This window comes from Pristiophorus japonicus, chromosome 21 (assembly GCF_044704955.1).
Source record: "Pristiophorus japonicus isolate sPriJap1 chromosome 21, sPriJap1.hap1, whole genome shotgun sequence".
In the NCBI taxonomy this organism is placed as follows: Eukaryota; Metazoa; Chordata; class Chondrichthyes; family Pristiophoridae; genus Pristiophorus; species Pristiophorus japonicus.
Window position 1 is genome coordinate 85,793,335 of NC_091997.1, and position 71,323 is coordinate 85,864,657.

The window sequence follows — 71,323 nt, forward strand, 5'->3', positions numbered from 1 at the left end:
CAAAATCCGCTGGAACTGGAATGATATCCGAGCGCTATCACATGTCAATGAGGCCTCATGTACCCAGGTTCTTAACAAATTTCCTTCCCTTTTTCAGCCAGGCATTGGAAACTTTTCCGGGGCGAAGGTGCGGATCGATTTGGTCCCAGAGGCAGGACCCATTCACCACAAGGCGCGAGCGGTACCTCACATGATGAGAGAGAGAGTGGAAATCGAGCTGGACAGGCTGCAACGCGAGGGCATCATCTCCCCAGTGGAATTCAGCGAGTGGGCCAGCCCGATTGTTCCAGTACTCAAAAGTGATGGCACGGTCAGGATTTGCGCCAGCCCAGCGAGGGCACAGCCAACACACCAGAACAGACATTTGTACCAAGGCGGTCCACCAAGGAAAGAAAGGCTCCCAACCGCCTCACCTAGTAAATAGTTTTCACTTTGACTTTGGGTGGGGAGTGATGTTGTGTATCTGTAAAACATGCACTCCCATGTTCCACCACCACGGAGCTCATCCCCTGAAGTCCCAAGGGATCCCAGCATCCCTTGGGAGCACTGTCTATAAGCCGGCCCCGAAGGCCTGTTCCTCACTCTGGAGTGTCTGATTAAAGACTGAGATCACTTTAACCTCCCTGTGTGCAGCCTCATCTGTGTTAGGAACACAATAAAAGGTGTTATATAAATACAAGTCGTTTTTACTGTGGTTGAGTTGTTAAAAGAGGAAGAGGATTTCCTCTTTCATCACTTCTCTGTTTCTCTCACTGACCAGAATGTGATGGTGAAAGAGGCACCCAGCTTCTGAACCAGCTAGGAATGTGAAATGGCGCTTGGTGCTCTGTTTGTGGGTCTTTTCCTTCTGTTCCAACATGTTGTAGGTAAGGATCCATACTTTCAACTAATCTTCAACATGTTTATCTGGAAATATCAGTTTCTATCTGTACCTGAACGCAGAAATATAAGGATTGAAGGATATCGATTGCCATCAGTGCTGCTTTCACGCGGATGTTTAATGTACTCATATGACAGTTGTTGCTGGGTCATTTTAACACGGTTTAATCATGGGTGGTCAGTTTAAAATTGGCACTAAGAGAGTGAGGAGACAGATTAGGAGAACATTTTTTACACAGAGGTTTGTTTTGCCACAGGGAGTGGTTGACGCAGAGACATTTTCATCTTTTGAAGGAAAACTGGAAAACATTTGAAGCAGAGGAAGATTTGGGGCTGTGGGGAGAGCGAGGCAATGGGTTTGCTCTGGCAAAGAGCCAGCACTGGCACGATGGGCCCAATTGCCTCCTTCTGTGCTGCAAACGTCTTTGGTTCAACTCCTGTCTTAAAACAGTGCAGGGATGAAATACAAGAACAGTGCTGATCCTATCCCAATTTCCCTTACAACAGAATCATATCTCACTCTAGGAATGAAATAGTGGAAGATTTAGAAGAGTTAGAAGGATTTGCTGATGGGCTTTAATGGAGAGAGGGGGTGGGAAGTCCGTGCAGAGCATAAATGCGGCATGGAGCAGTTGGGCCGAATGGCCTGTTTCTGTGCCGAACATTCCATGTAATTCTGTGTAAGATTTTATGCTCAGACTCGATCATTGGGAACTCGAAAGTAACAATTATATTTGATGACTCAGCCGAGCCTCACACCATTAAAGGGTGGAGACCACACTAGGCGGGGCCCACGACACCACTCGGACCAGGGCTCGAAATCAGCACCACTGGCAAAATGGAGCAGCTCAGGGCTTTCTGTACATTACAGACCGTCCATTCCGCGATTGTTCTGTAAGGAAATGGAAACCGACACTGTGTAAAGGGGGATTTGTAACCATACTCTGCAATTTGTTTCTAAACAGACTCTGTGTAATATGGGCGGTCTGCCGACAGATTCTGTTCCTCAAATGATAAGTGACGTCTGCCCCTAACCTCAGTCCAAACACGGCTGAGTTACAACCGAGTCTGACTGGGAGATGTGGTTTGGTGTTTATTCGAGCTCTGGCGTAATAGTGATCTATAGTACAGACACACCTGGGTCAGTGGGGCCAAGTTTCAGTTGAGTTGCTCCTGTTTTTTTGGAGCAACTAGTTTAGAATGGAATATCTTAGAAATTTGAATTCTCGGCATTTAGTTTGTTCCAGTTCTAGTCAGTTAGAACAGTTTCACTTTGGAACAGAATTTTTTTTTCAAAAGGGGGCGTGTCCGGCCATTACGCCTGTTTTTAAAGTTTAGGCAGTGAAAACTCACTCCAAACTAACTTAGAATGGAGTAATTGAAGATTTTTGTACGTTCGAAAAAACCTTGTCTACACTTTAGAAAATCAGGCGTAGGTTACAAATTCGGCGTAGGGAACGAGGGCGGGGGGGGAGACGGGGGGGGAAGGGAAGTCATTAAATTCTACAATCAATCCTTCAGCCATGAACTCATTGAATGGCAGTGCAGGCTAGAAGGGCCGAATGGCCTACTCCTGCACCTATTTCCTATGTTTCTATGTTAGTTATACTTATACAAATATTATACCAATAAATCCAACCTGAATAAAAATTTATAAGCAAAGAAAAGATTAAATAATCCATGTTCCGACCTGTGTGAAACAGCAGCAACCTTCAGGCAGGCCTTTCATGTTGGAGACAGGCAGGGGTGGTGTCAGTGTCTCGACGGCAGCCCCCACAGCAGCAACAAGCAGCCTTCGAGCTGAGCTGTGGTGCTTCAGGCAGGCCTACATTCCATTAGTGGCTGGCCGGCAGCCGAAGAATCAACACGCACGCAGCTTTCGAAGGGGGTTGAGGCCATTCGGCCACACGATAGGGGCGGCGTCAGTGGCTCGACGGCAGCCGAAGATACAGCAGCAGCTTTCGAGCTGTGAGGGGACTGAGGCCATTTGGCCAGGGAGAGGCAGCCACATAGACAGTTTTATACTTAAATTTGCAGAATGGGTGCTGCATTGTCAACACCACGTATTATGCAATGGTTTGCCATCAATTCACTGCATAGGAGAGAATTGATTAGAGCTCACTGCACCAGGAACATCGTAACCCGTAGGTTGCTGGGCAGGAGATCTTACCCACGTCAACAATATCGAGCCAGGCGCTCGTACCTGGACATGAGCGAGGCTGATTGTGTGAAAAGGCTGCGTTCACTGAGATCTGTGATATGGTGAGAGCAGATTTGCAGCCCAAAAGCAGACTGCCAACTGCCCTGTCTGTTGCAGTGAAGGTAACAGCTGCACTTTCTTTCTATGCCTCGGGATCGTTTCAGGCTACAACTGGAGATGTGTGTGCCATCTCTCAACGTGCAATACATGCCTGCATTTACCAGGTCACGGCTGCACTGTATGCGCGGAGGAATGACCATCAATTTCCCAATGACCGCACAAGCGATCCATGAGAGGGCTGTGGGCTTCTTCAGGATTGCTGGCTTCCCAAAGGTACAGGGCTGCATTGATTGTACCCACATAGCCTTGCGAGCACCTGTGGAGGATTCTGAGCAGTACCGAAATAGGAAAGGTTTCCACTCTATCAATGTGCAGCTCGTGTGTGACGACAAGCAGCGCATCATGTCAGTCGATGCGAGATACCCTGGCAGCACCCACGATGCGTTCATCCTACGCGACAGCGTTCTATCTGACATGTTTGAGCAGCAGCCAGAAGGGCAGAGCTGGCTACTGGGAGACAAAGGGTACGGCCTGACCATCTGGCTCATGACACCCCTACGCATGATACGGACAGAAGCTGACCGTCAATACAACATGGCGCACATTGCGACACGCATCATCATTGAGAGATCCATTGGCATATTGAAACAGCGTTTCGGATGCCTGGACCATTCCGGAGGACAGTTGCTATACTCTCCTCAGATTGTCGGTCACTTCACTGTTGTGTGCTGCATGCTTCATAACTTAGCCATCATGAGGCAGCAGGAGCTGGTAATGGAACCAGAAGACCCACGTGAGGGTCCAGTACCTGATGATAGTATTATGGAAGAGCAGGATGAGGATGATGACGACGATCAGGAAAGCATGCAAGTGCCTGATGCCGGAGCACTAGGTCGGAGGAGGGCTGTCCATCGTGCTCCTTTAACGATTGCTCGAGCCTTGTGCCAGCAGCTCATCCGTGAACGCTTCAACTACTGATGCCTGAGGGTTCTGTGACCACTTTTGCACATGGACATGTTTATTCTTTGCAGTTGTTCCGACGTTGTGTTGTGTTAATGGAACATTTAATGGAAGTTTTAATGAAAAAATATTTTATTGAAAAGTTAACGTCACTGTAATAAAATATTTGTTGTATCAAACTATACTTTTTAATATGACTCTTGAAGATCACTTAAAAACTTTATGGTCACTTATAAACTTGTAAAGTTACAAAAGTTACAAAACAATCGCAATGTGAAAAATCTTACTCTTAAGATCACTTAAACTTCAAGATCACTTTTTAGATGCAAAATTAAATAAGTTACAGAATGTGAGAGCATTTACACTAAAAGATCACTTGAAAACCCTGAGATCACTTATAAATTGTAAAATTACAAAACTTACAAAACAATTTCAATTTGAAAAACGCTACTACAGCTACATCAAGAACAAGAACAAAAGCAGCAAAGAAAGGCTGCATCCATGTCTCATCCATATCTCAGTGAATGTTCACTTCCTCATAGGGGTGTCATTTGATTGGCCGGGCTGTGTGCCCTTATTGCAGCAGCTACCTCAACCAGGCCCTCCCTGACGGCCTGTGCCGTCATTTGCATGCCCCCCCGACGGCCTGTGCTGTTGATTGCACTCTCTCGGACATTCCCTCCCTAAGTTCCCGTGTCATTACTGCTATTTCTCCTGTCAGGACCGTCAACTCTTCACCCACTGCACTGACGCCACCGATGAGTGATCGGGTAAGCTCATTGGTCTCCATACCCAACGCCACAACCTGAGCCGCATCTGTTGCATGCTGCATCTCAGGAGAGCGTGTCTCCAATCTCCTTCTCCTCTGCCTGGGTCTGCCTCGTGGCACCACTACACTGGGAGGCGCGGGCACGGACAGTGGGACGCTCTGTGTTGCAAGCGGCACCACTACACAGGGAGGCGCGGGCTGGGACTGTGGGACGCTCTGTGTTCCAGACGGCAGAACTAGAGGGAGAGACTCGGGTTGAAATGCTGGGATGCTCTGTGTTGCAGACGGCAGAACTAGAGGGAGAGGCTCGGGTTGGAATGCTGGAATGCTCTGTGTTGCAGACGGCAGAACTAGAGGGAGAGGCTCGGGCTGGAACGGTAGGACGCTCTGTGTTGCAGACGGCAGTACTAGAGAGAGAGGCTCGGGCTGGGATGGTGGGGCGCTCGGTGTTCCAGACAACAGCACTCGAGTGCGAGCCATGGGCTGGGATGTTGGACGAATGAGTATAAACTGCTCCATGATATCAGCAGCAGCACTGGGACCCGCAGCGTCGGAATCAAAACCATAGTAGATGGAGCCAGAACCTATGCGAGAGGGAGGAGCAGGCTCGGACGGTAGTGCACTGACTGTAGAAAGCTGCATTATACCAGCAGCACCACTGGGACCCGCAACATCGGAAGCAAAACCATGGAAGGTGGAACCAAGACCTATGCTAGGGGTTGAAACTCTGATGCCCCTTGATGGGGGCTCAAACATTAAATTGGAAGCTCTCCCCTGCAGACATTTCAGTCATCGCTGCCATCATCCAGTCTGGTTCATCCACATCTGGTTGATCTGTATCTTCAGGATCCTCAGGGTTGGCAGCAGCAGCACCACCTTCATCATCATCATCATCATCAACATCATCATCATCATCATGTTCTGCAAAATACATCAGAACAGTCAAATGTTTAACAGCAAGGGAGGGGGCCGGATGGGTGGCATGAGTACTCTCACACATAGCAGGTTAGGCAGCAGGTTGATTTAAAGGGCCACGATGCATTTTCAGGACTTACCCTCTTCCTCGTGTGCAGGCCCAGCTTGTGCTGTACTGATTGCTTTTCTCCATGTACCACTCATCATAGCAGCTACCCTCTGTTCCAAGGGTGTCAGTGGATGCAGATTGGGCATGCCTCCTCCTGTCCGAGTTGCCTCCCTTTTGTTGTGGGCCAATTTCTTCTGCAAAGAGTAAAATCTAACTTTTTACAGAGTGTGTCAGTCTGCAAGGTGGGACATACAGATCGCCAGGTTACATTGTCTCCGTATCCACTCTATCAAAATCTCTCATCGTTTTAAAGACCTCTGTTAGGTCACCCCTCAGCCCTCTTTTTTCATGATAAAAGAGACCTAGCCTTTTCATCCTTTCCTCATGTGTATACCCTCGCATTTCTGATATCATCCTTGTAAATCTTCTCTGAACCCTCTCCAGTGCTTCCATATCCTTTTTATAATATGGCGACCAGAACTGTACGCAGAACAGGTGCAGCGCCTAAGACCCGAAACTCTCGGGACCGAGGCCATTCCGGATTCTGGGTTTTTCTGGACTTTCAATTTGCTTTCTGACATCACGAATCCGGAAACACCCACGCCCAGGTTTGAGTATTTCCGGATTTCGGAACATCTGAAAGGGGGGCGGGGGGGGTGCGGCGGGGATGGATTCCCACCAAGAAGCTGTTCGGGCCGCCTGGCCCCACTGCCAAGGATGTTGTCGGGCGGGGCTCTGCCGGAAGGTTGTTGTCGGGTGGTCCCCGCCGAGGATGATATCGTCAGATGAGCCCCGCCGAGGAGATCATCATCGGGTGGGTTGGCGAGGAGACCCCGAGGTAAGGGCAGCGACGTTGAGGTGAGCGGGGCTGGGTGAGCTGTAGCGAGGCCCAAGGTTGGGCAGCAACGGGGCCCCGAGGTGGGCAGGGTCATCGAGTCCAAATTTCCGGAACATTTTACGGATTCTGGACAACCCTACCACCAATCGTCCTGGAGTCTGGATTCCGGAACATTCCGGATTCTGGACTCCGGATTCTCAATGCTGCACCTGTACTCTAAGGCCCTGGAATTGGTGGAAGCTAAGTTCTGCCCAAAGGACCGCTGAGATCCTGACGGTACTTTGGCCGGAAGTTTCATGGAAAAATCTTGGAAAGACCGCCCGGCGGCAAAAATGGGACTTACGCCCTGAATCTGGGCGGCAGCGGGAGGTAGTTCCCATTCTCGGCGGCAAATGCAATCCTCAGCTAAGTACGAGGGCGGAACTGATAAAATTAAACATTTTCACAAAATTAAAAAAACACTAGAAATCCTTCAGCGGACCCCATCCACCCGAATCCCTGCAAAAGAAATAAAGAAAAGAACTGCACTTACCTTTTATTGCAGGTCTTCATACTTACCGTTGAGGTTAGACCTGCCTTCACGCGGCGGGCTTGTCCCCTGCTGGAGCGGAGGACCGCCCGGACCAAACTGTCAGCATTTACAATCATTCTCTCTGAAACTGACCCGAACTTCAGGATGTTGCGCATCTAAACGCGGAAATCCTGACGTTGCGGTCAGTCATTCAACACTCTGACACAGGCGACGCTGTGGATCCCCTACCACCGACCCCACCCCGTATTGCCGGCAATCAGTGAAATCAGTGCAGCTTTCCCACGCTAATTTTGCTGTTAAACACTCCATGAAATGTTAAGCCTTGTTAGATTAAGTGTAACTGGGGTTTTGACCAACAGTGTATTGACTGCAAAAAAAAAATCACGATTCCTTAATTTCCTGTGAGAGGCTTTGTTTCACGTTGACTGTTTAATGAGCTTTCCTGTCTCTATCTCTATCCCATTCTGCCCTTTCCCCGCAGGATCCACTTATCTCTTCTTCCGAGGACCAGGAGATGTCACCACTCTGCAATGCAACGTGCCCACCGGTGCTGGGAATAATGTAACCTTGTGCAGCTCCAGTGATGCCGGGTCAGGAATGGGTGAAATAAAATGTCAGCACCCAAAGAACGAGAAGCCATGTGATGAAAATATCGGTCCTCAGGGAAGAAAAGGATACAGTGAGCCAGAGTGTACAAAATGCAAATTACATGACGACCAAACAGAGTCTCTGACATTCGCTGTGAAGACGATTAACTCGATGGTGTTTACCTTCATGGCTCAGGATTCCACAGAAGGAGGGGCATTGGAGTGTCCGTCCTGGCTCACACTGTCACAGTCGGGATGTGAAAACCACGACTTGTTCTTTGTGATAACCCAGGATGGTAGGTGCACTGGGGCAATATCGCGGGAGGGAACGGGGCAGAATCGGGGGAGGGATCGAGGAAGATATTCGGGAAGTATCGGGGGAGTGATCGGCAAGGTATTGCGAGAACATATAATGTAAGGTATTAGGTGAGACATTAGGGGAGATTTTTGGAGGCGTTGGGGAGATACTGGAGGAGGTTTTAGTGCGGATAGCTGTCATTGGGAAAATGTTAGAGCCTTTATTAAGATGAAAATACCGCGTATGCAGATAAAGAGTAAATAGTGAGAAGTAGCTGGCACGGGTTTCAAACTGTCCAGGAGGTAACAGACATGGTAAGTGGGGGAATGCAGTGGATGTAGTGTACATGACCTAGTGTATAAGACCTAGCTCTGCCAAGCCAGTGTGGCGGTTGGTGTGCAACCGCCAGCACACATTAAAATCGACGCACAGGAATCTTCCATCCTTCACAGTGTAGTTCGGACCTGCAATATTAGGTCCTTCATTGAAACACCCGTGAACTTTTTGACGTGGAAGCAAGTCATCCTCGATTGGAGGGACTGCCTATGATGATGAGTGTACATGGTCTTTAGGAAATTCTTTGATAAAGTACCACACTAGAGATTATTATATTAACAAATATTCTTTTCAATCTTGTTTATATTTTCAGCTAATATATCTTCTATTGAAGAAAACTCCTTGTCGCTGACAGTGTCAGAAGGAGAGAATGTGACTTTACCCTGCCAGTTTCAGAATAGAAAACTACTCGCCTTCAATCTGTTTTGGTTCAGATCTGGAAACGTCAATAAGTGTCTGCACTCTGTTTCCATTGACTCTCAGGGGCCATATTCTAACCCACTCTGTTGTGTGGATAGAGAGTCGTCACAAATAATCTCTAACCAAAGCTCACACAATCCTTTGGTTAGCCGCCAGTCTCACAACCTTACTATTCACTCAGCGGGCCTGGTGGACACTGGGAGGTATCTCTGTGCTGTACACAGTCAGGATTCAGGGAAATCTGTCTGGAAGATTGCAGCAAACATCTCCCTTGTGACGGAGCCCAGTGCAGAAATTTCAGACTCTGCCACCTCAAACTCCTCAGAGACCAGCAACATAACTTATACAAATACTCAAAGTAAGTGATGCAATCTAGAACATGATGTGAACATTTAATATCAATAATTCAAGCTGTGAGATTCCAGGTCCATTGTCCAGTTTGTACCCTTTAGAAGTTGCTTCGATTTTCTTCCTTTGCCATTGCACTATTCTAGATTGTAACCAGAAAAGTATGTTCCTCAGCCCAGGTAAACAGTGTAATGAGCAGCGGGAAATCTTCAGACACTCCCACCTCAACATTTGGAATATCTTTAGTGACCAGCAGCATAACTCATAGTAAGTGATACAATCCAGAATATGATGTGAACCATTTAATATCAATAATTCAATATAAATAATATAAATAATTCTTTCAGGCAATGTCCCATATGTGAGATTCCAAATCAATTGTCTAGTTTTGTACCCATTAGACGTTGGTTCGATTTTCTTCCTTCGCAATTGCACTTTTCCAGATTGTAACCGGAAAAGTATCTTCCTCGGCCCAGGTAACCAGTGTGATCAGCTGTACATATAAGACGGCATTGCACAAACTGAACTTAATGTTGCTTCTCCTCTGCATTTCCAGACCCTGCCATCACTGTGAACGTAGCCATAGTGTGTCTGATTGTACTCATTTGCATTGTTGGGATAGTTTGCATTATTGGGGTAGTTTGCCGAAGGAAACGACAATCTGCCAAAGGTAAAGGTAAGCAAGAGCGTTAAAATGTTTGATCTAAATCTATAAAATTGTAAGAGCAGACTCCTTACATAGATTCTTACATTTATCTTTCCCATCTTACGGCATGTGTTGTGAAGGATCCTCAGCACCAGGACCCAGGTAGGGATGGGATTTGATCAGTATTTCGGCAGACTTTCTGTATAATTTTGCTCATTTAATGGAACATTTACAGGTTACTTTTCTTTGCTAACTGTAGGGCCGGTGATGTGCAGCTGACACAAGTGGCTGAATGTAAGTGACTAGAATTGCTGGCCAACTCTTCCGATCCTGGCCCTTTGAGAGTTGAAACTAAAAGCATGGTGTTCCCGCCCTTCTGTCCAGGTTTCCCGTACTCTGTGGTTCCCAGGAAGGATCAGAGCGATGACAACGAGCCTGTTGCGTATTCGGTGACAAGAGTTCCAACGCCGTCGAGCCAGCCAAGGCCTGGTGAAGGAATGGAGAGCACTGGCCCAAACATTGACTCTACAGAGCATGTGTACTGTTTGATCGAGGAGTCAATGGTCAAAGGGTAAGCAGAGTGACAGCTGTCACCCCTCGGCTACGGTCAACACTGACCACAACTTTGTTTTAGGATGGAGGGTTAGAAGATTGTTAATGTAATGAAGGTGAGGGGAGCCCATGCTGGCAAATGGGTTACTTTTCAACTTTGGCCACACAGTATCACTTGGAGCACTCCAGATTAGGCACAGCGTAAAACTCCCTCTGGACTGTCCCAACAATGTTCCTCAACTCCAAGGTCAGGAGAGAGGTCAGACATCTTCACTTCTCACACCTCATGTCCTGTTTGAGTGGAAGGGCCAATTTAGAGGTAGTTTTGTACTGTGGCTCACATGAGCTGCAAACTGGATCGAGAGGACCAAATTAATATCATCAAGGGCCCTGAGAGAAAATGTGAGAGAAAGAAAGAGACAGAGAAAGACAGAGACAGAGACAGACAGTGATAGATTCAGACAGAGACTGACCTGATATTGGAATAAAGGAGCACTATCAGAAAAACATCACTGTGCCCTTATGAAGTTATCTTTTTTTTTTAAACTCTCTCAGAACAATATTTTGGCATATGTGACCATAATGATCAATTTCGTCCAAATATTTTACTGAATGATTGGTAGTTTTAGGCAAGGAATTGGATTAGAAACATAGAAACATAGAAAATAGGTGCAGGAGCAGGCCATTCAGCCCTTCTAGCCTGCACCGCCATTCAATGAGTTCATGGCTGAACATGAAACTTCAGTACCCCCTTCCTGCTTTCTCGCCATAACCCTTGATCCCCCGAGTAGTAAGGACTTCATCTAACTCCCTTTTGAATATATTAAGTGAATTGGCCTCAACTACTTTCTGTGGTAGAGAATTCCACAGGTTCACCACTCTCTGGGTGAAGAAGTTTCTCCTCATCTCGGTCCTAAATGGCTTACCCCTTATCCTCAGACTGTGACCCCTGGTTCTGGACTTCCCCAACATTGGGAACATTCTTCCTGCATCTAACCTGTCTAAACCCGTCAGAATTTTAAACGTTTCCATGAGGTCCCCTCTCATTCTTCTGAACTCCAGTGAATACAAGCCCAGTTGATCCAGTCTTTCTTGATAGGTCAGTCCCGCCATCCCGGGAATCAGTCTGGTGAATCTTCGCTGCACTCCCTCAATAGCAAGAATGTCCTTCCTCAGGTTAAGAGACCAAAACTGTACACAATACTCCAGGTGTGGCCTCACCAAGGCCCTGTACAACTGTAGCAACACCTCCCTGCCCCTGTATTCAAATCCCCTCGCTATGAAAGGCCAACATTCCATTTGCTTTCTTAACCGCCTGCTGTACCTGCATGCAAACCTTCAATGACTGATGTACCATGACACCCAGGTCTCGTTGCACCTTCCCTTTTCCGAATCTGTCACCATTCAGATAATAGTCTGTCTCTCTGTTTTTACCACCAAAGTGGATAACCTCACATTTATCCACATTATACTTCATCTGCCATGCATTTGCCCACTCACCTAACCTATCCAAGTCACTCTGCAGCCTAATAGCATCCTCCTCGCAGCTCACACTGCCACCCAACTTAGTGTCATCCGCAAATTTGGAGATACTGCATTTAATCCCCTCGTCTAAATCATTAATGTACAATGTAAACAGCTGGGGCCCCAGCACAGAACCTTGCGGCACCCCACTAGTCACTGCCTGCCATTCTGAAAAGTACCCGTTTACTCCTACTCTTTGCTTCCTGTCTGACAACCAGTTCTCAATCCACGTCAGCACACTACCCCCAATCCCATGTGCTTTAACTTTGCACATTAATCTCTTGTGTGGGACCTTGTTGAAAGCCTTCTGAAAGTCCAAATATACCACATCAACTGGTTCTCCTTTGTCCACTTTACTGGAAACATCCTCAAAAAATTCCAGAAGATTTGTCAAGCATGATTTCCCTTTCACAAATCCATGCTGACTTGGACCTATCATGTCACCATTTTCCAGATGCACTGCTATGACATCCTTAATAATTGATTCCATCATTTTACCCACAACTGAGGTCAGGCTGACCGGTCTATAATTCCCTGTTTTCTCTCTCCCTCCTTTTTTAAAAAGTGGGGTTACATTGGCTACCCTCCACTCCATAGGAACTGATCCAGAGTCAATGGAATGTTGGAAAATGACTGTCAATGCATCCGCTATTTCCAAGGCCACCTCCTTAAGTACTCTGGGATGCAGTCCATCAGGCCCTGGGGATTTATCGGCCTTCAATTCCATCAATTTCCCCAACACAATTTCCCGACTAATAAAGATTTCCCTCAGTTCCCCCTCCTTACTAGACCCTCTGACCCCTTTTATATCCGGAAGGTTGTTTGTATCCTCCTTAGTGAATACCGAACCAAAGTACTTGTTCAATTGGTCTGCCATTTCTTTGTTCCCCGTTATGACTTCCCCTGATTCTGACTGCAGGGGACCTACGTTTGTCTTTACTAACCTTTTTCTCTTTACATACCTATAGAAACTTTTGCAATCCGCCTTAATGTTCCCTGCAAGCTTCTTCTCGTACTCCATTTTCCCTGCCCTAATCAAACCCTTTGTCCTCCTCTGCTGAGTTCTAAATTTCTCCCAGTCTCCGGGTTCGCTGCTATTTCTGACCAATTTGTATGCCACTTCCTTGGCTTTAATACTATCCCTGATTTCCCTAGATAGCCACGGTTGAGCCACCTTCCCTTTTTTATTTTTACGCCAGACAGGAATGTACAATTGTTGTAATTCATCCATGCGGTCTCTAAATGTCTGCTATTGCCCATCCACAGTCAACCCCCTAAGTATCATTCGCCAATCTATCCTAGCCAATTCACGCCTCATACCTTCAAAGTTACCCTTCTTTAATTTCTGGACCATGGTCTCTGAATTAACTGTTTCATTCTCCATCCTAATGCAGAATTCCACCATATTATGGTCACTCTTCCCCAAGGGGCCTCGCACAATGAGATTGCTAATTAATCCTCTCTCATTACACAACACCCAGTCTAAGATGGCCTCCCCCCTAGTTGGTTCCTCAACATATTGGTCTAGAAAACCATCCTTTATGCACTCCAGGAAATCCTCCTCCACCGTATTGCTTCCAGTTTGGCTAGCCCAATTTATGTGCATATTAAAGTCACCCATTATAATTGCTACACCTTTATTGCATGCTCCCCTAATTTCCTGTTTGATGCCCTCCCCAACATCCCTATTACTGTTTGGAGGTCTGTACACAACTCCTACTAACGTTTTTTGCCCTTTGGTGTTCTGCAGCTCTACCCATATAGATTCCACATCATCCAAGCTAATGTCTTTCCTAACTATTGCATTAATCTCCTCTTTAACCAGCAATGCTACCCCACCTCCTTTTCCTTTTATTCTATCCTTCCTGAATGTTGAATAACCCTGAATGTTGAGTTCCCAGCCCTGATCATCCTGGAGCCAGGTCTCCGTAATCCCAATCACATCATATTTGTTAACATCTATTTGCACAATTAATTCATCCACCTTATTGCGGATACTCCTTGCATTAAGACACAAAGCCTTCAGGCTTGTTTTTTTAACACCCTTTGCCCTTTTAGAATTTTGCTGTACAGTGGCCCTTTTTGTTCTTTGCCTTGGGTTTTTCTGCCCTCCACTTTTCCTCATCTCCTTTCTGTCTTTTGCTTTTGCCTCCTTTTTGTTTCCCTCTGTCTCCCTGCATTGGTTCCCATCCCCCTGCCATATTAGTTTAAATCCTCCCCAACAGCACTAGCAAACACTCCCCCTAGGACATTGGCTCCGGTCCTGCCCAGGTGCAGACCGTCCGGTTTGTACTGGTCCCACCTCCCCCAGAACCGGTCCCAATGTCCCAGGAATTTGAATCCCTCCCTGCTGCACCACTGCTCAAGCCACGTATTCATCTGTGCTATCCTGCGATTCCTACTCTGACTATCACGTGGCACTGGTAGCAATCCCGAGATTACTACTTTTGAGGTCCTACTTTTTAATTTAGCTCCTAGCTCCTTAAATTCATTTCGTAGGACCTCATCCCTTTTTTTAACCTATGTCATTGGTACCAATGTGCACCACGACAACTGGCTGTTCTCCCTCCCATTTCAGAATGTCCTGCACCCGCTCCGAGACATCCTTGACCCTTGCACCAGGGAGGCAACATACCATCCTGGAGTCTCGGTCGCGGCCGCAGAAACGCCTATCTATTCCCCTCACCATTGAATCCCCTATCACTATTGCTGTCCCGCTCTTTTTCTTGCCCTCCTGTGCAGCAGAGCCAGCCACAGTGCCATGAACTTGGCTGCTGCTGCCCTCCCCTGATGAGTCATTCCCCTCAACAGTACTCAAAACGGTGTATCTGTTTTGCAGGGGGATGACCGCAGGGGACCCCTGCACTACCTTCCTTGCACTACTCTTCCTGCTGGTCTTCCATTCCTTATCTGGCTGTGGACCCTTTCCCTGAGGTAAGACCAACTCACTACACGTGATACTCACGTCATTCTCAGCATCGTGGATGCTCCAGAGTGAATCCACCCTCAGCTCCAATTCCGTAACACGGACCGTCAGGAGCTTGAGGTGGACACACTTCCCGCACACGTAGTCGTCAGGGACACCGGAAGTGTCCCTGAGTTCCCACATGGTACAGGAGGCTGAACACTCTTTGCAGAGAGGACAGCTTACATAGCAGACTCAGAGAGATAAAGAGAGATATGGAGACAGTAACAGAGACACAGAGAGACAGAGAGAGACAGAGAGAGACAGACAGAGAGCAACACAAAGAGAGAAAGAGAAAGAGAGACAGTGTTTTGGATCGATAATAATAGATCCAGGTTCGGGATCTGGGTGAATGTTAAATAATAGACAAGACAAATGAAGTAAAGAATAAAATACCGTTTACTGAGGGAAAATAAATATTAATTAAAAAGTTTACGAAGAAAAGAGAAGTATGATAAGATGCAACAACGTTCATGGCCTTCGGCCTGTCGGGAACTCTGCAGCGAAGGCTGGTCAGGAGCCTTGGGGGTCCCGGCACCGCTCGCGAATCGCGGTCCAAGGTGAAGTTCGAAGAGCTAAGGGACAGTGCCGCTCCTTTATACTATTAAACAAAACATGGGTGCATGTGGCTTATGGCCAACTCCTAATCTGTAATGCCCCGGCTGCTTGTCCACAAAGCATGAGATCTCGAGGCGCCGACAGTCTCATAATAAGCTGGTGTGCATCTCAAGATCGCTTCCCTCTCTCTCTCTCTATAGCAACAACAATCCACGAAGCATGGAGCAGAAACACACTGTAAATGACTAAATATCATAATTAACTTTATGTGATTAACCCTATACAATAGAGATGGAGATAGACAGTGAGACGGGGATCGAATAACAGACAGAGAGCGAGAAACAGAGACAGAGAGAGAAACAGCAAGACCAGCAGAGACAGAGAGAGAGACAGAGAGAGAGACAGCGAGAGAGAGAGAGAGAGTGAGAGAGAGAGTGAGAGAGAGAGACGGAGACAGACAGAGAGGCAGCGAGAGAGAGAGAGAGAGAGAGAGAGAGACAGTGAGATAGGCAGAGAGAGACAGAGAGAGACGGAGGCAGGCAGAGAGAGAGACGGAGACAGGCAGAGAGACAGCGAGAGAGAGAGAGAGAGTCAGTGAGACAGGAAGAGAGAGACAGAGACAGGCAGAGAGAGACAGCGAGAGACAGTGAGACAGGCAGAGAGAGACAGAAAGAGACGGAGACAAAGAGAGAGTCTGAGAGAGCGAGAGAGAGAGAGAGAGAAAGACAGGCAAAGAGAGACAGTGAGAGAGAGAGAGAGAGACGGAGACAGTCAGAGAGAAACAGCGAGAGAGCGAGAGAGAGAGAGAGGGAGAGACAGAGACAGAGACAGAGAGAGCAACAGAGAGAGAGGCATAGAGAGAGACAGGGAGAGACGGTGATAGGCAGAGAGAGAGACAGAAAGAGAGAGACGGAGACAGATAGAAACAGCGAGAAAGAGAGATAGAGACAGGCAGAGAGAGACAGAGACACAGAGAGACTCAGAGCGAGAGAGAGAAGGAGACAGGTAGAGAGAGACAGAGAGAGAGACAGGGAGAGAGACCGTGCGAGAGAGAGACAGATGGAGAGAAAAAGAAAGAAACAGAGTGAAAGAGAATTGGTGAGACAATCCGAGAGTCAGAGAGTGACAGACAGAGAGTGAGAGACAGAGAGTGACAGACAGAGTGACAGACAGAGAGTGACAGTCAGAGAGTGACAGTCAGAGAGTGACAGACAGAGAGTGACAGACAGAGTGACAGACAGAGAGTGACAGTCAGAGAGTGACAGTCAGAGAGTGACAGACAGAATCAGGGAAAATGAATGAGGGAATTTCAGGCTGGGTTAGACTCAAATCCAGGCCAGTGGGGAGAAAGTGACTGAATGTAGTTTCCACTTACAGCTGTTTAATATTGTTTGAATCATATGTTACTCATTTTTCACACATTTAATTTTCTGTTTTCCCAGTGATGACGGCAAAACTGAAATCCAGGCAGTAAAATGTAAGTCGTGGCAATCTTTCAGTATCTTTCATTATCTGTCCCCACATGGAAGTGAAACCCATCAAACGCGATCTCCTCTTAATTTCTAGGCAGTGACCGCACGGACCATATACCGCAGGTTGAAACCTCTTTAGCCATTGAACTCAAACCAGACGGCCAATCGCAGCCCAAAGAGGACAGTAAGGAGGATCCCGTTGCTCTGTCTAATGAGCAGACTTATTCTTTGATAGGTTGCCCGGGGACAGGGAGCCCAGGAGACACGGAGACAAGGTCTCGGCTGGAGGAAGATGATCCACAACCTGGCCCGTTAGAGATGGAAGAAAATCCTATTTATGCTAAAATAGAGGAAGCCTGAATGTGATTGAGTAATGGGAGAAAGGCAACGGATAACTTGGTTAAACTCATTGTGGTACTAGATTTTAAAATATATATTTTACACTGGGTATTGAACACTTTCCCACTGCAGACCCCCAGGGTGGGGGAGAATTCGACATTGTTGCACTGGATTTCTGGATGGATCATGGGTGCAAAAGAGGTCCAATTTAGGAGGCCAACCCACCATGCCCGAGTAGTGTCGGAAACATGTTTGATGCCATATTGGTTTGGGCCTGTAGAGGAGTCCCTGATGTAGGCGTTAGGCTCCTTTGAATATGCTAATAAGGGGCCTACCACTTATTCCAGGATCCAAACCGGCCATTATCACATTGCTGTTTGTGGGACCTTGCTGTGTGCAAATTAGCTGCCACTTTTCCTAAATTACAACAGTGACTAAACTTCAAAAAATACTTAATTCGCTGTAAAGTGCTTTGTGATCTCCAGAGGTCATGAAAGGCACTCGATAAATGCAAGTCTTTCAATTCATTCATTAATTTTGAGGGAAGGGAAACCACGCAGAATACAGGTGGACAACCGACGCTCGTTGAACACAAGTGCGTTTTCACAGATTGTAACATTGAAGCTGCTTGAAGCGCAGGATTGTGTGTGGAGAAATCTTCTCCCAATGTTTCACAAATGATATAAAGCCGCTGGTGGCAGCTCCTTGCCTTTCCCGGTTTGTTCTGAGTTTTTGTGGCGACCGACACAGAACATGGAGACAGACTCAATGTGAGTTTCCACTCTCACCGACACCGGACGAGGGCGATGGGAACCCACGGTTGAAGAATATAACTGTAACACATTCGACGTGAAATTGGTCCTCGCCAGTTTCGACTTTGATGGAAATGAAATTCGGGCTCGGTGTGAAACGTGCGCTCGATTCGCGATGAGCTTCACACTGCTGGCGAAGAGTAACTTCATCCCCTTGGACTCTGCTTAGATAGAACAACGCATCGCTGGTGTGTAATACGCAAAATGGAACTTGTGTGATTGGAAGTCAATCAATAAACACTGTTTAAAAATTATAACTAAATGACGAGCTGTGTCATCTGTCCAGCAGGAATTTTATGGCAAACTAATTGAATGAATGAACTGATCTCAGTGAGGACACTGCATTTAGACTCAAGGGGAAGTGGGAGGAGGTAGGGGGTGTGGGGAGAGTGGGAGTAAGGAGGGTTTGAGGGGATTGGGAGGGAGGTGTGAGTGGGCAGTGGGGAGTGGGAGGGAAGGGGGAGTGGGAGGGAGAGTGGGGAGTGAAGAGGGTGTGAGGGAAGGGGCAGTGGAGAATGATAGGCTAGGGGGAATGGGAGGGTGGAGTGGGGGGAGTGGGAGTGAGGAGGGTGTGGGGGGAGTGGGTGGGAGGGGGAGTGGAAGCAAATTTATGAGGACGCTGAGGGAAGTTCATGATTGTGTAAGAGAAAGTTTGGTATAAATTGTCAGCCCCCAGCAGATCGCTAAAGAGTATTTTTAAAAGCATAAAACATTTCAATGTTGAAATGTTGAACAATACATGTCTATCAGTAAGATAAAAGGACTTTCACGCGAGAGTCACCAATCCCACACTCCTTGAGGGCAGCCATGCTCAAACGGGTCAGGGGTTAGCTCTGTGACCCTCTGCTCCATTGTGTCTCCTTGAAGCAGAGCTCACTCTGACGGCAGGTTGGGGGGGAGGGGGTGGGAGGGGACAGAGTCAGTGAATTAACCCTCATAACCCTGGCATTTGCCTCATTGTCCAGCCCTTGGCTTCAGCACGATCTCTGAAACAATGGGTGCCATTTGCAATATGAGCACCACACGCAAGGACTGGTGTGTAGCAAATCCAAACGAACTCAGTACGGAAATGGAAGGAAGCGTGTGATGATTGGAAATTTTAATTGATGGGAGCAAGTCTAAAAGGCTCAGCTATTTACAGCTTGTTAGTAGAAGCGGGTGTGAGCAGAAATGCCAACCGCACTGTCGCATAAATCAAACGATGAACTCTTAAAAATCATGAGGTTTGCTATACAAATCATGAGTTGCTATTTTTTTCCCTGACCCCTTGCTTACCTTTGATCCTGGACAGGAAGCGCAGTCCGCGACCTTTGCTCCCAGACAGGAAGCGCATTCGGCCGTCACTAACCGATTACTGACATAAGAAATAGGAGCAGGAGTGGGTGGATTGATGGCCCCGCTGTCGGGTCACTCACGGGCCAGTCTCGCTCTCCTTATCACCGTTACTCCTCCCGCAGCAAAATTTTTACTTCAGGCACCAGGAGGTGATTTCTGTTCCCACTGCAAATCCGAATAGTTGGCTGAAGAAGATTAAAAACAATCTCCCACCCATTGGATACCTGAAGTCCACCCAACTCAAATTCACGAGCGAGCATCAAAAGGGCCTCTAGAACTCCCACCGGGATTGGTTGGGAACCATATTTCAAATCTGCAGGGCTATGGGAACAAATTGGATAGCTCTTTCAACCCACGGGCACAGGCACGATGGGCTGAATGGACTCTTTCACTGTCTGAGGTGCCGTCTTTCGGATGAGATGTGAAACTGAGGTCCCGTCTGCCCTCTCAGGTGGACGCGAAAGATCCCACTGCACTATTTCAAAGAAGAGCAGGGGAGTTCTCCCGATGTCCTAGCCAACACTTATTTCAATCAAAATAACTAAAGACAGAGGATCTGGTCATTTTCACATTGCTGTTTGTCAGACCTTGCTGCATGCAAATTGGCTGCCGTGTTCCGTACATTACAACAGTGACTACACTTAGAAAAGGTACTTCGTTGGCTGCAGAGCGGTTTGAGATGCCCTGAGGTCGGGCAAGGTGAGCTATAAATACAAGTCTGTCTGTCTTTCTTTCTAGCTTTTTTCTTTTCTGTCTTCATCCTACTCCGTAGACCATGTACAAGTTGCTCTATCTTAGAAATCCCCTATTTCAATCTCTCAACCATTGGTGGCCGTGCCTTCAACTGCCAAGGCACTAAGCTCTGGAATTCTCTCCTGTGGCCGGGATTACACCACAGGAAAACTTTCTGTCTATTATTGCTCGCTGACCCCCAAAGTAACCAAGGAACACACTTTGTTCCTGACCAATTACATTCTGTTTCAAAACTGAAAATGCTGGAAATCTCAGCGGGTCAGAGAGAAACAGAGTTGACGTTTCGGGTCTGTGACCCTTCGTCAGAACTGGAAAAGTTCGAGATGTAACAGATTCTTAAGGAAGTGCAGGTGGAGGGGAGGAAACAACAAAAGGGAAGGTCTGTGATAGGGTGGAAGGCAGGAGAGATTAAGAGAGAAAAGGGACGATGGTCAAAAATGAGATGGTAATGGAACAAGTTAAGAAACAAAAGATGAGTCTAGATCGGGTGTGATTGGTGGAATCATCACCAGCTGCCATGGGAAAGAGAAAAAAAGTGGAGGATTTAAAAAAAGGTAACTATTTGTACTGCACTTTTTTTGACAGACATGCGACAAGCCCCGCCCTCTGTCAAGCTCTGCCCTCTGCCCCGCCCCCGAATCATTCCCTCCACATGGTGCAAAGAAGCAGGACCTGAGGCCCGAGATTCCGCTGAGGTCCCGACTCTCCCTCCCCCGACTCTCCCTCCCCCGTCCCCCCCGACTCTCTGCTCCCACGCTCTGACGGCTTAGAACGGCGGCCGTGGGACCGAGAGCAGTGGCCGTGGGGCCGAGAGTGGTGGCAGTGGGGGCCGAGAGTGGTGGCAGTGGGGACCGAGAGTGGTGGCCGTGGGACCGAGAGTGGTGGCCGTGGGACCGAGAGTGGTGGCCGTGGGACCGAGAGCGGTGGCCGTGGGACCGAGAGTGGTGGCCGTGGGACCGAGAGTGGTGGCCGTGGGACCGAGAGTGGTGGCCGTGGGACCGAGAGTGGTGGCCGTGGGACCGAGAGCGGTGGCCGTGGGGGCCGAGAGTGGTGGCCGTGGGACCGAGAGTGGTGGCCATGGGGACCGAGAGTGGTGGCCGTGGGACCGAGAGTGGTGGCCGTGGGACCGAGAGTGGTGGCCGTGGGACCGAGAGTGGTGGCCGTGGGACCGAGAGTGGTGGCCGTGGGACCGAGAGTGGTGGCCGTGGGGACCGAGAGTGGTGGCCGTGGGACCGAGAGTGGTGGCCGTGGGACCGAGAGTGGTGGCCGTGGGACCGAGAGTGGTGGCCGTGGGACCGAGAGTGGTGGCCGTGGGACCGAGAGTGGTGGCCGTGGGACCGAGAGTGGTGGCCGTGGGACCGAGAGTGGTGGCCGTGGGACCGAGAGTGGTGGCCGTGGGACCGAGAGTGGTGGCCGTGGGACCGAGAGTGGTGGCCGTGGGACCGAGAGTGGTGGCCGTGGGACCGAGAGTGGTGGCCGTGGGACCGAGAGTGGTGGCCGTGGGGGCCGAGAGTGGTGGCCGTGGGGGCCGAGAGTGGTGGCCGTGGGACCGAGAGTGGTGGCCGTGGGACCGAGAGTGGTGGCCGTGGGACCGAGAGTGGTGGCCGTGGGACCGAGAGTGGTGGCCGTGGGGACCGAGAGTGGTGGCCGTGGGACCGAGAGTGGTGGCCGTGGGACCGAGAGTGGTGGCCGTGGGACCGAGAGTGGTGGCCGTGGGACCGAGAGTGGTGGCCGTGGGACCGAGAGTGGTGGCCGTGGGACCGAGAGTGGTGGCCGTGGGACCGAGAGTGGTGGCCGTGGGACCGAGAGTGGTGGCCGTGGGGACCGAGAGTGGTGGCCGTGGGACCGAGAGTGGTGGCCGTGGGGGCCGAGAGACCGAGAGTGGTGGCCGTGGGGGCCGAGAGTGGTGGCCGTGGGACCGAGAGTGGTGGCCGTGGGGGCCGAGAGCGGTGGCCGTGGGACCGAGAGTGGTGGCCGTGGGACCGAGAGTGGTGGCCGTGGGACCGAGAGTGGTGGCAGCGAGCAGAAAAGCAGCGGGTGCGCGAGAGAGACTGGGGAAGAGAGAGAGGCTGGGGGGCAAGGAAGACTGGGAGAGAGAGGCTTGTGGGAGAGCACAAGAGAGGCTGGGGGGAGAGAGAGACATGAGCGAGAGAGAGGCTGGGGGAGAGAGAGAGAGAGAGAGAGGCCAGGGGAGCGAGAGAGAGAGAGAGAGGCTGGGGGAGAGAGAGAGAGAGAGAGGCTAGGGGAGCGAGAGAGAGAGAGAGAGAGGCTGGGGGAGAGAGAGTCTGCAGAGAGAGAGAGGCTGGAGGGAGAGAGAGAGAGAGAGGCTGCAATGAGAGAGAGGCTGGGGGAGAGAGAGAGGGGGGCTGGGGGAAGAAAGACGCTGGGGGGGAGAGAGAGATGCTGGGGGAGAGAGAGGCTGGGGGGGAGAGAGAGAGTCTGGGGGAGAGAGATAGAAGGGCTGGAGGAGAGAGAGAGAGGCTGGAGGAGAGAGAGAGCGGCTTGGGAGAGAGAGAGAGGCTGGGGGGGAGAGAGAGAGAGAGAGAGACTGGGGGGGAGAGAGAGAGCGAGAGAGGCTGGGGGGGAGAGAGAGCGAGAGCGGCTGGGGAAGAGAGAGAGGCTGGGGGGGAGAGAGAGAGAGAGCGAGAGAGACAGGCTGGGGAGGGGGGAGAGAGAGAGAGATATAGGCTGGAGGGAGAGAGAGAGAGAGAGAGAGAGAGAGACTGGGGGAGAGAGAGAGGCTGGGGGTAGGAGAGAGAGAGAGCGAGAGGCTGGAGAGGGGGCGGGGGGAGAGAGATAGAGGCAAGGGGGGAGAGAGAGAGAGAGAGAGGCTGGAGGGAGAGAGAGAGAGAGACTGGGGGGGGGACAGAGAGGCTGGGGGGGGGGGACAGAGAGAGAGAGGCTGAGGGCAGAGAGAGAGAGGCAGGGGTAGAGAGAGAGCAAGAGAGAGGCTGGGGGCGGGGAGAGACATGGGTGGGGGGGAGAGACACGGGTGGGAGTGGGGCGGATGGGAGTAATGGGAGGGAACTCAGGCAAGACAGATCACATTCTTGCAACCACCTACAAGGGACATCGTTGCCGTGGATGATATCCAGAAGTCACAATTCATTTCATACCCAATAAACCTGTTAATTCTTACACAATGCCCCATCTATGGGGGGGTGGGGAGGCAGGGGGAGGATGAACTTGGACTGGGGTAAGGCACTTGGGCTGGAGGGGGGATGTACTTGAACTGGGGTAAGACACTTTGGCTGGCCCTTGCTGTCTTCTGGGGAGCTCTGTCCTCTGTTGCTTCAGAAAGTCAAAATGGATTGAGTTAGAATTTGCAAAGTCAGTGAGAGCTTGGGAGGGGCCGTTCCAGTTACACATTCCTGTGAAACTTCAGGGTGTGGCTTAATCTCCAAGGAGACCAATCATAGACAAAGAGTGGAGTATGGTGGCCAGTTTTGCAGTACAAATAAGCACGTCCTTAAAAAAAAAGGGAATAAAATATGAGCAATGTTTGAGTCCAGAAGGCTGTAAAGTGCCAAAACGAAAGATGAGGTGCTGTTCTTCGAGCTTGCGTTGAGCTTCATTGGAACAGTGTAGGAGGCCGAGGACGGAGAGGTCAGAGTGCAAGTGGAGAGGAGAATTAAAGTGACAGGTGACCGGAAGCTCAGGGTCACACTTACGGACTGAACGGAGATGTTCTGCAAAGCGGTCACCCAATCTACGCTTGGTCTCCCCAATGTAGAGGAGACCACATCATGAGTAGCGAACACAGTATACTAAATTGCAAGCAGTACAGGTAAATCGCTGTTTCACCTGGAAGGAGTATTTGGGGCCCTGGACTGTGGGAAGGGAGGAGGTAAAAGGGCAGGTGTTGCATCTCCTGCGCTTGCAGGGGAAGATGTTGTGGGAATGGGCGGGATGCTGGGGGTGATTGAGGAGTGGACCAGTATGTCCCGGAGGGAGCAGTCCCTTCGGAATGCTGAGAGGGGAGGGGAGGGGAAGATGTGATTGGTGGTGGGATCACGCTGGAGGTGGTGGAGGATGATCCATTAAACATGGAGGCTCGTGGGGTGAAAGGTGAGGACAAGGGGAAACCTGTCATGGTTCTGAGAGGGAGGGGAAGGGGTGAGGGCAGAAGAGCGAGAAATAGAACGGACACGGTTGAGAGCCATGGTAACCACAGTGGAGGGGAATCTTCTGTTGAGGAAAAAGGAAGACATGTCAGAGGCACTAGTGTCAAAGGTGGCGTCTTCAGAACAGATGTGACGGAAAGTAATACGACCTTACTATACAGTTTAAATGCACACGAGGCCCATGCTTGAGAGAAGGTCACTCTGTGACCAGTAACCTTTATTCACGAGCACTCAAGTGATGAAGGTGGGTGGAGCTTCCCCTTTTATACCTGAAAGTCCAAGTGAGGAGTGTCTCTCACAAGTTCACCACCTAGTGGTCATTGCTCTCACAGTGTACAACTAAGGTCAGTTTATACATGGGTTACAATGATGGTTGAATACATAACATCACCTCCCCCCCGAAAGTCTTATTGGGATCACAGGTTGAGTCTCTCTGGTGGTTTACGCTCCCTTGTAGAGCCCCTGAGTTGGGGCTCCGGTTGTTGGGCGCTGGCCTGAGTGTCTGCTGTTTGCAGTGCCTCAGGCCTGTCCGGACTGCCCACAGTGACTGGGCTCTCCTCCACTTGGTTCCGGTGTTCGGTCACCTGTGGTGGAGTGAACTCGACATCGTGTTCTTCCTCTGCTTCTTCGATGGGGTTGCTGAACCTCCTTTTTGTTTGATCTACATGTTTGCGGCAGATTTATCCATTGGTAAGTTTAACTATCAGAATCCTATTCCCCTCTTTGGCAATCACAGTGCCTGTGAGCCATTTGGGCCCTGCAGCGTAGTTGAGGACAAAGACAGGGTCATTGACATCGATACCTCGCACCCTCGCATTCCTGTCATGGTAGTCACATTGTGACTGACGCCTGCTCTCGACAATTTCTTTCATGGTGGGATGTATAAGAGATAACCTGGTTTTGAGCGTCCTTTTCATTAGCAGCTCTGCGGGTGGAACCCCTGTGAGCGAGTGTGGTCGGGATCTGTAGGCAAACAGGAGGCGTGATAAGCGGCTTTGTAGGGAACCCCCTTGGATTCTGAGCATTCCCTGTTTGATTATCTGCACTGCTCATTACGCCTGCCCATTAGAGGCCGGCTTGAACGGTGCCGTTCTGACATGGTTAATTCCATTGCCTGCCATGAAGTCCTGGAATTCAGTGCTTGTGAAGCACGGGCCATGGTCACTGACCAAGACATCCGGTAGACCATGGGCGGCGAACATTGGCCGTAGACTTTCTACCGTGGCAGAGGATGTGCTTGAATTTAAAATGTCACACTCGATCCATTTGGAGTAGGCGCCTACTACAACCAAAAACATTTTTCCGATGAAAGGAACTGCATAGTCCACATGGATGTGTGACCATGGCTTGGTGGCCCAGGACCAGGGGCTAAGGACGGCTTCCCAGGCCCCTTTCCCAGCTGGGCACACATATTGTACCTGCGAACACAAAGTTCCAGGTCTGCATCTATCCCTGGCCACCAAACGTGTGACCTGGCAATTGCCTTCATCATGACAATGCCCGGGTGCTCGTTGTGGAGTTCTCTGATGAACACCTCTCTGCCCATCTGGGGCATGACTACACGGCTTCACCATAGTAGGCAATCGGCCTGAATCGAGAGTTCATCCCTGCGCCTGTGAAATGGTTTAAATTCCTCAGGGCATGCCCCGTACGTGGCTGCCCAGTCCCCATTCAGGACACATTTCTTGACTAAAGACAGTAGCGGGTCTCTATTTGTCCAGACCTTAATCTGACGGGCTGTCACAGGTGAGCCTTCGCTTTCGAAAGCTTCAACAGCCATGATCATCTCAGCAGCCTGCTCGGTAGCCCCCTCAGTGGTGGCTAGTGGGAGCCCGCTGAGTGCATCGGTGCAGTTTTCAGTGCCCGGTCTGTGCCGAATTGTATAGTCATAGGCGGCTAACGTGAGTGCCCACCTCTGTATGCGGGCCGATGCGTTTGCATTTATGGCCTTGTTGTCGGCCAAAAGGGACCTTAGGGGTTTGTGATCTGTCTCCAGCTCAAATTCCCTGCCAAACAAGTACTGGTGCATTTTCTTTACTGTGTATACACATGCAAGCGTCTCCTTTTCTACCATCCCGTAGCCCCTTTCTGCCTGGGACAGACTTCTGGAGGCATTAGCTACTGGCTGTAACTGACCCTTGGCATTAACATGCTGCAACACACACCCGACCCCATAGGACGATGCATCGCATGTTAAAACAAGTTTCTTACATGAGTCATATAGCGTTAACAGATTGTTGGAGCATAATAAATTGCATGCTCTATCAAAAGCCCTTTCCTGGCGGTCCCCCCAGACCCATTCGCGACCTTTGCGTACGAGCACGTGTATTGGCTCTAACAGCGTGCTCAATTTGGGAAGAAAGTTACCAAAATAGTTCAGGAGCCCCAGGAACGAACGCAGCTCCGTCTTGTTACGGGATCTGGGTGCTCTCTGGATCGCTTCCGTCTTGGACGCAGTAGGTCTGATCCCATCTGCTGCTACCCTCATCCCCAGGAATTCTACCTCTGGAGCTAGGAAGACGCACTTCGCCTTTTTCAGTCGCAGCCCTACCCGGTCCAGTCAGCGTAGCACCTCCTCCAGGTTGTGGAGGTGTTCTTCAGTATCGTAATCCGTGATGAGGATGTCGTCTTGAAAAACCACGGTCCCTGGAATCGACTTGAGGAGCCTTTCCATATTTCGTTGAAAGATCGCGGCGGCCGAACAAATCCCGAACGGACATCTGTTATACTCAAACAACCCCTTGTGTGTCGTGATGGTGGTCAGCTTCTTCGACTCACTCGCCAGCTCCTGGGTCATGTAAGCTGAGGTCAGGTCCAATTTTGAAAAAAGTTTGCCACCAGATAGCGTCGCAAAGAGGTCTTCCGCTCTCAGTAGCGGCTACTGGTCTTGGAGTGACACCCGATTGATGGTGGCCTTGTAATCACCACATATCCTGACCGACCCATCCGCCTTGAGCACCAGCACAATTGGGCTCGCCCAGTCACTGAATTCGACTGGCGAGATGATGCCTTCCCTCAGCATCCGGTCCAATTCGCCTTCTATCTTTTCCAGCATCAAGTACGGCACCGCTCTGGCCTTGTGGTGTACTGGCCTGGCGTCCGGGTTTATGTGAATCACTACCTTGGTCCCCATGAAAGTGCCAATGCCGGGTTGAAATAATGAGTCAAATTTGTCCAGGACCTGTGAGAATGATACTCACTCCACAGAAGAAATTGCATTGACATCGCCCCATTTCCAGTTCATGACAGCAAGCTAACTCCTCCAAAGTAGTGCGGGACCGTCCATCGGGACAATCCAGAGTGGCAACCTGTTCTCCAAATCTTTGTGGGTCACAACTACCGTGGCACTGCCTAGCACCGGAATGATCTCCTTTGTGTATGTCCGTAGCTGTGCGTCAATCGGCGATAATTTTGGCCTCCTAGCCTTGGACGCCCACAACTTTTTGAACTGTTTGATACTCATCAGGGACTAGCTGGCCCCCGTGTCTAGCTCCATTGATACTGCGATGCCATTGAGGAGCACTTTCATCATTATCGGTGGCATCCTGGTGTATGAACTGTATTTGTGCTCCACATGAACTCGCTGAACTTCAGCTTCCAGCGATTTCCCCCAGTGTTCATTTGGCCTCGTAGGGCTTACATCGGGCCCATCCTTCTCGTACATCACCCTGGCTGCAGGCTTCCTGCACATACGGGCCAAGTGACCGCTGACGTTGCAATTTCTGCAGGTATATTGCTGATACCTGCAAACTCAGGCTGGGTGTGTGCCTCCACACCTCCAACATGAGCCGTTGTTGGAAACAAAAGGTCCATTACCAGTCCATCGTCTCTGACTGTGTCTGTAACTGTCCTTAAGCACACCATTAACAGATGTTGATGGCCCCATTACTGGCCTCATTGTCCCTTGTGATGGCGTGAATCGCCGTTCAGCTAGCCATTGTCTCTGATAAATTCTGATAAACAGGGTTCGACTACATGTTGGGGCATGTCTGATTGCCCTTGTCTGCCTGGAGAACTGTGTGCTGCGTTAACAATGTTAACTCCCTGTCCATTTGCTGCATTTGAGCCCAGATTTTTGTCAAACATCATTCTGGTCTCTTCCTCCCCTGAGATAAAAGTCTGGGCCATCAAGGCCGCCGTTTCCAGGGTCAAGTCTTTGGTTTCAATCAGTTTCCTGAAAACCCCAGCGTGCCCGATGCACTCAATAAAAAAGTCTCGCAGCATCTCCACTCTGCATGTATCAGGGAACTTACATCGGCTCGCCAGTCGCCGGAGATCTGCCACAAAGTCTGGAACGTTTTGCCCTTCTCGCCGCCGGTGCATGTAAAACCGGTGTCTCGCCATGTGTATGCTGCTCGCCAGTTGAAGGTGTTCCCCGATTAACTTACTGAGCTCTTCAAACGTTTTGTCCGCCGGCTTCTCTGGCGCTAGAAGATCCTTCATCAGGCAATACGTCCTGGATCCACAAACCGTCAGGAGTTGAGCCCTGCGTTTGTCGGCCGACTCCTGTCCCAACCATTCCTTAGTGACGAAACTTTGCTGTAGTCTCTCAATAAAATCATCACCAACACATTACCTCTCGTCTGTGCTGCTAGTGGCCATGCTCACGTGGTTTAAATCCCAGTTTCCCGTCGCCAATGATACGTCCTTACTATACAGTATAAATGCAGACGAGGCCCATGCTTGAGAGAAGGTCACTCTGTGACCAGTAACCTTTATTCACTAGCACTCAAGTGATGAAGGTGGGTGGAGCATCCCCTTTTATACCTGAAAGTCCAGGTTAGGAGTGTCTCTCACAAGTTCACCACCTAGTGGTCATTGTTCTCACAGTGTACAACTTAGGTCAGTTTATACATGGATTACAATGATGGTTGAATATATGACAGAAACGAAGAAACTGGGAGAATGGAATGGAGCCTTTACAGGATGTGGGGTGGGAGGAGGTGTAGTCCAGGTAGCTGTGGGAGTCAGTGGGCTTATTGTGAATGTTTGTCAATAGCCTATCTCCAGAAATGGAGACAGAGAAGTCAAGGAGGGTAAGGGAAGAGTCGGAGATGGACCATGTGAAGGTGAAGGATGGGTAAAAATTGGATGCAAAGTAAATGACATTTTCTAGTTCAGGGAGAGAACAAGAAACAGCACCGGTACAGTCATCAATGTACCGGAAACAATGGTGAGGGAGGGGACCCGAGTACCCACAAAAAGGAGTATTTTGTTTGCATGGTTTCAGAAACTAGAGCTTTCACTTATCTTACAGAACAAATGCTTTATGTGTGGTGAGAGGCTAAGTGTAATTTTAGGCTAACTCGCCGGGGGCGGGGGAGCAGGGGGGGCTGGGGGGGCTCCTATGGTGTAATGCCATATTTACACCCTGCCCAAGATTACTCTCCACAGATTTCAATGGAGGGTAAAATTGGGTGAGTTGTAAAACCATTGTAGCGCTCGATCCCATCACTTTCCCGGTGGGTGGATTAATGGAAAGCCTCCTTCAATGTTTCAGAAAGTGTTTCACTATTTTTCCTGCACTGGGTGTTGATCTAAGTGGCCAGTGGAAAATGAAAAGGTTCACTAGGTTGATTCCGGAGATGAGGGAGTTCACTTATGAAGATAGGTTGAGCAGGTTGGACCTATACTCACTGGAGTTCAGAAGAATGAGAGGTGATCTTATTGAAACTTATAATATAATGAGCGGGCTCGACAAGGTGGATACAGAGAGGATATTTCCACTCATAGGGGAAACTAAAACTAGGGAACATAGTCTTAGAATAAGCGGCCGCCCATTTAAAACTGAGATGAGGGTTGTAAATCTAAGTAATTCTCTGCTCCAGACAGCTGTGGAGGCCAGGTCATTGAATATATTTAAGGCGCAGATAGACAGATTTTTGAGCGATAAGGGAGTAAAGGGTTTTGGGGAACGGGCAGGGAAGTGGAGCTGAGTCCATGATCAGATCAGCCATGATCTTATTAAATGGCGGAGCAGGCTCGAGGGGCCAAATGGCCGACTCCTGCTTCTATTTCTTATGTTCTTATGACACGACTGCCAAGTGAGCACTCACTATCACTGTGCTGCACAGTGGCATGCTCATAGAGTACACATTGTATTTCAGAGCCTCTCACTTCCCCAGTCCCTTCTGTGACTGGAGAGTTGAACGAACAGCCCAACCACTGTCCCCAGGCTCATTAATACAACATCAGTGCACACACATCATCTGAGTCATCCATAAGTCTACTGCCCATTTCCTAACTTGCACCATGTCCCGTTCACCCATCAACCTGACCTACATTGGCTCCCGGTTAAGCAAAGCCTCGATTAAAAAATTCTCATCCTTGTTTTCAAATCCCTCAATGGCCTCGCCCCCTCCCTATCTCTGTAATCTCCTCCAGCCCCACAACCCCCAAGATATCTGCGGTCCTCTAATTCTAGCCTCTTGAGCATTCCCGACTTCAATCGCTCAGCTGCCAAGACCCAAAACTCTGGAATTCTCTCCATCAACCTCTCCGCCTCTCTAGCTCTCTTTCCTGCTTCAAGATGCTCCTCAAAACCTATCTCTTTCACCAAGCTTTTGGTCATCTGCCCTAATTTCTCCTTATGTGGCCTGGTGTCAAATGTTGTTTGTAACACTCCTGTGAAGCGCCTTCTGACGTTTTTCTACATGAAAGGTGTTGTGTATCTGTAAAGCATGCACTCCCATGTTCCACCATCCCAGCATCCCTTGGGAACACTCTATATAAGCCGGCCCCTAAGGCTTGTTCCTCACTCTGGAGTGTCTGATTAAAGACTGAGGTCACTGTTACTTTAACCTCCCAGTGTGCAGCCTCATAATAGGAACATAATAACTGGTGACGAGAATACGAATCCAACGCAAAGATGCAACAAACTGTGGGCATCCTGGAGAAGTTCTCGGAGGGTGAGGACTGGGAAGCCTATGTCGAATGGCTAGACCAGTACTTTGTAGCCAACGAGCTGGACGGAGAAGGAAGCGCTGCAAAAAGGAGAGCGGTCCTCCTCATGGTCTGCGGGGCACCGACCTACAGCCTCATGAGGAATCTTCTGGCTCTGGTGAAACCCACAGATAAGTCGTATGAGGAGCTGTGTACACTGGTTTGGGAGCATCTTAACCTGAGCGAGAGCGTGCTGATGGCGAGGTATCGGTTCTATACGTGCCAGTGATCTGAAGGTCAGGAAGTGGCGAGCTACGTCGCCAAGCTAAGGCGACTTGCAGGACAATGTGAGTTTGATGGCTACCTGGAGCAAATGCTCAGAGACCTTTTTGTACTGGGCATTGGCCACGAGACCATCCTATGAAAACTTTTGACTTAGAGACACCGACCCTCAGTAAGGCCATTGCGATAGCACAGATGTTTATGTCCACCAGTGATAACACCAAACAAATCTCTCAGCACACAAGTGCTAGCAATGTTCATAAATTAACTGCAACTGTGTTTGCGAGCAGAAATGTACAGGGCAGAACCCACGAATCTGCAACTGCCAGCAGGCCTCAGGTGACCCAGATGACTCAGAGTCCCCAAAAAAGGATGAATGCAAGGCAATTCACACCTTGTTGGCGTTGTGGAGGCTTCCATTCAGCCTATTCATGCCACTTCAAAGGGTATGTTTGCAAGAGCTATGGAACAATGGGGCACCTCCAATGAGCTTGCAAGCTCTGCAAAACCTGCTAACCACCACGTGGCAGAGGAAGATCAGTCCATGGTGGGTCAAAGCAATTTCGAGCCTCAGAGAGAGGAGGTAGATGCTGAAGTACATGGGGTGCACACATTTTCAACAAAATGTCCACCTATAATGCTAAACGTAAAATTGAATGCCTTACCCGTAGCCATAGAACTGGACAGTGGTGCTAGCCAATCTATCGTGAGCAAAAAGATGTTTGAGAGACTGTGGCGCAACAAAGCATTCAGACCAGCCCTGAGCCCCATCCACATGAAACTGAGAACGTACACCAAAGAGCTTATCACTGTCCTGGGCAGCGCCATGGTCAAGGTCACCTACGAGGGCACGGTGCACGAACTGCCACTCTGGATTGTCCCGGGCGATGGCCCCACACTGCTTGGAAGGAGCTAGCTGGGCAAAATCCGCTGTAACTGGAATGATATCCGAGCGCTATCACATGTCAATGAGGCCTCATGTACCCAGGTTCTTAACAAATTTCCTTCCCTTTTTCAGCCAGGCATTGGAAACTTTTCCGGGGCGAAGGTGCGGATCGATTTGGTCCCAGAGGCAGGACCCATTCACCACAAGGCGCGAGCGGTACCTCACATGATGAGAGAGAGAGTGGAAATCGAGCTGGACAGGCTGCAACGCGAGGGCATCATCTCCCCAGTGGAATTCAGCGAGTGGGCCAGCCCGATTGTTCCAGTACTCAAAAGTGATGGCACGGTCAGGATTTGCGCCAGCCCAGCGAGGGCACAGCCAACACACCAGAACAGACATTTGTACCAAGGCGGTCCACCAAGGAAAGAAAGGCTCCCAACCGCCTCACCTAGTAAATAGTTTTCACTTTGACTTTGGGTGGGGAGTGATGTTGTGTATCTGTAAAACATGCACTCCCATGTTCCACCACCACGGAGCTCATCCCCTGAAGTCCCAAGGGATCCCAGCATCCCTTGGGAGCACTGTCTATAAGCCGGCCCCGAAGGCCTGTTCCTCACTCTGGAGTGTCTGATTAAAGACTGAGGTCACTTTAACCTCCCTGTGTGCAGCCTCATCTGTGTTAGGAACACAATAAAAGGTGTTATATAAATACAAGTCGTTTTTAGTGTGGTTGAGTTGTTAAAAGAGGACGAGGATTTCCTCTTTCATCACTTCTCTGTTTCTCTCACTGACCAGAATGTGATGGTGAAAGAGGCACCCAGCTTCTGAACCAGCTAGGAATGTGAAATGGCGCTTGGTGCTCTGTTTGTGGGTCTTTTCCTTCTGTTCCAACATGTTGTAGGTAAGGATCCATACTTTCAACTAATCTTCAACATGTTTATCTGGAAATATCAGTTTCTATCTGTACCTGAACGCAGAAATATAAGGATTGAAGGATATTGATTGCCATCAGTGCTGCTTTCACGCGGATGTTTAATGTACTCATATGACAGTTGTTGTTGGGTCATTTTAACACGGTTTAATCATGGGTGGTCAGTTTAAAATTGGCACTAAGAGAGTGAGGAGACAGATTAGGAGAACATTTTTTACACAGAGGTTTGTTTTGCCACAGGGAGTGGTTGACGCAGAGACATTTTCATCTTTTGAAGGAAAACTGGAAAACATTTGAAGCAGAGGAAGATTTGGGGCTGTGGGGCGAGCGAGGCAATGGATTTGCTCTGGCAAAGAGCCAGCACTGGCACGATGGGCCCAATTGCCTCCTTCTGTGCTGCAAACGTCTTTGGTTCAACTCCTGTCTTAAAACAGTGCAGGGATGAAATACAAGAACAGTGCTGATCCTATCCCAATTTCCCTTACAACAGAATCATATCTCACTCTAGGAATGAAATAGTGGAAGATTTAGAAGAGTTAGAAGGATTTGCTGATGGGCTTTAATGGAGAGAGGGGGTGGGAAGTCCGTGCAGAGCATAAATGCGGCATGGAGCAGTTGGGCCGAATGGCCTGTTTCTGTGCCGAACATTCCATGTAATTCTGTGTAAGATTTTATGCTCAGGCTCGATTATTGGGAACTCGAAAGTAACAATTATATTTGATGACTCAGCCGAGCCTCACACCATTAAAGGGTGGAGACCACACTAGGCGGGGCCCACGACACCACTCGGACCAGGGCTCGAAATCAGCACCACTGGCAAAATGGAGCAGCTCAGAGCTTTCTGTACATTACAGACCGTCCATTCCGCGATTGTTCTGTAAGGAAATGGAAACCGACACTGTGTAAAGGGGGATTTGTAACCATACTCTGCAATTTGTTTCTAAACAGACTCTGTGTAATATGGGCGGTCTGCCGACAGATTCTGTTCCTCAAATGATAAGTGACGTCTGCCCCTAACCTCAGTCCAAACACGGCTAAGTTACAACCGAGTCTGACTGGGAGATGTGGTTTGGTGTTTATTCGAGCTCTGGCGTAATAGTGATCTATAGTACAGACACACCTGGGTCAGTGGGGCCAAGTTTCAGTTGAGTTGCTCCTGTTTTTTTGGAGCAACTGGTTTAGAATGGAATATCTTAGAAATTTGAATTCTCGGCATTTAGTTTGTTCCAGTTCTAGTCAGTTAGAACAGTTTCACTTTGGAACAGAATTTTTTTTTCAAAAGGGGGCGTGTCCGGCCATTACGCCTGTTTTTAAAGTTTAGGCAGTGAAAACTCACTCCAAACTAAAGTAGAATGGAGTAATTGAAGATTTTTGTACGTTCGAAAAAACCTTGTCTACACTTTAGAAAATCAGGCGTAGGTTACAAATTCGGCGTAGGGAACGAGGGCGGGGGGGGGGGAGACGGGGGGAAGGGAAGTCATTAAATTCTACAATCAATCCTTCAGCCATGAACTCATTGAATGGCGGTGCAGGCTAGAAGGGCCGAATGGCCTACTCCTGCACCTATTTTCTATGTTTCTATGTTAGTTATACTTATACAAATATTATACAAATAAATCCAACCTGAATAAAAATTTATAAGCAAAGAAAAGATTAAATAATCCATGTTCCGACCTGTGCGAAACAGCAGCAACCTTCAGGCAGGCCTTTCATGTTGGAGACAGGCAGGGGTGGTGTCAGTGTCTCGACGGCAGCCCCACAGCAGCAACAAGCAGCCTTCGAGCTGAGCTGTGGTGCTTCAGGCAGGCCTACATTCCGTTAGTGGCTGGCCGGCAGCCGAGGAATCAACACGCACGCAGCTTTCGAAGGGGGTTGAGGCCATTCGGCCACACGATAGGGGCGGCGTCAGTGGCTCGATGGCAGCCGAAGATACAGCAGCAGCTTTCGAGCTATGAGGGGACTGAGGCCATTTGGCCAGGGAGAGGCAGCCACATAGACAGTTTTATACTTAAATTTGCAGAATGGGTGCTGCATTGTCAACACCACGTATTATGCAATGGTTTGCCATCAATTCACTGCATAGGAGAGAATTGATTAGAGCTCACCGCACCAGGAACATCGTAACCCGTAGGCTGATGGGCAGGAGACCTTACCCACGTCGACAATATCGAGCCAGGCGCTCGTACCTGGACATGAGCGAGGCTGATTGTGTGAAAAGGCTGCGTTCACTGAGATCTGTGATATGGTGAGAGCAGATTTGCAGCCCAAAAGCAGAATGCCAACTGCCCTGTCTGTTGCAGTGAAGGTAACAGCTGCACTTTCTTTCTATGCCTCGGGATCGTTTCAGGCTACAACTGGAGATGTGTGTGCCATCTCTCAACGTGCAATACATGCCTGCATTTACCAGGTCACAGCTGCACTGTATGTGCGAAGGAATGACTTCATCAATTTCCCAATGACCGCACAAGCGATCCATGAGAGGGCTGTGGGCTTCTTCAGGATTGCTGGCTTCCCAGGGCTGCATTGATTGTACCCATATAGCCTTGCGAGCACCTGTGGAGGATTCTGAGCAGTACCGAAATAGGAAAGGTTTCCACTCTATCAATGTGCAGCTCGTGTGTGACGACAAGCAGCGCATCATGTCAGTCGATGCGAGATACCCTGGCAGCACCCACGATGCGTTCATCCTACGCGACAGCGTTATATCTGACATGTTTGAGCAGCAGCCAGAAGGGCAGAGCTGGCTACTGGGAGACAAAGGGTACGGCCTGACCACCTGGCTCATGACGCCCCTACGCGTGACACGGACAGAAGCTGACCGTCAATACAACATGGCGCACATTGCGACACGCATCATCATTGAGAGATCCATTGGCATATTGAAACAGCGTTTCCGATGCCTGGACCATTCTGGAGGACAGCTGCTATACTCTCCTCAGATTGTCGGTCACTTCACTGTTGTGTGCTGCATGCTTCATAATTTAGCCATCATGAGGCAGCAGGAGCTGGTAGTGGAACCTGAAGACCTATGTGAGGGTCCAGTGCCTGATGATAATATTACGGAAGAGCAGGATGTGGATGATGACGATGATCAGGAAAGCATGCAAGTGCCTGATGCTGGAGCACGAGGTCGGAGAAGGTCCGTCCATCGTGCCCCTTTAACGATTGCTCGAGCCTTGCGCCAGCAGCTCATCCGTGAACGCTTCAACTACTGATGCCTGAGGGCTCTGCGACCACTTTTGCACATGGACATGTTTATTCTTTGCAGTTGTTCCGACGTTGTGTTGGAACAGTTAATGGAAGTTTTAATGAAAAAATATTTTATTGAAAAGTTAACGTCACTGTAATAAAATATTTGTTGTATCAAACTATACTTTTTAATATGACTCTTGAAGATCACTTAAAAACTTTAAGGTCACTTATAAACTTGTAAAGTTACAAAAGTTACAAAACAATCGCAATGTGAAAAATCTTACTCTTAAGATCACTTAAACTTCAAGATCACTTTTTAGATGCAAAATTAAATAAGTTACAGAATTTAAGAGCATTTACACTATAAGATCACTTGAAAACCCTGAGATCACTTATAAGTTGTAAAGTTACAAAACTTACAAAACAGTTTCAATGTGAAAAATCTTACACTCTGAAGAACACTTAAACTGCAGGATCACTTTTTAGGTGCAAAATTAAAGATACAAAAAAATATGAGAGCATTTACACTATAAGTTCACTTAAAAACCATAAGATCACTAATAAGTTGTAAAGTTACAAAACTTACAAAACAATTTCAATTTGAAAAACGCTACTACAGCTACATCAAGAACAAGAACAAAAGCAGCAAAGAAAGGCTGCATCCATGTCTCATCCATATCTCAGTGAATGTTCACTTCCTCATAGGGGTGTTATTTGATTGGCCGGGCTGTGTGCCCTTATTGCAGCAGCTACCTCAACCAGGCCCTCCCTGACGGCCTGTGCCGTCGATTGCACTCCCTCGGACATTCCCTCCCTAAGTTCCCGTGCCATTACTGCTATTTCTCCTGTCAGGACCGTCAACTCTTCACCCACTGCACTGACGCCACCGATGAGTGATCGGGTAAGCTCATTGGTCTCCATACCCAACGCCACAACCTGAGCCGCATCTGTTGCACGCTGCATCTCAGGAGAGCGTGTCTCCAATCTCCTTCTCCTCTGCCTGGGTCTGCCTCGTGGCACCACTACACAGGGAGGCGCGGGCTGGGACTATGGGACGCTCTGTGTACCAGACGGCAGAACTAGAGGGAGAGGCTCGGGCTGGAACGGTAGGACGCTCTGTGTTGCAGACGGCAGTACTAGAGAGAGAGGCTCGGGCTGGGATGGTGGGGCGCTCGGTGTTCCAGACGGCAGTACTAGAGAGAGAGGCTCGGGCTGGGATGGTGGGGTGCTCGGTGTTCCAGACAACAGCACTCGAGTGCGAGCCATGGGCTGGGATGTTGGACGAATGAGTATAAACTGCTCCATGATATCAGCAGCAGCACTGGGACCCGCAGCGTCGGAATCAAAACCATAGTAGATGGAGCCAGAACCTATGCGAGAGGGAGGCGCAGGCTCGGACGGTAGTGCACTGACTGTAGAATGCTGCATTATACCAGCAGCACCACTGGGACCCGCAACATCGGAAGCAAAACCATGGAAGGTGGAACCAAGACCTATGCTAGGGATTGAAACTCTGATGCCCCTTGATGGGGGCTCATAAACATTAATTTAGAAGCTCTCCCCTGCAGACATTTCAGTCATCGCTGCCATCATCCAGTCTGGTTCATCCACATCTGGTTGTACTGGTCCTTGTTCTGTACCCTCAGGATCCTCAGGGTTGGAAGCAGCAGCACCGTCATCGTCATCATCATCAACATCGTCATCATCATCATCATCATCATCATCATCATGTTCTGCAAAATATATCAGAACAGTCAAATGTTTAACAGCAAGGGAGGGGGCCGGATGGATGGCATGAGTACTCTCACACATAGCAGGTCAGGCAGCAGGTTGATTTAAAGGGCCACGATGCATTTTCAGGACTTACCCTCTTCCTCGTGTGCAGGCCCAGCTTGTGCTGTACTGATTGCTTTTCTCCATGTACCACTCATCATAGCAGCTTCCCTCTGTTCCAAGGGTGTCAGTGGATGCAGATTGGGCATGCCTCCTCTTGTCCGAGTTGCCTCCCTTTTGTTGTGGGCCAATTTCTTCTGCAAAGAGTAAAATCTAACTTTTTACAGAGTGTGTCAGTCTGCAAGTTGGGATATACAGATAGCCAGGTTACAATTACGATTAAATTAAAAATGGGAAATATTACTTACACTAACTACTTGACCAAGGTCATGCCATTTCTTTTTACACTGGCTTCCAGGTCTCATGGTATGCACCACTGCGCAGTAATCTTCTGTAACTTGGTTCCACTGTTTCTTCATTTCTTTTGGTGGCACTTTTATGCAACCCCTATTGCTGGTATCTCGCTCCTGCCATCTCTGCTCAATTACATTGACTAATATCTTTACTTCCTCATGCAAGAAATTCTTTGTTCTTGGTGGACGTTCACTCTTATTTCTCAAAACACACAGTCCTTAATTTGCATGCACCAATGCAGCACCGGTTCTGCAAGTTTAGCAGTGAAAAGCTGAACTCACTGATTTCAGCAGGTGATTTATTCAACAGTGCTGCTAAAAGCACTCCCTCACACACAAAAATATCACAAAAATTAAATCACAAGCCTTTCCAGGGGTCCAAGAGACAAATCTTCACTTTTCCTCCAGTCCCTTTAAAAATGGCCGAGTGCCAATGTTTGTTTCACACTGCGTGTGCGTGCACGCTCCAACGCGCATGCGCAGGGTTGCCGGCACGACGTTGGCTCATTTGAATTAGACCCGTCCCCCACTGCTTAGGGAATCGGCGCGAGTGTCTGGCTCCACCCCCTGCTGTGATGTGCGCGCTGCGCCAAGCTGAGTTAGAGCTCCAAGGAGCCGGAGAATCTCGCAGTTTTTTTCCTGCGCACTTTTAGGCGTGAAGAACAGGCGTCCAGCTCGGGGCTGCGCCGTTTTCAGCGCGGTCCTAAACTTGGGGCCAGTGAGTGGAGAGTTTCTAGGTGCAGTCTGTCAGGGCCATTACAGGGGGGGGGTTGCGTGTGTCAGATGCTCAAGTTGCAAACACAGATCCATAACAGCCGCTCCATGATACCCTCTGTTCAGGAATTTAACCCAACCAATCAGAGCTCTGCTAACTTCTCCATCGCAGCTTATCATCTTAACTAGCAGAAAATGAGCCTCTGAACACAATGCAAACAGAAATTATCTTTCTGATAATCTAAATGTGCTGATCAGAAACCTGTTGATTACAAGAAAAAAGATTTGCATATACCTTCCACAACCTCAGGACATTCCAAAGCATTTTACAGCCAATTAAGTCCTTTTTTTGAAGTGTAGTCACTGCTGTCGGAAACGTTGCAGTTTACGCTGAGCAAGGTCCCTCAAACAGCAGTATGAGAATGAGCAGATAATCTGTTTTAGTAATGTTGGTTGGGTGATAACTATTCACCAGGGCAGCGGGGATAACTCCCCTGCTCTTCTTCAAAATAGTGTGATGGGACCTTTAATGTCCACCTGAGTGGGTAGACGGGGCCTCGGCTAAACAGCTCATTCAAAAGATGGCACCTCTGACAGTGCAGCACTCTCTCAGAGGGTCGGCGTAGATTTTGCACTCAAGTCTCTGAAGTGGGACCTGAACCTACAACCCTCTGACTCAGAAACAAAATGCCTACCCACTGAAGCACAGTTGACAGCATGTGAAAAAGAACTTGAATTTATAGAGAGCATCTAAAGTGGGGCAAGGTCGTGCGGTGTTTTGTAAATGTGGAAATGCAGGGAAGGACGTGAGCTCGATGTAGGAGGAGAGTGAGTGGAAGTGGCAAATGTCTCGGTTAAAGAGGTAAGTTTTAAAGAACCTTTTGCAGATGCCAAAGATGTGCCAAGGTGGAGGGTGAGGGGTTAAGGGAGAGAATAGCAGAGTGTGGGGCATAAAGGCTGAGGGCTGAGCAAGTGGTGGTGAAGGATAAGGTTTCTTAAATCAATGCAGTGGGCCACAGAGGAGGCCAAAGTCAGATGAAGCCATGGAGAGATAGGTAACTAGCCACTTAGCCTGACATCAGTAGTAAGCAAAATGCTAGAATCAATTATTAGGGACGTGGTATCAGGGCAATTAGAAAATCATAATATGATTACGCAGAGTCAATATTGTTTTATGAAAGGGAAATCATGTTTGACAAATCTGTTAAGAGTTTTTTGAAGATGTAACTGATAAGATTGATAAGGGGGAATCAGTGGTTTTGTATTTTCAAAAAGCATTCGATATGGTGCCACAGAAGAGGTTATTAGTCAAAATTAGGACTCATGGTACTTGGGGGTAATATATCAGCATGGATTGAGGATTGGTTAATGGACAGAAAACATAGAGTAGGAATAAACGGGACTTTTTCGGGTTGGCAGGCTGTAACTACAAGAATCAGTGCTGGGGCCTCAGCTGTTTAATGACTTAGATGAAGGAGTTGAGTGTAAAATATCCAAGTTTCCTGATGATACAAAGTTAGGTGGGAAAATAAGCTGTGAGGAGGACGCAAAGAGGCTGCAGAGAGATATAGACAGGTTGACTGAGTGGACAAGAACATGGCAAATGGAATAGAATGGAAGTGTGAAGTTAACCACTTTGGTAGGAAAAACAAAAATGCAGAATATCTTTTGAATGGTGAGAGACTGGGAAATGTTTGCACTCAGAGGGACCTGGGGGTCCTTGTACATGAATCACAGAAAGTTAACATTCAGGTACAGCAAGCAACTAAGAAAGCAAATGGTATGTTAGCTTTTGTTACAAAGGGATTAGAATATAAAAGTAAAGAAGTCTTACTACAATTATACAGGGCATTGGTGAGGCTACACCTGGAGTACTGTGTACAGTTCTGGTCTCCTTACCTCAGGAAAGACATCCTTGCCTTAGAGGGGCTGTAGCGAAGATTCACTAGACAGGTTCCTGGGATGAGGGGATTGCCATATGAGGAGAGATTGAGTAGACTAAGCCTATATTCCTTTGAGTTTAGGTGATCTAATTGAAAAATATAAATTTCTTAAGGGGCTTGACAGGGCTAATGCTGGGAAATTGTTTCCCCAGGCTGGGGAATCTCGAACACGGGATCACAGTCACAGAATAAAAGGTACGCCATTTAGGACTGAGATAAGCAGACATTTCCTCAAAGGGGTGTGAATCTTGGAATTCTCTACCCCAGAGAGCTGTTGCATATATTCAAGATAGTGGTCGATACATTTTTGGGAACAAAGGGAATTAAGGGATATGGGAATACTGCGGGAAGGTGGATTGAGGTAGAAAATTAGCCATGATCTTGCTGAATGGCGGAGCAGACTCAAGGGACCAAATGACCTACTTCAGCTTCTACTTTTTATGTTCTTATATTTGTATGCTATGCCAGTGGTGGAGGGAGTGTATATTTAATCTGGTGGATGGATGGGGTGTCAACAAGCGATCTGTCTTATCCTGGATGGTGTTGAGCTTCTTGAAAGTTGTTGCTGCTGCACTCATCCAAAAGTGGAGAGTATTTCATCACACTCCTGACTTGTGCCTTGTAGATGGTGGAGAGGGTTTGGGATTCAGGAGGTAAGACACTCATCACAGAATATCCAGCCTCTGACCTGCTCTTGTTGTCACATCATTTATATATCTGGTTGAGTTTTGTTTCTGATGAATGATGACCTCCCCTGGATGTTGATGGTGTGAGATTCAACTATGGTAATGCCATTGAATATCAATAGAGGTGGTTAGAATCTGTTTGGAGATGGTCATTGCCTGGCGCTTGTGTGGTGCAATTGTTACTTGCCACTTATCAGCTTAAGCCTAGACGTTGTCCCGGTCTTGCTGCATGTGGGCACGGACTGTTACAATATCTGAGGAGTTGTGAATGGAGCGGAACACTGTGAAATCATGAGTGAACAGCCCCACTTCTGTCATGATGGAGAGTAGGTCATTGATGAAGCAGCTGAGGATAGTTGGGCCTGGGATACTGTCCTAGGAGGGTAAAGGACGGTTTTGAATTCAGTGCCTGGGGGGAGGTCAGTGAGGACAGGAGTGATTAGTGAGTAGGATGCCATGTGAGACAGAATGTGGATAATGGGTTCCGACTGAGTCTGTTATCGGTGAAGTTCAGGAGGCTGATGAGGAAAGGATTGTAGATGTCCATGGCCATGGTGATGAAGCTTTGGAGGAGAGTTCCAGCGACACTGAGGATGAGGTGGGAATGGAGGCAGGCACTGTTTGGAAGGGGGAGTCACAACATCTGGTGGTGGGCTGGATGTTTGTTTCAAGTTCAGCTCAGGGTCAAATAGGGTCAGTATGTACTGGAACCTAACGGGATGGCTTTGGTTTTTCCAACTTTGAAGCTGGTAAAGTTCTGGTTTGTCCAGAACTTGATGCAGATAAGAAATCAGAAATGCAGAAATATTGATACATTCCAAGCAACCATGGAAATATTGATACCTTCCAATGACCCTCTGCAAATATTGATATATTCCAAGCAAACCCATGAAACATAGAAACATAGAAACATAGAAAATAGGTGCAGGAGTAGGCCATTTGGCCCTTCGAGCCTGCACCACCATTCGATGAGATCATGGCTGATCATTCCCTCAGTACCCCTTTCCTGCTTTCCATACCCCTTGATCCCTTTAGCCGTAAGGGCCATATCTAACTCTCTCTTGAATATATCCAACGAACCGGCATCAACAACTCTCTGCGGCAGGGATTTCTACGGGTTAACAACTCTCTGAGTAAAGAAGTTTCCCCTCATCTCAGTCCTAAATGGCCTACCCCTTATCCTAAGACTGTGTCCCCTGGTTCTGGACTTCCCCAACATCAGGAACAATCTACCCGCATCTAACCTGTCCCGTCCCGTCAAATTCTTATATGTTTCTATGAGAGCCCCTCTCATCCTTCTAAACTCCAATGTATAAAGGCCCAGTTGATCCAGTCTCTCCTCATATGTCAGTCCGGCCATCCCGGGAATCAGTCTGGTGAATCTTCACTGCACTCCCTCAATAGTCCTTCCTCAGATTAGGAGACCAAAAGTGAACACAATAATCCAGGTAAGGCCTCACCAAGGCCCTGTACAACTGCAGTAAGACCTCCCTGCTCCTATACTCAAATCCCCTAGCTATGAAGGCCAACATACCATTTGCCTTCTTTACCGCCTGCTGCACCTGTATGCCAACCTTCAATGACTGATGCAACATGACACCCAGGTCTCGTTGCACCTCCCTTTTTCCTAATCTGCCACCATTCAGATAATATTCTGTCTGCGCGCTTTTGCCCCCAAAGTGGATAACCTCACATTATACTCCATCTGCCAAATTTTTGCCCACTCACTTAGCCTGTCTTTGTCCTTTTGCAGATTTTGTGTGTCCTCCTCACACATTGCTTTTCCTCCCATCTTTGTATCGTCGGCAAACTTGGCTACGTTACACTCAGTCCCTTCTTCCAAGTCGTTAATATAGATTGTAAATAGTTGAGGTCCCAGCAATGATCCCTGCAGCACCCCACTCATTGCCAACCCGAGCATGAACCAGAGAGCCCTACTCTCTATTTTCTGTTCATTAGCCAATCCTCTATCCATGTTAATATATTACCACCAACCCGGTGAAATTTATCTTGTGCATTAACCTTTTATGTGGCACCTTGTCAAATGCCTTCTGGATGTCCAAATATACCACATCCACTGGTTCCCCTTTATCCACCCTGTTGGTTACATCCTCAAAGAATTCTAGCAAATTTGTCAAACATGACTTCCCCTTCACAAATCCATGCTGATTCTGCCTGATCGAATTTTGCTTTTCCAAATGTCCTGCTACTGCTTCTTTAAGAATGGACTCCAACATCTTCCCAACCACAGATGTTAGGCTAACTGGTCTAAAATTTCCTGCTTTTTGTCTGATTCCTTTTTTAAATAGGAGCGTTACATTTGCAGTTTTCCAATCTGCTGGGACCTCCCCAGAATCTAGGGAATTTTGGTAAATTACAACCAATGCATCCACAATCCTTGCCGCTACTTCTCTTAAAACCCGAGGATGCAAGTCATCATGTCCAGTGGATTTATCTGCCTTTGGTCCCATTGGGCCCAAGTTTTGAGCCGCGTCTAGAACAGCACAGTCCCGACCTGGACGCCCGTTTTTCGCGCCACAACATGCGCCTAAAAAAAACTTCCAAATTTTCCGGCTCTCTGCAGGTCGTTTGCAGCTCGGCGCAGCACAGCAGGAGCTGTAGGGGGCGGAGCCGAGTCCCTGCGCTGAAAACAGTGCCGGGACCTCTGCACATGCGCGCTACAGTGGGCGCGCATGTGCAGTAGCTCCAGGCGCCCGAAACTGTGTGGGAGGGGCCCGAAGCACGCAGCCCCTAGCCCTGGCCCAATGGCCTCACTGGGGCTGCGTGAATAAGGCCACTCCCACGGCCAGCTCCTGCTTCCTCCCGACCCGACTCGACTCCCGCTTCCCGCCCCCGCCTCCGGACCGGACCCGACCCCGACACCGACACCAACACCGACCCGACTCCCGCTTCCCACCCCCCCCACCCCGCCGCCCCCGGACCGGACTGGACCCGACCCCCCGGACCGGACCGGACCCGACCCCCCGGACTGGACCCGACCCGACTCCCGCTTCCATCCCCCCCGACCCGAACTGAACCGACCTCCCTCCCACCACCCCCCCGACCCGACCCACGCTCCCCACGACCCGACCCACGATCGCGACCCGACCCAACGCCACCTACCTGTAAATCTGATGCTGGTGACGGGCCATGCCCAAAGTCTTGGGCCCGGCCGGGCCCGGCCCCTTCAGCCTCCCTCCCCCTTCTCCTTTCCCCCCCCGCCATCTCCTTCCCCCCCACCATCTCCTTTCCCCCCCACCATCTCCTTTCACCCCCATCTCCTTCCCCCCACCATCTCCTTTCCCCCCATCTCCTTTCCCCCTATCTCCTTCCCCCCACCATCTCCTTTCCCCCTCCCCCTTCTCCTCCTCCCCCCCTTCTCCCCCTCCTCCTTCTCCCCCCCTCCCCCTTCCCCCTTCTCCCCCCCTCCCCCTTCTCCCCCTTCTGCACTCGATGAACTGTTCCTCAAGGCTACCCTGACCAATTTGATTTGTCCAATCAACATGGAGGTTAAAATCACCCATGATTACTGCTATTCCCTTTTTACAAGCCCCCACAATTTCCTGATTTATGCTCCGACCAACAGAGTTGCTGCTGTTAGGGGCCTATAGACTACGCCCACCAGTGACTTTTTCCCCTTATTATTCCTTATCTCCACCCAAACTGTTTCAACATCCTGATCATTTGAGCCAATATCGTTTCTCACTATTGCAGTGATTCCATCCTTTATCAACACCTCCTTTTCCTTTCTGTCTGTCCCTCCGGATTGTCATTTACCTCTGAATATTTAATTCCCAGTCCTGGTTACCTTGCAACCAGGTCTCTGTAATGGCTATCAGATCATACCCATTTGTCTCAATTTGTGCCTTCAACTCATCTATTTTGTTATAAATGCAACATGCATTTAGACAAAGTGCATTTAAATTTGTTTTTTTTTACCCTTTTTTCCTGCTTGTTTCCTCTCTCCTTCAAACTTACTTTTTTTATCTTTGCTTTCTAATTTCAGCTTTTCTTCCCTCCCTACTGAATCTATTCCCATCTCCCTGCCAAGCTAGTTTAAACCCTCCCCAACAGCATTAGCAAACCACCCCGCCAGGATATTGGTCCCGGCGCTGTTGAGGTGCAACCCATACAGATTCCACCTCCCCCAAAAGCGGTCCTAATGCCTCAGAAAACTAAAGCCCTCCCACCTGCACCATCTCTCCAGCTACGTATTCATCTGCTCTATCCTTCTAGTTCTGTACTCACTAGCTCATGGCACTGGGAGTAATCCGGAGATTACTACCTTTGAGGTCCTGCTTTTTAATCTCTCGCCTAGCTCCCTAAACTCTGCATGCAGGACCTCATCCCTCTTCCTACCAATGTCATTGGTACCAATGTGGATCACGACCTCTGGCTGTTCACCCTCTCCCCCCAGAATGCCCTCCAGCCACTCTGTGACATCCTTGACCCTGGCCCCAGGGAGGCAAAACCATCCTGGAGTCATGTCTGCGGCTGCAGAAACTCCTGTCTGCTCCCCTGACTATCGAATCCCCTACCACTATAGCTCTTCCATTCTTCTTCCTCTCCCCCCGCTGTGCAGCTGAGCCACCCGTGTTGCCATGGACTTGGCTCTGGCTGCACTCCCCAGAGCCACCATCGCCCTCACCGGTACTCAGAACAGGGTACCAGTTGGAGAGCGAGATGGACTCAGGAGACTCCTCCACTACCTGCCTAGACATCCTCTTCTGTCCAGGGGTCACCCACTCCCTATCTGCCTACACGCTCTTAAGCTGTGGGGTGACCGCCTCTAGAAATGTGCTATCCACGTAGCTCTCAGTCTCGCGGATGCACCGCAGTGACTCCAGCTGCTGCTCAAGCTCCAAAACACGGAGCTCAAGTTGGTGCAGCTCAGCTGGAGACACCTCGTGCACACGTGGTCATCCAGGCTGCGCAAAGCATCCAGGATTTCCCACATGCCACAGGATGTGCAATCCACGGGACTAAGCTGCCCTGCCATGCCTCGAGTTACATTCGCAACGATCGAGTAGAAGTAAACTCTAAACCTTAGCAAAACACAGCCAGCCGCTACTCAGCAAACAGCTGATTTAGTTCATTGGTTCTCCTTAGATAATAAAGATCACATATATTTAATTGTAGTTCCTAACTTATAACAGTGCCCAAGGTTTCTTAAAGAAAAGAAAGAAAAGAAAAAGAAAAAATACTCACCAATCCACCAGCCAATCACTTACCTGCTTGGCTGTGACGTCACACTTTGATTTTAATTGTTTTTTCTTTGTTCTTTTACCCTGCTGCAGCTGGCTGCTCCCGATCTGCCGCTGCTCCAAACTGCCCACCCTTTGTACTTCCTCGGCATATATTGCTACATTCCAATGATCCTCTGCAAATACTTAGATATGTCAAAGGGCTTCTGCAAATATTGATACAGCCCAATGACACTCTTGAAATATTGATACTTTCAAGGAACCTCTGCAAATAATGATACATTCCATTGACTTTCTGCAAAAATTGATACATTCCAAAGGCTTTCTGCAAAAATTGATGCATTCCAATAACCCTCTGCAAATATTGATAAATTCCAAGGGACCCCCTGAAAATATTGATACATTCCAAGGGACCCTCTGCAAATATTGATACATTCCAAGGGACCCTCTGCAAATATTGATACATTCCAAGGGAGCCTCTGCAAATATTGATACATTCCAATGACCCTCTGCAATTATTGATACTTTCAAGGAAACTCTACAAATATTGATACATTCCAAGATACTGCAAATATTGATACATTCCAAGGGACTCTGTGCAAATATTGATACGTTCCAAGATGCTGTAATTATTGATACACTTCTGGGATACTCCTGTCATAACTTGGCACAAATGCTTTGTGTAACAAGGTGGGGAGCACAAGTATGACCACTGACACACCATCAGTGCCCACGCGTTCCAGGTGGCTCAATAATTGTGCAACTATTCACTACTGCGGGCAAAGTGGAGGAATTACCTCAACTCACTTCACATGCCAGCTTCTAAGGAATCACCGGGTGAGGGGGACCTTGTGTGGGGAGTCCCTGCTCATGGTATCCCTCCTCTCCTCGATGATGTTGGTCTTGTACAAAGGGTTATCTGAGGCTCCACCCCTTGGAAGTCAAGTTGGAAACTCCTATCAATCTGATGCACCTAGGGGTTTGCTACATAGGGTTACATAGGATATACAGCACAGAAACAGGCCATTCGGCCCAACCAGTCCATTCCAGTGTTTTTGCTCCACTCGAGCCTCCTCCCGTCTTTCCTCATCTAAAACTATCAGCATAACCTTCTATTCTCTTCTCCCTCATATGCCTGTCTAGCCTCCCCTTAAATTCATCTACATTATTCACTTCAACCACACCCTGCGGTAGCGAGTTCCACATTCTCACCACTCTCTGGGTAAAGGAGTTTCTTCTGAATTCCCGATTGGATTTCTTGGTGACTATCTTATATTGATGGCCTCTAGTTATGCTCTTCCCCACAAGTGGAAACATTGTCTCCGTATCCACTCTATCAAAATCGCTCATCATTTTAAAGACCTCTGTTAGGTCACCCCTCAGCCTTCTTTTTTCAAGATAAAAGAGACCCAACCTTTTCATCCTTTCCTCATAAGTATACCCTCGCATTTCTGGTATCATCCTTATAAATCTTCTCTGAACCCTCTCCAGTGCTTCCATATCCTTTTTATAATACGGCGACCAGAACTGTACGCAGAACAGGTGCAGCGCCTAAGACCCGAAACCCTCGGGACCGAGGCCATTCCGGATTCTGGGTTTTTCTGGACTTTCAATTTGCTTTCTGCCCAGGTTTGAGTATTTCCGGATTTCGGAACATCTGAAAGGAGGGAGGGGGGTGGGGGCGCGGTGGTGGATTCCCACCAAGGAGCTGTTCGGGCCGCCTGGACCTGCTGCCAAGGATGATGTCAGCAGGTAGGCCCCGCCCAGGAGGTTGCTGTCGGGTGGGTGGGCCCCTCCGAGGATGATGTCGTCAGATGAGCCCCGCCCAGGAGGTCATCGTCAGTGGGCCCCGCCCAGGAGGTTGCTGTCGGGTGGGTGGGCCCCTCCGAGGATGATGTCGGCAGGTGGGCCCCGCCCAGGAGGTCATTGTCAGGCAGGTGGGCCCCGCCGAGGAGATCATCATCAGGTGGGCCCCGGCGAGGAGATCATCATCAGGTGGGCCCCAGCGAGGAGATCATCATCAGTGGGCCCCAGCGAGGAGGTCATCATCAGGTGGGCCCCGGCGAGGAGATCATCATCAGTGGGCCCCAGCGAGGAGGTCATCATCGGGTGGGTTGGCGAGGAGACCTCGAGGTAAGGGCAGCGACGTTGAGGTGAGCGGGGCTGGATGAGCTGTAGCGAGGCCCAAGGTTGGGCAGCAATGGGGCCCCGAGGTGGGCAGGGTCATCGAGTCCAAATTTCCGGAACATTTTACGGATTCTGGACAACCCTACCACCAATCGTCCTGGAGTCTGGATTCCGGAACATTCTGGATTCTGGACTCCGGATTCTCAATGCTGCACCTGTACTCTAAGGCCCTGGAATTGGTGGAAGCTAAGTTCTGCCCAAAGGACCGCTGAGATCCTGACGGTACTTTGGCCGGAAGTTTCATGGAAAAATCTTGGAAAGACCGCCCAGCGGCAAAAATGGGACTTACGCCCTGAATCTGGGCGGCAGCGGGAGGTAGTTCCCATTCTCGGCGGCAAATGCAATCCTCAGCTAAGTACGAGGGCGGAACTGATAAAATTAAACATTTTCACAAAATTAAAAAAACACTAGAAATCCTTCAGCGGACCCCATCCACCCGAATCCCTGCAAAAGAAATAAAGAAAAGAACTGCACTTACCTTTTATTGCAGGTCTTCATACTTACCGTTGAGGTTAGACCTGCCTTCACGCGGCGGGCTTGTCCCCTGCTGGAGCGGAGGACCGCCCGGACCAAACTGTCAGCATTTACAATCATTCTCTCTGAAACTGACCCGAACTTCAGGATGTTGTGCATCTAAACGCGGAAATCCTGACGTTGCGGTCAGTCATTCAACACTCTGACACAGGCGACGCTGTGGATCCCCTACCACCGACCCCACCCCGTATTGCCGGCAATCAGTGAAATCAGTGCAGCTTTCCCACGCTAATTTTGCTGTTAAACACTCCATGAAATGTTAAGCCTTGTTAGATTAGGTGTAACTGGGGTTTTGACCAACAGTGTATTGACTGCAAAAAAAAAATCACGATTCCTTAATTTCCTGTGAGAGGCTTTGTTTCACGTTGACTGTTTAATGAGCTTTCCTGTCTCTATCTCTATCCCATTCTTCCCTTTCCCCGCAGGATCCACTTATCTCTTCTTCCGAGGACCAGGAGATGTCACCACTCTGCAATGCAACGTGCCCACCGGTGCTGGGAATAAAGTAACCTTGTGCAGCTCCAGTGATCCCAGGTCAGAAATGGGTGAAATAAAATGTCAGCACCCAAAGAACGAGAAGCCATGTGATGAAAATATCGGTCCTCAAGGGAGAAAAGGACACAGTGAGCCAGAGTGTACAAAATGCAAATTACATGACGACCAAACGGAGTCTCTGACATTCGCTGTGAAGACGATTAACTCGATGGTGTTTACCTTCATGGCTCAGGATTCCACAGAAGGAGGGGCATTGGAGTGTCCGTCCTGGCTCACACTGTCACAGCCGGGATGTGAAAACCACGACTTGTTCTTTGTGATAACCCAGGATGGTAGGTGCACTGGGGCAGTACCGCGGTAGGGATCAGGGAAGGTATTGGGGCAATATCCGGGGAGGTATTGGGTATGTATCGGGAGAGGTATTGCGGGGACACATAATGTAAGGTATAAAAACAGAAAATGCTGGAAATCTCAGCAGGTCAGGCAGCATCTGTGGAGAGGAAGCAGAGTTAACGTTTCGGGTCGATGACCCTTCGTCAGAACTGGAGAGTGTTCAGAAAGAACACATTCTGAACAAGCCCTGAAAGGGAGAGGGGAAGAAAGAACAAAAGGGAAGGTCTGTAATAGGGTGGAAGACAGGAGAGATTAGAGAGACAAAAGGGATGATGGGCCAAATTCAAATGGTAATGCCAGGAGTGAGAAAAACATTAGTCAAGATAGGGTGTGAATGGTGGGATAATGACCAACTGCCATTAGAGACACGGAGAAATGGGGGAGGCAGTGGCGAAGGGAGTCAGAGATTGGCAGAGGTTCTGGTCTGAAATTGTTGAACTCAATATTGAGTCCAGAAGGCTGTAAAGTGGCTAAACGAAAGATGATGCCACATGTATGCTCTCGACCTCTCTCTTCAGCAGCACCGAATCACTCTATCTCTAAGCTGTCCTGGTCCGCAGTTCCATTTCATCCTTCGCCTCATCCGGGGCTTTAGCCAAAACCTTTTTCCTTCCTTTCAGATGTCAAGGATCGTAAACTTCAACAACTCTTGGACACCAATGCCCCCTCCGAAACCTTCTTCCCCCACAATTCCCTCTGATCCCATCCCTTCTTCCAATCTCACCCCCTGCCGTGTTTTCACTATCCCCTCTGACCTTCCGCTCTCTGACCCCGAACAATCAGTCCTCAGCAAAGGACTGAGCTTCATCCCCTTATGCCCCCACCTCAATGAATATCGAGCTCGCACGTTGCTGAGCTATTTTTCCAGTGACTTCGTCTCTGTGCCCACTTCTTCAGCCAGGAGTCTTCCCCCATTCTCTCATTTTCAGAACTCTCGCTCTACCTGGGCCCCTCCCTCTGACCTCTTACCCTCTCTGGACTTCCTCATTGCAAACTGCCAAGGGGACATCGGCCGTCTCAATTTCTCTGCTCCAACCTAACACCCTCTGAACTTGCAAACTCCACTCGCTCAGATCCAACCCCAACCTTGTGAATTAAACCTGCTGACAAGGGCAGCGCTGTTGATGTTTGGCGAACCAACCTCTACCTTGCAGAGGCTGATCGTCAACTCTCTGACACCTCCTCCTACCTCTCCCTGGATCATGACCCCACTACTGAACATCAAGCCATCATTTCCCAGACCATTACTGACCCCATCTCCTCTGGAGATCTTCCCTCCACAGCCACCAACCTCATAGTTCCCCAACCCCACACAGCCCGCTGATTCCCACCGTTACCTGGACTACACATCCTCCCACCCTGCATCCTGTAAGGACTCCATTCCATTCTGCCAGTTTCTCCGTCGCATCTGCTCTGACGACGCCACCTTCGACACTAGTGCCGCTGACATGTCTTCCTTTTTCCTCAACCGAGGATTCCCCTACACTGTGGTTACCATGACCCTTGACCGTGTCCATTCTATTTCCTGCACTTCTGCTCTCACCCCTTCCCCTCCCTCTCAGAACCACGACAGGGTCCTCACCTTTCATCCCACCAGCCTCCACGTTCAACGGATCATCCACCATTTCCGCCACCTCCAGCATGATTCCACCACCTTCCCCCCCCCCTCTCCATTCTGCAGTCACCCCAAGCAGCTGCCCCCACTTCCCACGGCACCTTCCCATGCAAGCGCAGGAGATGCACCACCTGCCCTTTTACCCCCTCCCTCCCCACTATCCAGGGCCTCAAATACTCCTTCCATGTGAAACAGCGATTTATTTGTTCTTCATTCAATTTAGTATGCTGTATTCGTTGCTCACGATGTAGTCTCCTCTACATTGGGGAGACCAAGTGTAGATTGGGTGACCACTTTGTGGAGCACCTCCGTTTAGTCTGCAAGTGTGACCCTGAGCTTCCAGTGGCCTGTCACTTTAATTCTCCACTCCACTCTCACTCTGACCTCTCCGCCCTCGGCCTCTTACACTGTTCCAACGAAGTTCAACTCAAGCTCGAGGAACAGCACCTCATCTTTTGTTTAGGCACTTTACAGCCTTCTGGACTCAACATTGAGTTCAACAATTTCAGAGCATGGCCACTGCCAATCTCCACCCCACCCCCCGACCCAGAGCCTGTTTGTTTCTTTTGTTTCTCCGTGTCTCTAATGGTAGTTGGTCATTATCCCACCACTCACACCCTATCTTGACTAATGTTTTCCTATTTGAAGTTGGACCATCATCCCTTTTGTCTCTAATCTCTCCTGTCTTCCACCCTATCACAGACCTTCCCTTTTGTTCTTTCTTCCCCTCCCCCTTTCAGTGCTGATCAAGAATCTGTTCTTTTCGAACACTCTCCAGTTCTGACGAAGGGTCATCGACCCGAAACGTTATCTCTGCATTCTCTCCACAGATGCTGCCTGACTTGCTGAGATTTCCAGCATTTTCTGTGTTTATTGCAGATTCCAGCATCTGCAGTATTTCGCTTTTGCAAAATGTAAGGTATTAGGGGAGATAGTTTGCAGCTATTGGGGAGATACTGGAGGAGGTTTTAGTGCGGATAGCTGTCATTGGGAAAATGTTAAAGTCTTTATTAAGATGAAATCACTGCATATGCAGATAAAGAGTAAATAGTGAGAAGTAGCTGGCACGGGTTTCAAACTGTCCAGGAGGTAACAGACATGGTACATGGACGTAGTGTACATGGTCTTTAGGAAATTCTTTGATAAAGTACCATACTAGAGATTATTATATTAACAAATATTCTTTTCAATGTTGTTTATAGATTCAGCTGATATATCTCCTATTGAAGAAAACTCTTTGTCGCTGACAGTGTCAGAGGGAGAGAATGTGACTTTACCCTGCCAGTTTCAGAATAGAAAACTACTCGCCTTCACTCTGTTTTGGTTCAGATCTGGAAATGTCAATAAGTGTCTGCACTCTGTTTCCATTGACGCTCAGGGGCCATATTCTAACCCACTCTGTTGTGTGGATAGAGAGTCGTCACAAAGAATCTCTACCCAAAGCTCATACAATCCTTTGGTTAGCCGCCAGTCTCACAACCTTACTATTCACTCAGCGGGCCTGGTGGACACTGGGAGGTATCTCTGTGCTGTACACAGTCAGGATTCAGGGAAACATGTCTGGAAGATTGCAGCAAACATCTCCCTTGTGACAGAGCCCAGTGCAGAAACTTCAGACACTCCCACCTCAACATCTGGAATATCCTCAGTGACCGGAAGCATTACTCCTACAAATATACAAAGTAAGTGATACAATCTAGAACATGATGTGAACTATTTTATATCAATAATTCAATATAAATAATATAAGTAATTCTTTCACACAATGTCCCAGACTCCTCCATCAGATGTACATATATCATGGCATTGCACAGACTGAACTTAATGTGGTTTCCCCTCTGCAGGTCCTTACTCCAGTTGCAGTGACATGCGCATTTGTGTTTTGGTTCTGTACTTGGTTGTGCTAATTTGCATTGATGGAGCACTTTGCATAATCCGAAGGAAATGGCAATCTGCCAAAGGTAAGCAAGAGCTTTAAAATCATTGATCTACATCCAGAAAATTGCATTAAAGTACAGAATTATTACATTGATTTTTTAATTCGTAGTTCTAATCTTATCATATTCATTGTGACCGTAGAGACATAGGAACAGGAGGGAGCCATTCAGCCCCTCAAGCCTGTTCCACTGTTCAATTAGATTATGGCTGATCTGCATTTAGCCACCTTGGTTCCATATGCCTTAATACCCTTCATCATCATAGGCAGTCCCTCGAATCGAGGATGACTTGCATCCACGTCAAAATGTTCACCGGTGTTTTAATGAAGGACCTAAAATTCCAGGTCTGAACTAAATCTTGAAGGGTGGAAGATGCCTGTGCTTGGATTTTTTTAACGTGTGGTGACTGTTGCTCATCAGCCACCACACGGGCTCGACAGAGCTAGGTCTTGGCCCAGTAGCCAGGAATAACCAAGACGGTTGGAGACCAGCTCTGCTGCACAGACCTAGTGCGCACACATATCGCAGTGTGAGCTGGCCCGTGCTGCCCCTGGGCTCTCAACTCTTCTGGGCCCCGAACTCACGCCTCTCCTGGGCCCCGATCACATCCCTCTACAATCTCTCGCTGCTCCTTCGCCCCGACCTCGCTGCTCCTTCGCCCCGACCTCGCCGCTCCTGCTGTTCCTGCCCATGCTCCAATCACCGACCTGGACCTTGATGATGTCCCTTTTCACTGGCATTGCTCTCCTGCTCCAGCACGTGCTGCTCCCTGGAGTAGTATGCAGCCATGCTGCTCCTTCCGCTTCCGCTCCCCGCCTGCTCCAATGACTCTTAACTGATAAACATCCACCAATCTCCATTCTGAAATTTTCAATTAGACCCCCCAGCCTCTACAGATTTTAAGGTTCCATTCCCTTGTTCAGGATTCCCCCACCAGAGGAAATAGTTTCTCTCGACCCACCCTATCAAATCCTTTAATCATCTTAAACACCCCTTAATCTTCTATGTTCAAGGGAATACAAGTCTAGTCTACATAAGAACATAAGAAATAGGAGCAGGATTGGCCATACGGCCCCTCGAGCCTGCTCCGCCATTTAACACCGTCATGGCTGATCCGATCATGCACTCAGGTCCACTTCCCTGCCCGCTCCCCATAATCCCTTAATCCCTTTGCAACCCATCCTCATAATTTAATCCTTTTAGCCCCGGTATTATCCTGATAAATCTGTGCTTCACCCCTTCTAAGGCCACATACTGTAGGGCGCTAATGTGTTCTTGACGGAGGAAGTTGAATGTAAATTATTTCCTATGGGTCCCTTCCAGTCCAGAGGGAAAAGGAGGGATGGAGTGAGGGAGAGAGAGGGAGAGAGTGGGAGAGACAGGCAGACATAGACATAGAGAGAGAGAGAAAAGAGGAGGGAGAACTAAAGGGTGAGAGGGAAAACGGGAGAGTGATGGGAGATGGTGAGGGTGAAAAGTGAAGAGTAGAGAGAGATGGATTCAAATCCAGGTGTCAAAAATAACAAATCCCATTTACATCTGTTCAATATTGTTTGAATCTAATGTTACACGTTTAATTTTATGTATTCTTAGTGATGGAGGCAAAAGTGAAATCCAGGGAATAAAATGGAAGTAGTTGCAATCTTTCAGTATAATCTTCTCAGAAGCTCCTGGAACTTTATCTCATGTAACGTATAAGAATTCACCATTTTTGCTGTATAAATTTGCTGTAAGTTGACCAAACTTAAAAAGTGACCAAATTTAATGACCCAACATGCTTTGGGAGGCCAAGAGTCTGGTTCCTGTGAGAATTTTATAAAATTTTTGAACCAGCAAGGGATTGCAGATAAGGGATTAACCAACCTTGGACAGGAACAAACTGTTGAGCCATCATGAGGAAAACAGGAACATCTGCAGACAATGAATAGCCTTGAGGCCACCGATGTAAAAGATAAGATTTAATTCACTGACTGACCGTTGATCAGAAGAAATGAAGAAAACAACTACTACTATGATTAATATAATTTGGGACACGCACGCAGTGGGCAGGTTACCAAGTTTTGCGGTATACAAAGTACTGCGAAAAGACACTCGCTGCTGCAGTCGACGGCAACCTGGTCAGTTGCTAGTTAAAGTCGTACATCTAGTCATCATCGAACCGACCACTCGTTGGTATTAGTATGAATGTAGTGCTTGCTTATCATTGCTTGATTTTAAATTACGGTAATAAACCTGTGTATGCTGAAGTATAATCAAGGATCTATTATATATTATATGCAATAGTTTTGTGTGAACTTACATGTGATTTTTTGCTGATCTTAAGTAAAAAGAAGTTTTTCACAGATTCATTGGTTTTTGAATTGTTTTGTTTCACGGGTCCGAACTCTGTAAACCATCGGATGGGCCGAGGGGTTATTTCCACATGTCCTACAAACGAAGACAGATGGCTTTCATTATCCACTTGAAGTGAAACCCATCAGACGTGATCTCCTCTCCCAATATCTCGGCAGAGACCACACGGACCATGGGTGGCAGGTGTACAACCGACCCCCTCGAACACAAGTGTGTTTTCACAGATTGTAACATTGAAGCTGCTTGAAGCGCAGGATTGTGTGTGGAGAAATCTTCTCCCAATGTTCCGCAAATGGTATAAAACTGAGGAGATTTATGAGGATGTTGCCTGGACTGGAGAATTTTAGCTATGAGGAAAGATTGGATAGGCTGGGTTTGTTTTTTTTGGAACAGAAGAGGCTGAGGGGAGACCTTATTAAGGAGCCTAAATAGAGTGGATAGGACGGACCTATTTCCCTTAGCAGAGGCATCAACAACCAGGGGCATAGATTTAAAGTAATTGGAAACAGGTTTAGAGGGGATTTGAGGGGAATTGTTTTCCCAGAGGGTGGTGGTGGTCTGGAACTCACTGCCTGAAAGCGTGGTAGAGGCAGAAACCCTCAGCACATTTAAAAAGTACTTGTATGTGCACTTAAAGAGCCATAACCTACAGGGCTACGGACCAAGAGCTGGAAAGTGGGATTAGGCTGCAGAGCTCGGCGGCTGGCACGGATACGATGGGCCGAATGGCCTCCTCCGTGCGGTAAATTTTTACGATTCTATGTAAACTGCTGTTTGTTCTGAGTTTTTGTGGCGACCGACATAGAACATGGAGACAGACTCAATGTGAGTTTCCACTCTCACCGACACCGGACGGGAGCGATGGGAACCCACGGTTGAAGAATGTAGCGGCTACACATTCGGCGTGAAATTGGTCCTCGCCAGTTTCGACTTTGATGGAAATGAAATTCGGGCTCGGTGTGAAACGTGCGCTCGATTCGCGATGAGCTTCACACTGCTGGCGAAGAGCAACTTCACCCCCTTGGACTCTGCTTAGATAGAACAACGCATCGCTGGTGTGTAATACGCAAAATGGAACTTGTGTGATTGGAAGTCATTCAATAAACACTGTTTAAAAATTATAACTAAATGACGAGCTGTGTCATCTGTCCAGCAGGAATTTTATGCCAAACTAATTGAATGAATGAACTGATCTCAGTGAGGACACTGCATTTAGACTCAGTGCCCCTGGGTTAGAGAGGAGAAAAATCAGCCAGGGCTCCCAACACTGATTGGTGCCCAAGGACTTGTCTTGTATTCTCGAGTGTAGAAGATTATACGGTTAAAATGGTTCAATAGGGTAGATACAGAGGAACTATGAATAACAAGGGGACATAATCTTAAGAGCTTAGTGATGGGCCATTTAGGAGTGAAATCAGGATGTACTTTTTCTACACAAAGGGTGGTAGAAAGCTGGAACTTTCTCCCCAAAAGGTTGTGGATGCTGTGGGTCAATTGGAGCTTTCAGATTGAGTTTGTTAGGCAAGTGTATCGGATATGGAGCCAAGGCAGGTAGATGGATTTGAAGTACAGATTAGCCTTGATCTAATTGAATGATGGAGCAGGCTCGAAGGGCTGAATGGCCTCCTCCTGTTCCTAGGGCTCCTGTTCCACGTGTGTGGCTATGGGAAGAGAACAGGATCAGGGCCTCTGCTTGTGATGGTCTCAAGATCAGACAGCAGGCAAACAGTCACAGCCTGCACTGGCACATGGAGAGGTGTTATCTGGCTCGAGTTCCAAGTGCTTGATCCCCACCTCAAGGACAGTGGAGATAACTGAGGAGAAACCGAATGAAATCAAACCAAATACAGATGCTTTCGAAAGGGGAAGTGAATTATGCTGGATCTTCCATAATCCCTTACGGTCCAAATGCTTCCTGTTGCTGTGGTGAGCTGTGTCAGTTGGTACGGAGCTTTCCCTGACGTGATGCATGTATTTCTTCCACTTAGATACTGTGGTGTGAGGAGGTCCCAGGGGCGAGTGGGGACTGTGGGGGAGGGGTGCACACTGTTACGTTTAGAATAACGCCACAAGACTGTCATCATCATCATAGGCGGTCCCTCGAACAAGGATGACTTGCTTCCACGAGAGTTCACAGATGTTTCAATGAAGGACTCGATGTTCTAGTCCTGAACTCCAGTTGAGGGGGTGGAAGGTGCCTGTGTGTGGATTGTTTTAACGTGTGGTGACCGTTGCACACCAGCCACCACACGGGCTTGACAATCAGGGCGGCTGCGAGGCATCAGTTGATTGCAGCTTGCCCCCCGCGATTGCTGGAGAGACCAGCGCACGCTGGGCCCCGGGGCTCGAGCCCATTGTCCTCAGGGCCGCGGGCACGCACCGCCTGGGCCCCGGTTTCCATTCACTGCAACACTGTAGCGGGCAACAGCAAATGCTACACTTCTGGTCTCATTGTAACCCGTGAACAAAGGAGGGGGTCTAATGGCCTGGCGCTCGCAGCCTTAACCCGGCCTCCCTCTCACTCCCCATGAATGTTGACGAGCCCGCTCTGAAATTCCAGCATTTCTTGTTTTCTCGTCTTTCCCTCCAAAAAAGCATATCCCTCCCCTGTTCCCCTCCCTGCAAAACATATCTCTCCCCTGCACCCCGCTCCCCAAAAAGCATATCCTTCCCGTCCCCCCCCCAAAAAGCATATCTCTCCCCTGCCCCCCCCCTGCAAAACATATCCTACCCCTGCCCCCCCCAAAACATATCCCTCCCCTGCTCCCCCACAAAACAAGACTGTATATCTGAAGCTCAAACTGCTGTGACCTTGGTCTCTTTATTGTAACTCCAGAGTGAGGAGGCAGCGTGGTAGTCTGCCTTTTATACCTGCTTCCCCAGGGTGCAGGTGACCCTTGGGTCTCACACAGGTGCACCCCCTGGTGGCAAGTCTTACACATTGGTAATGATTACATACATAACATCATTCCCCACCACACCCCCCGCACCCCCCCGCAAAGTCTTAGATACAAGTTATTTACAAGTTGAGGCAATCCGGGGCTCTGCGTTCCCGGATTGATCGCCTGAGTTGAAGTCCTGGTATGGGTGAGTCGGTCGGATCATTGCTGCACTGCGGTGTGGCAGGTCTGATCGGACTGTCGGGCACGGTGGGTTCATCCTCGTGGGGTTGATCGCTGAATTGGGTGTGTGGGTGGATCAATGATGGTAATGTCCTCTTCAAACTGTTCTTGGTTAACGGGGAACAAAGAAATGGCAGACCAATTGAACAAGTACTTTGGTTCGGTATTCACTAAGGAGGATACAAACAACCTTCCGGATATAAAAGGGGTCGGAGGGTCTAGTAAGGAGGGGGAACTGAGGGAAATCTTTATTAGTCGGGAAATTGTGTTGGGGAAATTGATGGGATTGAAGGCCGATAAATCCCCAGAGCCTGATGGACTGCATCCCAGAGTACTTAAGGAGGTGGCCTTGGAAATAGCGGATGCATTGACAGTCATTTTCCAACATTCCATTGACTCTGGATCAGTTCCTATGGAGTGGAGGGTAGCCAATGTAACCCCACTTTTTAAAAAAGGAGGGAGAGAGAAAACAGGGAATTATAGACCGGTCAGCCTGACATCGGTAGTGGGTAAAATGATGGAATCAATTATTAAGGATGTCATAGCAGTGCATTTGGAAAGAGGTGACATGATAGGTCCAAGTCAGCATGGATTTGTGAAAGGGAAATCATGCTTGACAAATCTTCTGGAATTTTTTGAGGATGTTTCCAGTAAAGTGGACAAAGGAGAACCAGTTGATGTGGTATATTTGGACTTTCAGAAGGCTTTCGACAAGGTCCCACACAAGAGATTAATGTGAAAAGTTAAAGCACATGGGATTGGGGGTAGTGTGCTGACATGGATTGAGAACTGGTTGTCAGACAGGAAGCAAAGAGTAGGAGTAAACGGGTACTTTTCAGAATGGCAGGCAGTGACTAGTGGGGTGCCGCAAGGTTCTGTGCTGGGGCCCCAGCTGTTTACATTGTACATTAATGATTTAGACGAGGGGATTAAATGCAGTATCTCCAAATTTGCGGATGACACTAAGTTGGGTGGCAGTGTGAGCTGCGAGGAGGATGCTATGAGGCTGCAGAGTGACTTGGATAGGTTAGGTGAGTGGGCAAATGCATGGCAGATGAAGTATAATGTGGATAAATGTGAGGTCATCCACTTTGGTGGTAAAAACAGAGAGACAGACTATTATCTGAATGGTGACAGATTAGGAAAAGGGAAGGTGCAACGAGACCTGGGTGTCATGGTACATCAGTCATTGAAGGTTGGCATGCAGGTACAGCAGGCGGTTAAGAAAACAAATGGCATGTTGGCCTTCATAGCGAGGGGATTTGAATACAGGGGCAGGGAGGTGTTGCTACAGTTGTACAGGGCCTTGGTGAGGCCACACCTGGAGTATTGTGTACAGTTTTGGTCTCCTAACTTGAGGAAGGACATTCTTGCTATTGAGGGAGTGCAGCGAAGATTCACCAGACTGATTCCCGGGATGGCGGGACTGACCTATCAAGAAAGACTGGATCAACTGGGCTTGTATTCACTGGAGTTCAGAAGAATGAGAGGGGACCTCATGGAAACGTTTAAAATTCTGACGGGTTTAGACAGGTTAGATGCAGGAAGAATGTTCCCAATGTTGGGGAAGTCCAGAACCAGGGGTCACAGTCTGAGGATAAGGGGTAAGCCATTTAGGACCGAGATGAGGAGAAACTTCTTCACCCAGAGAGTGGTGAACCTGTGGAATTCTCTACCACAGAAAGTAGTTGAGGCCAATTCACTAAATATATTCAAAAGGGAGTTAGATGAAGTCCTTACTACTTGGGGGATCAAGGGTTATGGCGAGAAAGCAGGAAGGGGGTACTGAAGTTTCATGTTCAGCCATGAACTCATTGAATGGCGGTGCAGGCTAGAAGGGCTGAATGGCCTGCTCCTGTACCTATTTTCTATGTTTCTATGTTTCTATGTTTCTATGTTAGTGGACCGCAGTTTGGTCTGATCCAAGTGCTTTCTGCACGTTTGTCTGTTCAAAAGTTTGACAACAAACACTCTATTCCTCTCCTTGGCTAACAAAGTGCTAGCAACCCATTTGGGACCATGACCATAATTAAGAACAAACACAGGGTCATTCACCTGTCGTGTGATACAGCCGTGTGATCGTGATACATGTTATGCCGGTGACGCCGTGCTTCTACATGATCATTGAGATCCGGGTGGACTAAGGAAAGCCTGGTTTTGAGTGCTCTCTTCATTAGCAATTCTGCAGGGGGAACACCAGTAAGCGAGTGGCGTCGCGTGCGGTAGCTGAGCAGAATCCGAGATAACCGGGTCTGCAGGGAACCATCCATCACACGTTTCAAGATGGTTTGGACTGCCTGTTCCGCTTGACCATTGGATGCGGGCTTAAACCGCGCAGACCTGACATGCTTAATGCCATTGCGGGTCATGAACTCATTGAATTCCGAGCTGGTGAAGCATGGTCCATTGTAACTGACAAGGACGTCGGGTAAACCATGGGTGGCAAATATGGCCCGGAGGCTTTCAATGGTGCCAGTGGACGTACATGACGACATTATTATACATTCACTCCATTTAAAGTAAGCGTCCACTGCTACTAGGAACATCTTTCCTAGAAAGGGGCCAGCGAAATCTACGTAAATCCTTGACCATGGTTTGGAGGGCCATGACCACAGACTCAGTAGGGCTTCCCTTGGTGTATTGCTCAACTGTGAGCAAGTATTGTATGACTCCAATTCCGAGTCAATGCCGGGCCACCAAACGTGCGACCTGACGATCGCCTTCATCATGACTATGCCTGGGTGGGTACTGTGAAGGTCGCGTATAAACGTTTCCTTGCCTTTTTTTTGGCAAAATTACATGCTTCCCCATAGGAGACAGTCTGAATAGATAGACATTTCGCCCTTACGTCGGTGGAACGGCTTAATTTCGTCATGCATTTCCCCTGGGACCACCGACCAGCTCCCATTGAGGACACAGCTTTTTACTAGTGATAGCACCGGGTCCTGACTAATCCAGGTCCTGATCTGGCGAGCCGTGACAGGTGACCCCTTGCTCTCAAAAGCAGCCATTACAAGGAGCAAGTCTGCGGGTTGCACCATTTCCACCCTGGTGGTGGGCAATGGCAGCCGACTGAGGGTATTCTCAGTGCCTGGTCTGTGGCAGATTACATAATCATACGCCGATAACGTTAGTGCCCATCTTTGGATGCGGGACAAAGCATTGGTGTTAATACCTTTGCTTTCTGAGAACAACAAAATGAGTGGCTTGTGGTCGGTTTCGTGCTCGAATCGGAGCCCAAATAGGTATTGGTGCATTTTCTTAACCCCATATACACATGCTAATGCTTCTTCCTCAACCATACTGTAGGCTCTTTCAGCCTTAGATAAGCTTCTGGACGCATATGCAACCGGTTGCAGTTTGCCTGACCCATTGGCTTGCTGTAACACACAACCGACCCCGTACAAGATGCATCACAAGCTAGCACTAAACATTTACATGGGTCATACAATACAAGTAGCTTGTTAGAACATAGCAGGTTTCTGGCCTTGTTAAAGGTTGTCTCTTGAGATTTACCCCAAACCCAGTCGTCACCCTTGCTTAGCAATAAATGCAGTGGTTTCAGCAAAATGCTCAACTCCGGTAGAAAGTTACCAAAACAGTTGAGGAGTCCCAGGAATGAATGCAGCTCCATCACATTCTGTGGTCTTGGTGCATTCTTGATGGCCTCCATCTTGGAGACCGTGGGTCTGATGCCGTCCGCTGTGATCTTTCTCCCCAGAAATTCGACCTCTGGCGCCAGGAAAACACACTTGGAGCGTTTCAGCCCGAGTCCCACTCTGTCCAGTCGCTTGAGAACCTCTTCCAGGTTGTGCTTCGGTGGTGTTGCGGCCAGTGATCAGGATGTCATCTTGGAACACCACGGTGCGTGGAACCGATTTCAGCAGACTCTCCATGTTCCTCTGGAACATGGACGCCGCTGAGCAAATCCCAAAGGGGCATCTGTGGTATATGAATAGTCCTCTGTGCGTGTTGATGCGCGTCAATTTTTTTGAAGATTCAGCCAGCTCCTGTGTCATGAAAGCAGAGGTTAGATCCAGCTTGGTGAACGACTTCCCCCTGCTAGTTTTGCAAACAGGTCATCCGCTAGTGGGTACTGGTCCTGTAACGAGACTCGGTTGATCGTTACCTTGTAGTCCCCGCAGATTATGACCGTCCCGTCGCTCTTCAACACCGGAACAATTGGACTGGCCCACTCATTGAACTCGACTGGCAATATGATCCCCTCTCGTTCAAGTCTGTCCAGCTCAATCTCAACTTTTGCATCATGTATGGAACCGCTCGGGCCTTGTGATGAACGGGTCGTGCATCAGGGACTAGATGGATCTGCACTTTGGCGCCTGTGAAGTTGCCGATGCCTGGCTCAAATAACGACGGGAATTTGTTTAGTACTTGGGCGCACGAGGCGTCATCCTCTGAAGACAGTGCTTTGATATCGTCCCAATTCCATCGGATCTTTCCTGGCCAGCTTCTGCCGAACAGCGTTGGACCATCGCCTGGTACTATCCATAGTGGTAAATCATGCACAGCTCCATCATACGATACCTTCACTGCCACACTGCCAATGACTGGTATGAGCTCTTTGGTGTAAGTGTGCAGCTTGGTGTGGATCGGGCTTAGTTTTGGCCTTTGTGCCTTGTTGCCCCACAATTTCTCAAAAGCCTTCTGGCTCATAATTGACTGACTCGCCCCCATGTCCAATTCCATGGAAACTGGAATGCCGTTTAATTTTACTTTTAACATTATCGGAGGGCTTTTGGTGGTGAAGGTGTGTACCCCATACACTTCCTCTTCAGCCTCGGCTTGAGTTGCCTCTCTTACTCGTTCAGCGTGATCCACGCCAGATCGGTCATCTTCTGCCGACTCTGCCACGTGGTGAGTCGCAGCACGTCTGCACATTGTTCCACAGCCCTTGCACATGTAGTGCTTGAATCGACATTGATGGGCTCAATGATTACCCTCGCAGCGCCAACATGGTGCTAATGGATTCGCATTCATGCCCCACAGTGGGCTCTGAGTCATCCTAGGTCTGGCCTCTGCGGGCGTGTAGGCCCTGCCATGTACAGTTCTGCCAGTTCTGAAGGCATTATTTGATGCAAAGTACTTGCCGGTGAGTTCCGATGCTGCAATGATATCTGTTATGTATGCAACACCTTGTAACCAGCATTCTACCGCCACCAGAGGGCACATCTGTTGGAGTCCCAAGGGATCCCAGCACCCCTTGGGAGCACTGCATATAAGCAGGCCTCCCAGGCTGTGCCAGCACTCTGGAGTCAGAATAAAGAGACTAAAGTCACACTTCCTCAAGTCTACAGTACTCAGTCATATTTCTTTATTTGAGACATAACAACTGGCGACGAGTAATAGATAACGAACCATCACCCAAAAATGCAGAGAAGTGTTGGTATCCTGGAGAAATTCTCAGAAGGTGATGATTGGGAAGCCTTTGTGGAGCGACTCGACCAATACTTCGTGGCCAATGAGCTGGAAGGGAATGAGAAAGCTGCCAAATGAAGGGCAATCCTCCTCACCGTCTGCAGGGCAACAACCTATGGCCTCATGAAGAATCTTCTTGCTCCGGTGAAACCAACAGCCAAATCGTATGAAGAACTGTGTACGCTGGTCCGGGAGCACCTAAATCCGAAGGCGAGCATTCTGATGGCAAGGTATCGATCTTATACATGTCAACGGTCTGAAGGCCAGGAAGTGGTGAGCTACGTCGCCAAACTAAGGCGCCTTGCAGGACATTGCGAATTCGGTGGATTCCTGGAGCAAATGCTAAGAGACTTTTTTGTGCTTGGCATTGGCCATGAGGTTATTATTCGCAAATTATTGACTGTTGAAACACCGAACCTGAGCAAAGCCATAACGATAGCCCAGACATTTAGGTCCACCAGCGATAACACCAAACAAATTTCACAGCACAAAGATGTATCGGCAAGTACTGTACACAAAGTAACGTCGTTTTCAGGCAGGAATGCATATGGCAGAACATACACGCCTGCAGCTGCATGACCTCAGATGACTCAGAGTCGGCCATCAAGTGTGAATGCGAGGCAAATAACAATTTGTTGGCGCTGAGGAGGTGATCATCGAGCCCATCAATGCCACTTCAAACACTATGCGTGCAAAGGCTGTGGAACATAGAAACATAGAAAATAGGTGCAGGAGTAGGCCATTCAGCCCTTCAAGCCTGCACCACCATTTAATATGATCCTGGCTGATCATGCAACTTCAGTACCCCATTCCTGCTTTCTCTCCATACTCCTGGATCCCTTTAGCCGTAAGGACCACATCTAACTCCCTTTTGAATATATCTAAAGAACTTGCCTCAACAACTTTCTGTGGTAGAGAATTCCACAGGTTCACAATTCTGAGTGAAGAAGTTTCTCCTCATCTCGGTCCTAAATGGCTTACCCCTTATCCTTAGACTGTGATTCCTGGTTCTGGACTTCCCCAACAACGGGAACATTCTTCCTGCATCTAATCTGTCTAATCCCCTCTGAATTTTATATGTTTCTATTAGATCCCCTCTCATTCTTCTAAATTCCAGTGAATATAAGCCTAGTCGATCCAGTCTTTCTTCATATGTCAGTCATGCCATCCCAGGAATCAGTCTGGTGAACCTTCGCTGCCCTCGCTCAATAGCAAGAATGTCCTTCCTCAGATTAGGAGACCAAAACTGTACACAATATTTCAGGTGAGGCCTCACCAAGGCCCTGTACAACTGCAATAAGACTTCCCTGCTCCTATACTCAAATCCTCTCGCTATGAAGGCTAACATGCCATTTGCCTTCTTCACCGCCTGCTGTACCTGCATGCCAACTTTCAATGACTGATGTACCATGACACCCAGGTCTCGTTGCAGCTCCTCTTTTCCTAATCTGTCACCATTCAGATAATATTCTGCCTCCCTGTTTTTGCCACCAACGTGGATAACCTCACATTTATCCACATTATACTGCATCTGCCATGCATTTGCCCACTCACCTAACCTGTCCAAGTCACCCTGCAGCCTCTTAGCATCCTCCTCACAACTCACACTGCCACCCAGCTTAGTGTCATCTGCAAACTTGGAGATATTACATTCAATTCCTTCATCCAAATCATTAATGTATATTGTAAATAGCTGGGGGCCCAGCACTGAACCCAGTAGTCACTGCCTGCCATTCTGAAAAGGTCCCGTTTATTCCTACTCTTTGATTCCTGTCTGCCGACTAGTTCTCTATCCACGTCAATACATTACCCCCAATACCATGTGCTTTAATTTTGCACACTAATCTCTTGTGTGGGACCTTATCAAAAGCCTTTTGAAAGTCCAAATACACCACATCTACTGGTTCTCCCTTGTCCACTCTACTAGTTACATTCTCAAAAAATTCGAGAAGATTTGTCAAGCATGATTTCCCTTTCATAGATCCATGCTGACTTGGACCGATCCTGTCACTGCTTTCCAAATGCGCTGCTATTACGTTTTTGATAATTGATTCCAACATTTTCCCCAATAACGATGTCAGGCTAACCGGTCTATAATTCCCTGTTTTCTCCCTCGCTCCTTTTTTAAAAAATGTGGTTACATTAGCTACCCCCCAATCCATAGGAACTGATCTAGAGTCGATAGATTGTTGGAAAATGATCACCAATACATCCACTATTCCTAGGGCCACTTCCTTAAGTACTCTGGGATGCAGACTATCAGGCCCTGGGGATTTATCGGCTTTCAATCCCATCAATTTCCCTAACACAATTTCCTGATTAACAATGGGACACCTGCAGCGAATGTGCAGACGAGCTGCAAACCCTGCAAACCACCATGTTGCAGAGGAAGACCGATCCATGGCGGATCAAACTGAACTAGAGACTTGAACCAAGGAGGCAGAAGTGTACGGGGTACACACCTTCACCATGAAATGTCCACCGATCATGTTAAAAGTTGAACTGAATGGAATTCCAGTATCCATGGAATTGGACACGGGTGTGAGTCAGTCTATCATGAGCAAAAAGGCCTTTGAGAGGCTGCGTTGCAACAAGGCACAAAGGCCCAAGCTGAGCCCTATTCATACCAAGCTGAGAACTTACACTAAAGAGCTGATCCCTGTAATTGGCAGTGCAGCAGTAAAAGTCTCCTATGATGGAGTAGTGCACGATCCACCACTATGGATTGTGTCAGGAGATGGTCCCACACTGTTCGGCAGAAGCTGGCTGGGAAAAATCCGCTGGAACTGGGATGACATCCGAGCGCTTTTGTCCGTCGACGACGCCTCATGTGCCCAGGTTTTGAGCAAGTTCCCGTCGTTGTTTGAGCCAGGCATCAGAAAGTACTCTGGGGTGAAGTACTCTGGGGTGAAGTACTCGTGTACCGGGATCCACTTGGTTCCCGGTACACGACCCATCCACTACAAGGCACGTGCAGTGCCATACATGATGCGAGAGAAAGTGGAGATGGAGCTGGACAGGCTGCAGCGAGAAGGCATCATCGCGCCGGTGGAGTTCAACGAGTGGGCCAGTCTGATTGTTCTGGTTCTCAAGGGCGATGGCACGCTCTGAATTTTTGACAACTATAAAGTAACAATCAACCATTTTTCGCTGCAGGACCAGTACCCGCTACCCAAGGCAGACGACCTATTTGCGACGCTGGCAGGAGGGAAGACGTTCACCAAATTGGACCTGACCTCGGCCTACATGACGTAGGAGCTGGCAAAATCTTCGAAAGGCCTCACCTGCATCAACACGCACAAAGGTCTGTTCATCTGTAATAGATGCCTGTTTGGGATTCGATCGGCCGTGGCTATTTTTCAAAGCTAAAGTTGGTTCCGCGCACCGTGGTTTTCCAGGACGACATAGTGATCACAGGTCGGGACACCATCGAACACTTGCAGAACCTGGAAGAGGTTCTAAGTCGGCTAGATCGTGTGGGACTCAGGTTGAAACGCTCTAAGTGTGTTTTCCTGGTGCCAGAGGTCGAGTTCTTAGGGAGAAGAATCGCAGCAGACGGCATCAGACCCACCGACACCAAGACGGAGGCCACAGAACGCGCCGAGACCACAGAACGTGACGGAGTTGCGGTCGTTCCTGGGACTCCTCAATTATTTTGGTAATTTCCTACCGGGGTTAAGTATCTTGCGAGAACCTTTATATGTGTTGCTACGCAAGGCAGATGACTGGGTATGGGGGAAATCACAAGAGACTGCTTTTGAGAAAGCCAGAAATCTTTTTTGCTCCAATAAGCTGCTTGTTCTGTATAACCCATGTAAACATTTAGTGCTAGCTTGCGATGTGTCTTCGTACGGGGTCGGGTGTGTGTTACAACAAGCAAACGAATCGGGAACATTGCAACCGGTCGTTTATGCGTCCAGGAGTTTGTCCAAAGCCGAAAGGGCCTACAGCATGATTGAAAAAGAAGCTCTCGTATGCGTTTACGGGATGAAAAAAATGCACCAGTATCTGTTTGGGCTTAAGTTCGAGTTAGAAACTGACCATAAGAACATAAGAACATAAGAATGCTCATATCGCTATTCTCAGAGAGCAAAGATATTAATACCAATGCCTCTGCTCGCATCCAAAGATGGGCACTCACGCTGTCTGCATATAACTATAACTATGTAATTCGCCACAGGCCAGGCACAGAGAACTGAGCTCTCAGTCGGCTACCATTGCAAATCGCCGGGGTGGAAATGGTACAGCCTGCAGACTTGCTCTTGGTGATGGATGCCGTTAAAACGAAAAGTCACCCGTTACGGCCTGCCAGATCAGGACCTGGACCAGCCAGGATCCTTTACTGTCCCTTGTAAAAAGCTGTGTGCTCCATGGGAGCTGGTCCAGCATCCCAGCGGAGATGCATGGAGAGATCAAGGTGTTCCAGCGGCGCAAAGACGAACTGTCCATACAGGCGCACTGTCTTTTGTGGGGTAATCGGGTGGTTTTGCTTAAGAAAGGCAGGGAAACATTCATATGCGACCCACCCATGCATAGTAATGATGAAAGCTATAGCCAGATCCCATGTGTGGTGGCCCGGCATCGATTCAGATTTGCAGTCTTGCGTGCACCAATGCAACACTTACTCTCAATTGAGCAACGCACCCAGGGAGGCACCACTAAGTTTAGCTTGTGGTCATGGCCCTCCAAACCGTGGTCTAGGATCCACGTTGACTTCGTTGACCCGTTTCTAGGCAAAATGTTTTTGGTTGTTGTGGAAGCTTATTCAAAATGGATTGAGTGTGTAATGTCTGTAAGCACGTCCACTGCCACCATCGAAAGCCTACGAGCCATGTTTGCATGCACGGCCTGCCTGATGTCCTTGTCAGTGACAATGGGCCGTGCTTCACCAGCACTGAATTCAAGGAATTCATGACCTGCAATGGGATCAAGCACGTCACATCTGCCCCGTTCAAGCCCGCATCTAACGGCCAGGCAGAACGGGCAGTCCAAACCATCAAGCAAAGCTTGAAACGTGAGTAGGTAGGCTCCCTGCAAACCCATCTGTCCTGAGTCCTGCTCAGCTACCGCACAAGACCTCACTTGCTCACCAGGGTTCCCCCTGCCGAACTGCTCAAGAAAAGGTTACTCAAGACAAGGCTCTCTCTAGTCCATCCTGATCATGTCGAGCACACCACCAACTTCGACCCTCCGATACACACACAACCGACATCACGGTTGACCACGAAGCTGAACTCATCATCCCCAACAGCCCAGCAAAGCCAGCTGTGCAGCAGTCCAGCGAAGGCCCAACCAACTCAACCAACTCTGTGTTTGTACTGAGACGATCGACTAGGGAGCGGAAAGCCCCAGATTGTCTCACCCTGTAAATAAGTGTACTATTGACTTTGGTTGGGGGGGGTGGGAGTGATGTTATGTATGTAACACCTTGTAACCAGCATTCTACCGCCACCAGAGGGCGCATCTGTTGGAGTCCCAAAGGATCCCAGCATCCCTTGGGAGCGCTGCATATAAGCAGGCCTCCCATGCTGTGCCGGCACTCTGCAGTCAGAATAAAGAGACTAAGGTCACACTTGCTCAAGTCTTCAGTACTCAGTCACATTGCTTTATTTGAGACTTAACAATATCTGTTTAGTATTATCGTTCATGGACATAAAAGCCTGGGCTATCGTAATGGTCTTGCTCAGATCTAGGGATTCGGCAGACAGCAGTTTGCGAAGAATGACCTTGTGGCCGATTCCAAGCACGAAAATGTCCCGCAACACTTCCCTCAAAAATCTAGCAAATACGCACGGTCCTGCAAAGCGTCTTAGGTCAGCGACATAGCCCGCCACGTCCTGGCCCTCGGAGCGATGGTGTGTATAAAAGCGATACCTGGCCATCAAGATGCTCTCCTTCAGCTTGAGGTGTTCCCGAACCAGCGTGCACAGCTCCTCATATGTCTTCTCCATTGGTTTCGTCGGTGCTAGCAGATTTTTGATGAGGCCATATATCGTGGACCCACAAACGGTGAGG

At 48.7% G+C, this 71,323-nt stretch overlaps 2 protein-coding genes across 6 annotated transcripts; both read left to right on the forward strand.

Annotated features, from left to right (window-relative positions):
* The first annotated feature begins 752 nt into the window (after nucleotides 1–752).
* LOC139233742 (uncharacterized) lies at nucleotides 753–18,381 on the forward strand. Of its 4 annotated transcripts, none has more exons than XM_070864211.1 (10): nucleotides 753–866; nucleotides 7,744–8,145; nucleotides 8,797–9,261; nucleotides 9,426–9,518; nucleotides 9,808–9,927; nucleotides 10,038–10,059; nucleotides 10,157–10,191; nucleotides 10,282–10,468; nucleotides 16,939–16,973; nucleotides 17,063–18,381. In XM_070864211.1, the coding sequence occupies exons 1-10, from the start codon at nucleotides 812–814 to the stop codon at nucleotides 17,326–17,328; spliced, it is 1,680 nt and encodes a 559-aa protein (XP_070720312.1). In that variant the 5' UTR covers nucleotides 753–811; the 3' UTR covers nucleotides 17,329–18,381. The 4 variants fall into 4 exon arrangements, with proteins under 4 accessions (XP_070720312.1, XP_070720316.1, XP_070720313.1 ...); XM_070864215.1 differs by having other exon boundaries at nucleotides 17,204–18,381; XM_070864212.1 differs by having other exon boundaries at nucleotides 9,808–9,921.
* A 2,333-nt stretch (nucleotides 18,382–20,714) lies between these two features.
* LOC139233743 (uncharacterized) lies at nucleotides 20,715–56,651 on the forward strand. Of its 2 annotated transcripts, none has more exons than XM_070864217.1 (5): nucleotides 20,715–20,761; nucleotides 50,384–50,785; nucleotides 53,664–54,143; nucleotides 54,306–54,422; nucleotides 55,992–56,651. In XM_070864217.1, exons 1-5 carry the CDS (start codon nucleotides 20,725–20,727, stop codon nucleotides 56,021–56,023), a joined length of 1,068 nt encoding a protein of 355 aa, XP_070720318.1. In that variant the 5' UTR covers nucleotides 20,715–20,724; the 3' UTR covers nucleotides 56,024–56,651. The 2 variants fall into 2 exon arrangements, with proteins under 2 accessions (XP_070720318.1, XP_070720317.1); XM_070864216.1 differs by lacking the exon at nucleotides 20,715–20,761 and adding an exon at nucleotides 33,190–33,282.
* Nucleotides 56,652–71,323: the final 14,672 nt, after the last annotated feature.

Excerpts from the sequence above, each read along its gene's own strand:
- LOC139233742 (XM_070864211.1), top strand. The coding sequence starts at position 812 with ATGGCGCTTGGTGCTCTGTTTGTGGGTCTTTTCCTTCTGTTCCAACAT. Across the intron at positions 9,928-10,037 it reads ACAATCTGCCAAAGGTAAAG|GATCCTCAGCACCAGGACCC; the intron begins GTAAGCAAGAGC and ends TGTGTTGTGAAG. Across the intron at positions 10,469-16,938 it reads GAGGAGTCAATGGTCAAAGG|TGATGACGGCAAAACTGAAA; the intron begins GTAAGCAGAGTG and ends CTGTTTTCCCAG.
- LOC139233743 (XM_070864216.1), top strand. The coding sequence starts at position 33,228 with ATGGCGCTTGGTGCTCTGTTTGTGGGTCTTTTCCTTCTGTTCCAACAT. Across the intron at positions 33,283-50,383 it reads TCTGTTCCAACATGTTGTAG|GATCCACTTATCTCTTCTTC; the intron begins GTAAGGATCCAT and ends CTTTCCCCGCAG. Across the intron at positions 50,786-53,663 it reads CTTTGTGATAACCCAGGATG|ATTCAGCTGATATATCTCCT; the intron begins GTAGGTGCACTG and ends TGTTGTTTATAG.